At 38.8% G+C, this 65,151-nt stretch overlaps 3 protein-coding genes across 3 annotated transcripts in view; 2 read left to right on the top strand and 1 right to left on the bottom strand.

Moving 5' to 3' along the window:
* Positions 1-6,411, top strand: part of LOC101845604 (calmodulin-A) — a 10,019-nt gene extending 3,608 nt beyond the window's left edge. Inside the window, exons 2-3 of the mRNA XM_005092166.3 lie at positions 3,454-3,548; positions 4,528-6,411. Coding sequence (XP_005092223.1) covers positions 3,454-3,548; positions 4,528-4,729 — 297 coding nt within the window. The 3' untranslated portion in view covers positions 4,730-6,411. The remainder of the gene's footprint in view (positions 1-3,453; positions 3,549-4,527) is intronic.
* Positions 6,412-21,173: 14,762 nt separating this feature from the next.
* On the bottom strand, positions 21,174-36,786 carry LOC101845385 (reticulophagy regulator 3). Its single transcript, XM_005092165.3, has 9 exons — positions 36,352-36,786; positions 30,799-30,905; positions 29,608-29,638; positions 28,827-28,953; positions 27,795-27,879; positions 25,584-25,709; positions 24,902-24,996; positions 23,223-23,346; positions 21,174-22,866 (listed from the first exon to the last, which is right to left on the bottom strand). Exons 1-9 carry the CDS (start codon positions 36,522-36,524, stop codon positions 22,265-22,267), a joined length of 1,470 nt encoding a protein of 489 aa, XP_005092222.1. The 5' UTR covers positions 36,525-36,786; the 3' UTR covers positions 21,174-22,264.
* A 185-nt stretch (positions 36,787-36,971) lies between these two features.
* LOC101845150 (tubulin gamma-1 chain) lies at positions 36,972-54,673 on the top strand. The gene is made up of 13 exons (XM_005092164.3): positions 36,972-37,316; positions 41,989-42,039; positions 43,072-43,133; positions 44,232-44,399; positions 45,045-45,113; positions 45,789-45,868; positions 46,261-46,387; positions 46,721-46,807; positions 47,550-47,699; positions 49,199-49,354; positions 51,761-51,922; positions 52,296-52,487; positions 52,913-54,673. The coding sequence occupies exons 1-13, from the start codon at positions 37,268-37,270 to the stop codon at positions 52,931-52,933; spliced, it is 1,374 nt and encodes a 457-aa protein (XP_005092221.1). The 5' UTR covers positions 36,972-37,267; the 3' UTR covers positions 52,934-54,673.
* The last annotated feature ends 10,478 nt before the right edge of the window (positions 54,674-65,151 follow it).

Raw genomic sequence — 65,151 nt, 5'->3', positions numbered from 1 at the left:
CACACACCCACCTCGCCCCGTGTTGGTGGCGACAGGGGTAGAGTGGTGCTCGTTTGTCAAAACGTGGCAGCCCTTGATGTCACCTTAGGCCTACGCAACTCTAGGTAAGGAGGGCATTACGGTGGATGAGGAAACCTCGGACGTGTTCCGCTTTTTCCGGTTTTCTTGTCATAATAGGTTTTGTTTTTCTCAAAGTATAGTGTCTTTATTTACAAAATAGAGCGATGGACGGGGCTGTTTTTGTTTATTTGTTTTGTTTGTTTGTTTTGTTTTGTTGGGGGGGGGGGGTTAGACTAATGCTTGACTTTGACCTATTTTGCCATTCTCAAAACTTGAGCGTCTTTGCCAAGCGCCAAAGATGTATTGGGCAAACGTTACTGTGATACTAAGGTAAGATGTGAACACGGTATCGTCCGTATGATTAAATAAACAAAATCAGTAGTAAACATTTCTCACTAATGTATGATGTGTCCTGATAGTATAGTGCGGATGGTTGGTGGGTGTTCTCGTATGGTTTGTCCCTTCTGTCCTATCAAACATCTATCGTCTTCAACTCTCCTCCTTTTTTTGTGTGTGTTTGTTACTCTCTTGTAACAGCTCTAATCTTCGGCACTTGTATTACCTTATTGTGTTGCAAATACCGTAAAACTCTTACAAGAACTTTTTTTTAAACTGATAGTATGATTGTCCTGACCTGACCATCAATGATTTATTAATAGAGGCACCAGCCATCCATGTCCAGGTGCTGTTTTAGCCTTTTAGTATGATTGTGTGAACGTAATATTTGCATTGGCAACGCCGTACATCTACACAGCTGCTTCCTTTCCACTATCCATGGTCATGAAAAGAGATTCGAAGCAATCTTACAATGTCGCCAGTTTCGGAACAGGTTCGTCAACTGTCAGCGTTAGCTAATTCTGCGTCTTGAAACAAGTAATAAAGATCTATGAGGACTAACACAGAGCAATGCCCCCTTAAGTGGCCACATCAGACTGTCACTGTCAGGCCAGCCATTTTTACCTCGCAGGATCTGAAATCTGTAAAACTAAAAGAAAGAATCGACAGATTCTGTTGTGGTTTTATCAATTATTGCAATTGTTAATACCCGCAATGCTCGTTGTAAACCAATCATAATTATTCCCCCCCCCCCCCACCAAAAACAAACCCCCACACATTCTTTGTTCTGCGTTTAGTTGGCATTCTTTTGCTTTGTGTTTTGTTTTGTTTTCACTACCCCCTGCCCCTACCTCCATCCCTCCCCTTTTTGTTTCTTCTTTCTTTATGTCACCACTACTGTGTTGAAACAACATGAAGGTTCTACTTCGGCGTGAAGAAATGATTGTTTTCAGGGGGTGCCCTTTACATGGCTCTGATGACAACAGCGCGTCGGTCAGCGTAATATTATTTTAATACATTATTAATAGACAGGCAATGAGAAAGGAGGGGGGGCAGAACGCTTCATAATAATGTACATGTTTTATTGAGCATCCAATCGTCTTTCCGTAAGGTCAAATTCTCGGCTTGTTTTATATAGGTTGAACCCAGAAAAGTTGCATAATCTTGAAACAAGAGCCCAGCAGAGCGGAAAGTTACCCGTCCTACAGGAACCCGTATTCCAAACCTATACCAGCCCCTTGGTTCAGACTGTTGTAACGACTATAGACCACTTTCACCTGAGCCACGACCAATCTTCCTTATACCGACTCGTCCAATGGAGTCCACTGAGGATTGCCGAGCCATTGTCCATTTATCCACATCTGATTTGACTCCTCTGATGTCAAACGTCAAATATCTCCCATTGATTTGTCTTTAAGCACTTGTCATTGATTCGTTGGGAACAAGGAGGGTAGAATTCATATTTCATAAAACTTTATTGTACAGTCCTTGATGGTGCTCACCCTTTAGAAAACCTTACATACACATGCGCAAGCTTCTGGAGTCTACCAATTAATTTGGCACTGCTTGTTTTGGGGGGAGGGGGGGGTTCGCTTTTAAAATCAGAGAACACAAGAAATCTATACCGTTTTGGGGGGGGGGAGCATCAAGATGTAAAATAGTAGATGATGGGATGTATAAATATTTAAATAGATAAATGGGCAGCATTTTTATACGCGAATGTAACAACAAAATTGAAATTAATATACTACGCACCCTATTTTTCAGAACAGAAAATCAATTTTTTCAGAATGTTGCAGGCCACTTATCCACTAAATGACATTTGTCTACGGCAATGCAAACTTTTATTTTTATTATTTTTCCCCCGTGAAAAGTTCACTATCATAATAGTTCTTGCTTGTGCTCTGAGCATGTCTATAAATTATTGATCTTGTAATGTGTGTAGTTAATGAAGGAAGGAGTGAGTTTAATATGGGCTAAAGAGAAAACTGTCGACATTCGATGCTTGGCAAAACAAGTCAAAAAAACGGTGGAGGGAAAGAAAAACTTTAAAGGCTCATTCCTGCAACCCTCACTTTTCCACTGTCACAAACAATCTCTATAAGTACTTTTATTAATGCTACTATCACCTCGGTTGCACCGTTAACGTGATTTGATTGACATAGGATAGTTGAAAAACAATAAAAATAATTTTCGAGCACAGCTGTGACTGCTTGATATTACTAATGTAATTCCATCCAGCTCTGCATCTTTTTGCCGTTTCACCACTGTCTACTAAACTTTATACCTATAGAGTTTTTGCATTACAGGTATCGTTTGAAAATAGTTCATGCATACGCACAATTCACATATGAGATACCGTACATAGTTTTAAGATAGCGCCATCCTTCTCATCATGTGTACCGCCTCGCTGTATCTGTGTCATAAGCATCCGTCTTTTTTAAATAAACGTAAACCGTGTCCGACACGTAGCTCTAAACAAGATAAGCGCTGGTAGGAACAGGGAGTTCTTGAATGCTTGCTTGTGTATGGACAGTTTACCTTAAGGGGTTTCCATAATTAACAGTTCTTAGTGACTGTTTCTCAAGGGGTTTCCATATTAATTATCGGATTTTTTCCAAGCGATCTCATGTGATGTGTTTACATTGAACCAAGATAGAAGTTCATCACTATGAGTCACAATATTAATCATTTTATTTAACTGTCAAAGTCCCGTTGGAATGCAGTTATGGCACCTCTTTATTCATTTTTAAAATTATTTTACAACCTGGACTGTAGAGTTATGTAGGCCACGATATCGAGCTCGACATCAGTAAAAAAAATTATGAGCCTTTTGTGTGTGTGTGTGTATTTTGTTGTTTTTGTTGTTGTTGTTGTTGTTGTTGTTTGGGTTTTTTTTGGGTTTTTTTAGGGGGGGGGGGGTTGTTTTGTGTTTCGTTTGTGAAAGTTAGCGCCTAGTGGAGAGGTGTGGTGACGATAATCTTGATGAAAGATATCTTCTCATGTTCCCTATTATTTTCTTTATCATGGTTGGCCTATACCTTTTTTGTTCTGCAGCAAATGTTTCTGGAAATTGATACTGACCAGGACAAGCTGATCTCATGGGATGAATTTACGGATGCCCTGTTCAAAAGGAACCCAAAGGAAGTAACGTAAGAGAATATTGTCTTTCGATTTTCTACAACTACTCTATTTTTTCGGGGGGGGGGGGTAAAAAAAAGAAGTGAAGAAGCAAGGAAGCTAGGGAAACTCTCTCTCTCTCTCTCTCTCTCTCTCTCTCTCTCTCTCTCTCTCTCACACACACACACACACACACACACACACACACACACACACACACACACACACACACACACACACACACACACACTCACACACACACTCACACGTGCACTCACTCACTCACTCACATTCACAGAGAGGGTTTGTGTGTGCATGCGTGTGTGTGTGTGTGTGTGTGTGTGTGTGTGTGTGTGTGTGTGTGTGTGTGTGTGTGTATGTGTGTGTGTGTGTGTGTGTGTTGGAAAGTAAAAAGTACCTGTGAATGGCAAGAAAACAATGATGTAGGATGACAAAGAAATTTACTTTCCTCTCAATGGTTGATAGTACAACACGATATTTTGCTGTTGCTAATCCCGTGAGAGAGTATCGAGTATAGTAGTCGTTTAGGTAATGGTTTCAGCCACTGTTTTCTGCCATAATGATTTGCCCATGGTGGAGGGGAGGGGTATTTTATCATTTCTCTTTTATGATAATGATGATTCTGATATAATATTCAGTTTTATTTGTAAGGAATCAACCAAGTTTGTTTCCTTTCTATTTTCATTTGCGACATTTGGCAGTGATAATGATCATCATCAATATTGTCGTCATGGTAATGGCCATGATGATCAGTATTAGTGTACTTTATAAAAAAAAATTGAATCTGATACAACACCAGGGTTATTAACCTGTGTCCAAATAAATATTTGTTTAACTGCAGAAGTGTAGCTTATTCCAAAACTATTCTGTAGCCCAGCCACAGTTTCATCTAAATGACATGTAATTATATTTCTTTTTCCACTGTACTGCACAAACTCTTGGTATTGTGCCTTGTGATAACACGTTTTCCCTATTTTTTTTCTTTGTTAGTCGCAGCGAGCTAGAGACAACCTTCAAGGGACTTGACAAAGACGGTAGTGGCAAGCTTGACCGGGGAGAGGTCAGACAGCTGGCACAGAGTGTGGGCATGGACATTTCTGAAGAAGGTCTGGACAAGCTTTTGAGCAAAGCTGACCCTAATGGTGATGGTGTGAGCTATCAAGAGTTCCTTGATGCCTGGGCCAGTAACTAAACAAAGCTCAATTTCAGTTTTATCTTGGAGTAGAAGCATTGTATATGAACACTAAAACGGTTTCATTATTTCTAAGCCTGCATAATGTGAAGACACAGATGTTGACAATTTCAGTATTCTGTACTTGTATTTTGCCGTTTTCCTCTTGAAAAAAGTGCAGAATTATCATACATGTATATATGTATACACTAGATCTACTCAATCTACTTTTATTTTTATTTTTGTATTGTTAATTTTTCTATATATGGTGATTTGTTCAGAACATTTTCTTCTTGGCATCTATAGCTTGTGGAATTTGAAACTTTTCAAAGATGTATTTTACGTGATGTAATCTTTCCTATTCTCAAAAAGAATCTCATAAAAGTTTGAAAGTCTCCCTTAACACTTCCCACTTATTTCATGTATTATGAGGAACCATCTAATTCATTACTATATTTTGCTTTTATAGACAGGTAGATGTCGAAGTTAAACATTTGCAGTTGGAAGGACAACTTTTCCTTCTGTAATCTGAAAAATTAATAATATTAAAACAAAGGATAACCAATAGCTATGTGTTCAACGCATGTTAATTGTGTTGTCCATAGATCTGCTAATGTTGTGGTCTTTGTGCTCCAAATATGTCCTGTAGATTATTAAAGTTTTCTGTGTAACTAAGAACATGAAGAAAAGAGGGGAATTAAACTATAAGGTCTTTCGTTGACATATTTGTTCACAGCACAGGGGCTCCTATCCAAAGACTTTTTCATTTTGAAAATGACCATGTTGGATTTTACTTCATTTCTACAAATTTTCTATTGAGAATTCCTCATACGCTTGTTAAGTAACAAGGCAATGTTTTGTTTACTTTTGGCTTAGCATAATGGCACTTTAGAGCTTTGGTCTGAAAAACAAAAACTGAAAAAGACCAACAGAAGGATTACTCCTCTGGTACACCGAATATGGTTTAACATCTGTATAATCAGAAGAGAAACTTTCCCTCTTTAGTTTACACACATAACCCTGGGTGGCTGTATTAAATTTATTTACTCTTTCTTAGTTTTTCCCACCCAAAAACTTTAATTAGTGGATTAGTTCTTGTTTATCAGTCTGTTTGATTTAACAAATTTATATAAACAAAAGCATCAGTTTATCTACTTGAACATCTAAAAACGCAAGCTGCTTCTAGGAACAGGATCTTTGTACATGTTAAGGTAAAACGTCAGAATTTTCAGCTTCACTGAAAGGTAAATGCATGTCTTGTTGTTTCCTTCCCTTTGAATTTTTCCCCCACAAGCACAAACTGTGCTTTGATATTTTGGTCTCCTAGAGTAAAGTTATGTCTCACGGCAAAAACACAATGCGTATGATTGGTATGGCAGTGGAAAACCTCGAAGAAGCAACAAAATCTTCAATCTGATGCATTTTATAAACTCTGTTTCTTTTCATCACTTAGCACAACAGGGAAAAGGGTTAGTCTTTAAATCAGAGAAAACCACTAAAAAAATATATTATTGTCAACATTTGTTTCTCATACCATTATTACTGAGGTATTTGTTTCACATGTTCCGTGTTGTGAATTCAAATTTTCTGTTTTTCAATTTTTTGTGAAGAGTTACGTTTTGACCTTTGGTGTTGCTTTTTGGGTCTCTTACATCATCTTTACAAAAACTTGTACCAGTATATAATAAAGTATTAGTTTTGAATGATGGGTTTCTTCTTTCTATTCTCCATAATGGGAAGAATGTTTGCAGAGAATCTAAGTATGTCACGGATATACAAATAAACGTCCGACATTAGTATGGCCCACATAACTAGTCTTGACATTGATTGCTCTGGCAATTGGTCTTTTTTCAGTTTCTCTGTCCAATTCTAGTGGAGAAGGAAGTTTGCACCACCACGTGTAGCACAAGTGTCCTTCACCATCCCATAATAGGTGTTAAAGGACAAGGCATTCCCACCAGTACTGCTATATGTCCTTGGCATATTTTGCATTATATAAACCTTCAACAATATTGTTGGGTTGTTGTTTTTTAAATATAGTCCAGCTGTTGACAAGTGTAAAATTCTTATCAGCACGTGTAAACAAGGCCAAGAGCATCAATTTCACAGTGTCACGTATATTGGTATATTATATATGCATAGTATGCTAAGGACATACTGCAGCGCTGATGGGAATGCCTTGTTCTCTAACTCCTTTTATGGGATGGTGAAGGACACTTGTGCTACACGTGGTGGTGCAAACTTCCTTCTCCACTAGAATTGGACAGAGACACTGAAAAAAAAGACCAACTGCCAGAGCAACCAATGTCAAGACTGAGATTTGACTCTGGGCTTGTGTAAAAGAGGTCGAATATCTCATCAAATAAGGTAACAGCAAAGTCTACATTACTTTGTAAAGTTTCAGCAAGGGACATTAATACAGGAATTGTGGGACAACATCCATGATGTGCCTTTCAAATTTCAACTTTTATACTTAAACCTATTAGTATTAATTTGATTCAATAACTGTATGTGTTAAATGATCTTTTATTTAAACACTGTGTAAGATTATGAAGTGGGACCTCCGATTTTAACACCTGTCTCTGATATGATTTGATCGAACAAAAATCTAAGCTTTGAAAGCATCCCCCAATTAACCCGAGTACATGAATGTGTCATTAGGGATTTGAACCAGGGTCATCTTTACCATAAGTCAACATGACACTTGAAATTACTGTCTAAAACTGTCACTGCACCCATATATATTATATATTCCAACCTCTTTCTTCAAAAACTTGTGAGTTTAAAAGAAATTGACACACCTATCAACTTACCTGAACCGGTCGAGAATTATAATGAGATTTTGTCAGCAGATTCTATTCTCTCGGATCAGAGCTGTCGTTGTAATCAAAGAGAGCATGCACAGTGGCCCATTCATCCCATAGCATGTCTCAATCAAAAAGACACAGCACCTCATCTACTAATCATACTGGAACTCTCGTGGTCTAGAAACGCGGTATTCTCCTCTTATTGAATAGGTCTCAGGTTTGAAACATGAGGACAACGAAAAAAAAATTCTACTCTTTACTTCTTTCCTTTCACCTCCTCTTCTGTTCTCTATTCGAGTTCTGTCATCTGCTTTCGTTTCTACTTTCTGCCCCCCCCCCCCCCCCCCCCCCCCCCCCCACTTTCCCTCTGGGCTCCTGTCTCCTTTACTCCTAACTCTTTCTACTTCTATCCTGTCTTTCAGGTACATCCCTGATATTAAGGTAGGTAAGATCGAACACCTAGCCTGCTCGGATAACGGTGAAAAATTTCGGAGGTCCATGAGTTGCACAACTTAAAGATCCCTTGGTGGTCCTAAAAATCGATAGAAAAGAGCATGCAATCCTAAATTTGATTAAAGCAATATATACATGGAAAATACGTAACTTATGAAAGAATCTGATCGAAAGTTTGCACTTTGTCACCTTCTGTTCAAGAAAGTCATGGATTCATATTGAATAATAACAGTGGATAGCATATTGTATTATTTGTAATGCAAATTCCCGCTCAACAGCAAGCTCTCTGCACTTTACAATCTACATTATATGATTACCCCAGAACACCTACCTGATAGCTGTCTGAAACAATCTTAACTAACTGGGAATCAAGTGGGAAGCATACTACCGTGCAAGCTGCCATTTTAGAGGTGCTGAAACACTAATATACTGACAAGATCTTCCGCTGTCTATGGCCGGGTACCCATTCACACCTTGGTGAAGTGAGGAAAATTCGTGTAAAGTGCCTTTCCCCAAGGACACAAAAACGGGTCTGAGGCTGGAACCTCTGAACCCGCAACCTCATGATCACGAGTCCGTTAGCCTAACCACTAGACTACCGAAGCCACATTTCCCCTTTAATAACAAATTATATTCTGATCTCACAGTTCGCCCGTAAAAGCAGCATGTTTTAGGTACACAACCTGTAGGCCTACTGATCTGCCACAACGTGCCACAAAAATTCCACGAGAAACTTTGGGCAAGTCAGCTCAACATCAACCGCACTGTGCACAAAACTGATCTGGGTATTTATGGCCTACTTTATATTTTTCAAAGAAGGAGAAGCAGACTTCACCGTAGTGACCACCATCTCCCTTGAGAGAGAATAGGAGAGAGAGAGGAAAGATATTACGTTTATCTTTTATGTGTGTGTGGGGGGGGGGGGGGGGGAGAAATAAAGTGTTGGCTTAACAAGACACTTGTGTGTGTGGGGGGGGGGGGGAGGAGACTATATGTACAGTCGAAATAGCTCCAACACCTGCATAAGAGCAATGACGAGTATCGGGTAAAAAAACAACAACATAAAACTATGTCTACAGGGTCATTGACACATATAGCTTCTGATCTGGTCTAATTGTTCGATCTGAATTTACGGAAACTTTTGTTGGAGCTGTTTAAGTGTAAGTATGTTAATATGAAACTATTGAAACACTTCTCCAATCCTCTTGACCTAAAAGAGCCAAAAGAGGAACAATCAGCAATTTCAATACAAACCAAGTCAGTACACGCTTCATGTGAGTTTTAACATTTTATTTTAAAAATCACACACACATATTTTTACAGAACTACCTCTTCATCCTGTAAAAAAAAAAAAAGACGGAGAAGAACCTGGCCTAGATCTGGAATGAATGAGGATTTGCTCCCTAATTGCTTACTTGGCTAACATCAATGAGAACGAATCAATAGGAAGATTTATCATACAGTTACCATCATACTCTGGTAAGTCAAAATTGAAACAAAACTTGGTAAACCACAATAATTTTCAAGTCAGTACAAAATTAAGTTTGCAAAAAGAAAACTATTCCTCTAAACAGTGGAGCACAACACTAAATATTTACTCTGTTACGTTACTGTAAAGCAGCTAAAACTTATGTAAGGTGCAAAATCATGGGCAAAACAGACTTGAAACACAATACTGATTGACAAAAGCATAGCTTGGATGGAATAAAGACTTTAACAGTCAATAGCTCCACAAAAATTCACTAAAGACAAATGGTCGTCCCACAGGCATGTAAAATTGTCCATTCCACTTCATTTTCATAAATTCTGTCTACAAATGACAGTGACAGATGCTTAAAAGTTACTATGTGTCTTTTGGAAAAATCAGTAGTCAGAAACATGCTGTGAGGTACTCTCCTACTCCTACTTGAAAAGAAAAGGAAAAAATTTTTAAAGGAACAACCACAAGCCCCATATTTCTCCTGTTCAAAAACATATAAGGACCAATTAACATAGTCATCATATCATATTTGGCTAAAAAATTACCTGCAAAAGCGCCAAAGCTTAATTCCCTGGACCTTCTGGATCCCAGTGAACTAAGTTATCAAAAACACCTTTCAAAACCTAGTTCTAAGGGTCCATTCAGCCAGAAAAACACACAGTGGTCCCTCATGAGTGCACTATCACAGTTATGTAGCATAGTTTTCATAAATTCGGATGAGAAATCCTGAGGAAAAGTACATATGTTACTTAAATAATTAGTACATATTGAAAAAAAAAATCTACTGTCTACATTAAACAATATCTTTTAGCATGCATATACATGTATTTATGAAGCTACCAGCTAGGAAGACTCGACAGTCTGTAAAAGCTCAAAGAAAGTAAGAAAAAAAAAAAAATAACTGAAACCTCCATTGCAAAGAGCAAGCAGTTAGAGAACCTGAGTGAAAAAAAAACGTTCAATGAAGGATTATTTTTCACACAATAATGCTTTAAAAATTACCAGGGCTATGGACACATATCAAAATTCTTGCAGTTGCAGAGGTCACCACTACTTGTACCAGCAGAAGTTTAGGTGAAAAGAAGGACAAAACCACAACGTTGACTCATAATCAAACTTAATTTTCACAAAGAGGCACACAGAAAGACATAAAAATAGAAATTAAAAAGCATTTCAGAATATCACTTCCGTATGTGCTATACTACTTCTGGTACATTTAGATTTTCAAAATCCATGAAAGTTAACATGGTTCTTACTCAATATCTAATTCTCATGACTCATCTCAATACAGTCACAAAAAATAAATCTGGATGATAATTCACAAATATTGATGTACGTTGATGCTACATCATTATCATCAAGTAGTCTTGTGTTTAAGTTTAGTCAACTGCTGAATGTCTTGAAATTTTGTACTTAATAAAAAAAATTACCCCAGATGCATTCACATGCTTTGATTTCATGTAACCTACCACACAAATATGTTCTTTTTTTTCAAAGGCGGTGCAGTAGACCTTAAACGAGGGGAAACTAAGTCTTTTTGTAAAAGATGAAGATTTGTCCTTACACACTTTTGCTGTTCATTTGCATGTACTCATCAAGTAGAAGTTTTGTTTTGGAGTGTAGTAGTAAAAAAATAGAAGTACAACTCATGGTGGGATGTTATGGCAATTTAGTTAATTCAAATACATGATGACACTAGCTGGAGCATCAATAATCATGCCTCTTTGACAAAGAAATGATCATAGCATATAAGCATATATATCTTCTTTATATGGGCACAGCCTTCTAAATGACAGGTACATCACATATGTACAGAAATTAAAACAATATGTACTTATAATATATATAGTAATTACTAAACCTTTTCTTTAAGATAATCCAAGATAAAAGAAATACTAACAAACAAATTATGGAACCATAAAAGCAGAAAAATAAAGAAGCAAAGTTAAAAGCAAAAGATTCTGAAGTACATACGTTTAAATATATGAACACTATCTCACTTTCTCTTTCTGAGGACATATTGTAAGTATGTGTGTGTGTGTGCGCGTGTGTGCGTGTGTGTGTGTGTGCGGGTGTGTGTGTGTGTGCGGGTGTGTGTGTGTGTGTGTGTGTGTGTGTGTGTGTGTGTGTGTGCACATGCATAAATTCATGTCTTCAAGTCACAATATTTCTCCCCAACACCAACCAAACATTAAGCGTCCTGTGCATAGGTCCCCTCTCATCAGTGTATCCTTCAAAAGCATTTTCACTAACTATATCTTACAACAAACACAAAAAATTTACAAAAAATACAGAGCAATCATAACGAGCAAATGTCAAAGCAAAAAAAGAAAACGGAAACAATTTACATACATATATAAAAACACGAAGTTCAACATTGTGAGATGTTTAAAGGCATCAGATCAGTCACCTTCAGCGAAAAGGGGTTTAATCTCAACTAAGCATACAATTCTACTTGAATATCTCTGAATACAAGAACTGACATGTCTCTACACAGAACTTGAATACATGAACTGAGCACAGCGGACAACGCATTCCCTCCATACAACAGTAGCTCTGGCTAAGCTTTCTGCCTCCGAGTATCAAAAACTTACCCAAGGATTAAATCGGTACATAAAATTTATTTACTTATTTATTTTATTAAAACATTAAACATGTTTCGAAAGATAAAAAATAGGAGGCAGACAAAAATAGTATTGTGAGTTTCATATGGTAGTACAAGCAGCACCTGAATATTTCAGAAAGTAGATAAGAAGGAACTGATGCAGTATCACGAGTTAATAGAAAGTACTTCATTTCCTCTGTGGTTTATTCTATGCAAATATGCATGAGAACTTTATGTACAAAATTCCCACAAATCGCAAAAGCAGGCAACTGCAACAGCTTGCCAGAAGTATAAGCCCTGTACCAGCTGACTCATAAAATAAAATGCCCAACCTTTGACACCAACAATGTCAGTCACAGAAGTTGGTGCTTCTGAATAAAACATGAATCTTATCTTCAGCCAGTGAGTCATTACACTCATCACAATGCCGTTTTCTCCATTCCTACAAAGTGAACAGAGGAAAATCATTGATACTCATGCTTCATATCCTAATATTTGTATTACAAATACTTTGAAGCACATATGCATTCTTTGAAGCAATACAGAAAATCTATGAAAAGAACACAAAGTGCACTAGATTCTAAAAACATGGCAAAACAAAATAACCCTCAAACTTTATCCATCACCCAGCAGATTATGGTCTAGAAAATCTCAAAGCACAACACTTATATATATTTAATGAAGAGAACTAGCACTACCATATGCAACATAGGGAGTTGCTTTATTTCCATTTTAAGGCCACACTCTACTTCTTAACACCCAAATCTACAATAAAGTGATTTTTAAATTGTTATTTCTCATTTTCTCAAAGTATTCCTTTCAAGAATTAAAAATAATCAGTTTTGGGATTCATTACCAGTTAGGCCCACATAAACCTGAAAATGGCAAATTAGAGCGAAATCTGGCTCTCTGAGGGACCATTTTCAAAGGCTAAAAACTCAAAAACAATCCTTGCTACAGTTTATCTACGGACTAATTACATATTTGTTATCTGCACCCTAAACCTTACAAAAATGACTCTAGCTTTTCTTGAAATAGTAAATATTAATAATTTTATAACTTTTAGAAGATATGTGCATATTAGCGAATGACAAAAATAGTCAAAATAGAAAAGTAAAAAAATCATTAAAAATACATTTTCAAAAAGCTAGCATCATTTTATTTGAAATTACACGGTGCACTTGCCCTCCAAATTTCATGTCTTTATCTCGAACAGTTTTTGAGTTTTTAGCTTTTTAAGCCAAGAAATTAACATTTTGAGGAAAGGAGCAAAAACACCTCAAAATTGCTTTAAAATTAAAGCATTGTATTGGTTCACAATGTTTCAAACTGTACAGAGCTATCTCTTTGAAACAAAGCTTTGGGAGTACTTCCATCCGATTTAGCACAGAATTTTCAAGGGAAGTTTTTTAAAAGAAAAAAACTGTCTGGACCAAAAAAACACGTGTGTGGCCTTAATAGAAAAACAGTGTTTATCTCTTTCAGTGCACAAAAAGAGTTAGCGATACAAGTATCTAGCTCAAGTGTGTGTGCACATGAGTGTAATAAGCTAAGAGAACTTTTCATTAAATATGATTGAATGATACAGCATTGCAGAGGAAATAAAGAACCGATGCAAGAAGCTTCATCCACTTTCAAACTGAGAGTTGTTGAGTTGGCAGCAGAATACGGATGAGCCAGGCACAAAAGTATATTCATCAAAACAAAGGACATATGCATGGCAACTGGCAAGGCATTAGGGAAAGTAAAAAAAAACCTGTCATGGTTGTGGGCGACTCCAGAGGTTGGTACACACTATTGAATTTCCAACAAAAGTAAAGACAATATTATCAGATGGTCAAAATATAAACTTTCCATGGTAAGAAATTACCATAATTTCTACATGCGACCAAATAAGTGATTTTGTGCAGAAAAAAATTGAGTTTCTTCTGACTTCGACACAGGCAAGGGTAGACCAGGTTGACAACACAATGCTAGCAGACAGGCAGAGACTAATGAACAAAATTTATACAGCACCATCAGCACAGAGTGTTTAAGTTTAGCACAGCATCAACTTTTTTTAGCCAGTCAGTGTACAAATGACACAGTTTTAACCAACAAATTATTACCAATTAAAATGAAAAAAAAAAAAATTCCATTTGTCAGCATCAAACTTGAAGGAAAAAAACAACAACCCACCAAATCTAAATCTACGATAAGAATAATGCATTTCTTAACACATTTCGCGTCATGTACAGGGATTCCTTTCCATGAGTTCGCAATCAGTCCCCGGCTGCCCCCGCATGGGTATTCACTGTTTGAAGTGATACCAACTCTCTGGTCATACCTCTCTAAAACTGTCCCCGTGGTTTTATGCACCCCGCATAATTTAGCAAAATTTGATTATTTTTGCATAATTTCCGATTATTTTCCTTTATCATCCTTTGTTAAAGTTTAACAGAATCGCATAATTTCACATTTTTCGGCTCAGTTTGCATAATTTCAGAATTTTTCTTGCATAAAACGACAGGGGCACTAAAACCAACAGTAAAATTTCAACGCAGTTGCTTCCACTTTCTAAAAAATAACACGGTGTGAGAGAGTATCACTCAGTAAATCCCTTTTAGTGCTCAGTTGAATATAGGTCGGTTGGTTTAAACGACGTAAACGATGGAAAATCAAACCCAAATAGCTGAGAGATGTTGAACAGCTTATTACAGAAAAGGAAAGTGAAGAAGAAGCTATTGAAAGTATTGCCGATGATATTTATGCTAGTGAAATAGAGGGAGATTCTCATTCTGATGATATGGATGGTAGTTAGACTAACTTAGACATTGCTTCTTCAACTAAGTACCTTCACAAAGACACACTGTACAATATGGGAGACCAGTTGAAAGTCTGGGGGTATTCAAAGTAGAGAGCGAGCATAGTCGTGCACATGAGCAATGTAGACAAACAATGAAAATGGTTCAGAGAATAAAAACTTATAAAGGCGGTACACTAAGGCTGAGAGGAATTTCACGGATAATCTTGAAGTGTCACTATTCACTGGTATGCCCTAGTACAAACCTTAGCTTCTAAGTTCCAAAATTTACTTGGGTAGAGGAAAGTACTCCCTATGTACTTGATACGAAATGTGTTCAGTATTTTCTTTCTTTACATAGCGGTATATGAATGATGGTCAATATTGTCCAAAAAAAGACAGACAGTTCGCCAGACAATTTGACTTGAATACACGAATATATGTGTGTTTGTGTGAGTGCATACAGTATTAAAGCTTGAATATGATATCAAAGATGTATGACAAATTGAAGCATTCTAGTTTAGTTTAGTTTTAGTAGAGTTTTTACAGCGCTCGCAACTGCATAAGGTCATATGAGCACCAAGGGGTGGATGTAACAGAGAAGCCCATACAGGGAATCAGGCTTACTTTATTCACCTCTCTAGCTTCAACAGCACAAAATCTGCTTCGACTATCTAGGCACCCCGGAAACAGCGGGTCACAAGAGAGTGACAAACATACAAAAGAAGTAGAGGAAAAATGACGATAGTAAGGATTAGGAAAGAAAAGGCAGCAGTTCCGCGTATGCAGTTCAACAGTTATGAGCATGACATTGATGAATCAGCCCATTTACAATTCTACTGAGCATAAGAACATGTTAATGACCCCCCTTTGGGAATGACCTAAACACACTACAGTTAGTAGCACGGCCCCGGGGGTAGAAGCATTCTAATCTCATAGACTGAACATTGACCACATAAAGAAAACCTTGTTCCCTTGGGAGCTTATTAATCTTTCCATATTTGCTTAAAATATTACACCTTAACCATTCAGTCCGTACAGGGTTAAATCATTCTATACAACAAGAGAAAAACAATTCTGACCACAATCCAGGTCTGTGGAACCCACAAAAACACTACTTCAGGCCAAGTATAAGGCCAGTTTGACTTTTATTCACAACTTTTGCCACCGGAATCATTCTTTTTTTTTATAAACAGTTAAACAAAAAATGGATACATGACTTGAAGTGAGAAAAAGACAAAACATTATTAACAAACTGTACGAGTCGCCCACACCAAAAGTGGCGTTCTTCATTAGACACGTATCATCAAGTAGTGTGTGCATTGAATAGAATGAGATAAAGAGTCACTGCAGATCAAGAGAAATAGAATAAACATGTTTGTACGTTGGGCCTTTAAAGACCATCTTTACAGTGACGAAGTAGTTATCAATGGATCAAGTACACCTTATGACCATCCACATTCTATGTATACAACACAATGTATCACAAACTAAATGTCCTGAAGGGGAATAGGTGGGAGGAGGACATTAAGACCAGGATAAGTGGAGAAGACTAGAACAAGAATAGGTACGCTTACTGCTGCATGAAAAATTGACGAAAGTGATGCAAATAAGAGATCAACATGATTAATCTATCGTCTAACATTCCTGAAACATTCTGGTTTAAAGAAAATTCTACAGCTGATATTTAATTCATTACAGTTACAGCCAACAGTTCTGGAAAAGAGAGGGCTTATCAATCTTTAGATTCAGACCACTTTGTGCAAAATATCAAGAAAATGATTGCAAAGTCACCAGAGATAAACTCACAAACATGGGATCAAAAAGAAAAGATGAGGAGATCAAAGTTGACTATCAATATAATTCACAATGTGGGGAAAAACATGTTCAGTTCAAGCAGTCTTTCAGTTACAAAACAGAAGTAGGCCCCTTACTCAAACACAGGGGACCTCAAATAGTTTTTTTATCACGGTGTATACTGTATATTTTCCACATCTGCTTTCTTTCTGGCCCTCTAAAGCATGCAACTCTATATCTTAGAATTTAAACCTTGGCTGATCCCACATTATTACATTCTCTGACGCACTGATTTTAAAGTCATAGTACTTTCATCATTTCAAAACCTAGGGCATTAAAACTAATTTTTTTTTTAAATTTCATTGGATATTAGATGTTTGACTGTGAAGCTTCTATCAACTATGGATTATCTGATTCACATCTTGGTAGCACTAGGTAGCAAGAGCAAGGAATTTATACATCATAGTCTCATTGAGATAGAAATTATCTTTTCCCCTTTTCAAGCTTTTCAAATCTAAAAACTATATGAACAAAGGAAGTTTTTTAATGGTGTATGCACTGACAATCTGGAAACTTAATAACTTAAATTTTTTTTGTTAAAAATAATAGCAATCCTTTGGAAGAACACTACAGCTACAATGTGAAAGGACCATTTTGTTATTCTTGCATAAGTCATTCAAGTGACAAAGAGGATCTAGAGAAATGCTGCCACGGTTAAACATCAGAAAAACAACACCAGTTTCAATACCAAAATTAAACATTTCCTTTCTGAACAAATAACTACTTATAATGTGAACAGAGTTACGCTTGCTTCTCAGTAACAGATAAAACACTTTTATTTTTCCCCTGAAGTAATGCCAGAATGGTGTTAGGTACATACTAAGCTCTCTGAACAGAATCATTTGCTTTAAATTACTGGATTTCACAAGCAGAACCCAAAGATAAATTTAAGCTTTTCATAACTAATTTTCCTGTAGTTGCAAATATGGGTTCATAACAACGCTCTCATCAAACAAACTTTTGCTTTTCACAAGCAAAGCAATTAAAATACAATACATATATATATATAGCATCAAGAACCTTAATTCAAGAAGACCATGTCCACTTCGACCATGAATAATATTATGTTTGTTGTTCAGAGAGATATATGCCCTTCAGCTTGGGATTCTTTTCAATTAAATTGTTAACATAGATTAGAAAGGCATTTTTTTCCACATGAATGAACAGACTCTGACAGTCAAAAACAAAAATAAAATTTATAACTGGTACTGAAAATTCTAACAAAATATATAAAACATAAATAATTTGGTACTCTCGTATTGCAGAAGAGTGTGGCAATACAAAAGACTGCAATTTAAACTGAATCTGTGAACACATATTAATCTTCCATTTTTCAAGGACCACAAATTTTGATGAACTTGCCTGAAAAAAAAGGTTGGCAGCAGTACATCAAACTTTTATTTTCAGAGATTTACAGAGTGCATTTTTCATCTGCAACAGCGTTAGCAATGATAGTACATAACAAGATGGTTCACTCAGCCAAAAAAGTGTCCGCAGGAAGTATGCTCTTTGCTTCAGATGGCGCTGCAGTCTGTTTTGAAGCTCTCTTTCGTTTTTCCAGAAGAAGAATAGGAATAGCACCTCCTTGCGTGCGCAGATCGACTGCTGTTCATCAGCAGTTCGGGTACGTTCAGTGCGTAGTTTTAGGTTGTTTTTTTATTTTAATGACCTCTCGCCTTTCATTCTAAAGTCAAATTAAACGAAGAAAACCATCACCCTTTCCTCCGGAAAAGGTTTTTTGTCAGCGTAACCATTTTAAAAAAGCGTTCTTCCGAAATTTATCCCAAAACATGCTAGTTTCACTTTGATTTTTAAAAACTCAAGTAGGGTAACTCTGTTCGCAAAGAGTGCGCTTTTGTGAAGAGGGCGCCACCAAATTTTGAGGACACTTTTTTAATTGGCTCAAAGAGCGAAGTGGCCCATCTTGTTATGTACTATCATTGGCGTTAGTCAGTTGATTACAAAGAAATTATGGGTAAATCAGTGTTTGTGTTGTACTTCAGGGAAAAAAAATTAATAAAAAATAAAAATAAGCCACATTTTCTGTGAGAGACTGCATGTGCAATCAAAGCATCAAATTATGCTGACACATTTGCTGTACATTGAAACAGTATCATATACAACATGTACAAAAGTAGTGCCCACAAAGCACCACTGTCAATCCACCCAGAAGGAAGTTTCAGAGAACACAATTTACATTGCATTGAACGTCACATGAACTATACATAAAACTTTCAAGAATTACACACTCAAAATCTTTACACTGTACAAGAGAAAAACCTTTAAAACATTTACATCTTTACATGTTCCAATGGGGGGGGGGGGGGGATTTGCCTTGTATTATTTTTTAGAACCAGTAAGAACATTACCAGACCTAACCTGTAGACCTACATCCCCTTTCTTCATCCTGAGCCAAAGTATACTGACATTTTAACTCCTTGTGGAATGTCTGGTAGTTGAGCTGATAACCTCATCTGTGTTCATACATTTTCTCCACTTCCACTCAGTAACATCCCGGCCAAAAACTACCCTTACTTTTACCCTTTTTTGGTACATCATAGAATGGCAAAATTTTCCACATTTTGATGTACCACTGCTACCTGGAAATGCAAAACCTGTATAGTCGAAAAGGTTAAACATTCAAATTACAGTATTACACTTAACTTATTAACAAAGGCAGAGCAGTTTTTAAGGTTTTTTTGTTTTTTTTTTACACCTAAAAAAAAATTCCTAACATATCTCTGCAGAGGCACTTTCAACACAATTATTGCAATTTATCAAAAAAGCCTACGAGAGATAAGTCTTACAGTTAGAAGACTTGCAAAAATACTCAGCTGCAAGTAATATGCTGACATTGATACGCTGTAAATTACTTCAATAAATGCAAAAGGTACTTGCATCAATTTTCATACACATTAGAACTTATTTCATAGGTCTTACATATCTCTGATCTGTGGGCAGGCTAAACTGAGCATATAGTCTTCTCACAAATTGACGAAAATGTGGAAATCTCTAGAGCAATTGGTGCTTATCAAAGACATTCTTGTATTAACGAGTTGAAGAAGAGCACACCTGCTCAGCCCAACTGTTGAGAAAAGCTCCAAATCAACCACCACCTGAACACAACATGAAACATGAACTTGTACCATTTTTTTAAAAAAAAGCTCAAAAACCATATTTGGCAGCCAGGTAGGCAAAGCATACTATCCTTTTGGAAATATTGTGCGACAGAAGAAGTGCAAATTCTCACACTTGTAATCATCAGGAGTTTTACTGTTCCCATTCCTTCTACCTTAAAAACACTCTGGTGATGCTTGACCACATTTCTTGCCTGTCAATTTGTGGCTTAAAACTTTTTTTGAAGAATATTTTTTTTTAATGAAGGCAAGGACACAAACATGAACACCTCTTATGTGCGAATGGGTGTGCAAACATCTGCACTTACGAAGTCCAGCCTTTGAATGTGTATATTTATACAGCAGGCTCTATCTCAAAACCTGGTTTTCAGGGGGGAAAAAAGCGAATACCTAGGCAAACCGGGTTCTTAGATCTCAAAAGGTACAACTCAGCTTCTGGCTTTTGGCTTTCTTTGTTTAGTCTATAATGAAATATGACCCGTAGGCAATACTGACACCCAAGGGAAGATAGTGTGGTTTGCTTTGAAAAAAAGAAATAAAATAGGTGTTTGAGTCCGCGAGTGGTATGCTTGTTTTCGGTACAAGTGTAAACCTAAGGATTAGGAGTGGATTTTAATGATGCAACAATGTCACTAGGACTTGAAAGAGCATACTGAAACCGCTAAAACAGCACCAGTCATAAATTGCGTAACTGAAGGGAAAGAACGACCTTGAATGTGCAGGACCAGACTTCATAAGACAATAGGACAATCTGACCACGCATCAGAAGCAATCGACTGTACCCATAAAAAAATCATGTTATAGCCTGCCAGCTCAGCATCTAAGAAAGTTTATTGCTCTGAGCTCAAATCCCGTTTTTAGGCTGCAGATTTCTATTTTTCAGACAGTATGAAAATTATAGAGAGGAAATTCTGTTACAGAGTAAAAGAAGGGTCTTAACCCTATCCGTACGCCCTGGCGTCATTTTGTACCCCCGGGGTTGCATTCGTCACATTTTAGAATACTTCTAGTACGAAGATCTCTTTGAAACTTTCAGTACCGGTATTTCTCAAAAAATCATTTTGACAGACAGCTATGCAAAGAGTACGGATCGGATTAATGAGTAAATTTCCTCTTTGGAAAGTGGTGGCACAGAGTTCCCCACCTTGTATGGATACGATAGTAATACACGACGTACGGATAGGGTTAAATGGACCAGGTTCTTATACTGAGTGCCCTGCTGCTGAGACCATAGTATATATGTATTTTTGAATGTGTACTTTCCGCATCCACAAAAAACAGATGCTTGCATGTATACATAAATGAAGTACCTCAGTGTCCTCAGTGACCAAGCAATAACCAGAATGATGTCTTCCAAGAGGTCTTTAATGAGACAGTATATCAACATTACAAGCAGGAGCAGTGCCAAAGACCACCCTGCTAAAATCTATTGTCTTTCTCTCTCACTTTAAAGGAAAGGTTACACACAATTCAAAACTTTGATTTCCTTATATATAGTATTTTAGCTTTTTACCGTAAGATATGATTCACAGGATTGCACTCATTATGTTTGTGAGCTGAGAAATTTTGAGACAGAAGTGACTTGTAAGAAATCAAGTTTCTCACAAACGGTAAAAATACTGTCATATACGTGAAATCACAACCAGCAGTAACAAGAGATTCAAACCAAGCTCTTCCAGTATACATGATGACCATTATATCCTCAAATCAGGTCACAAATGCCTTACTTGCATTTTGATTGTGGAACATTTAAGTACGGCTAACTCCTTGACATTTTGATAAACACACTTAATATGAACTGTTACTGTGTTTATTTTTTATAAATAAAAAGGTAAAAACGTGTTATGGACAGAGGGTGTCAAAATAGCTTCACAACCATTTGCTGTAGAATCGCAAAGGTAACGAAGGATTCATCAAAGCACCATGTCTCAAAAACCTTATCCTTTAAAAGGTGAAGAATATGCTGTTTCAAATTTTCAAGATCTCTGCAGGAACACAATCCACAACTTATATATTTACTAGGCAATGCAGTGTTGTGGTCCTACTCTTCATGTCCCCATTTAACATTCAACAAGGTGTCTGGAAAAGGTAGCCTTCAAAGAATAGAGAGCCAAACACCTTCCTTTTATGTCAAACAGTACACCATCTACAGAATCTGAAAAACCTGAGAGTAAATATAAATCACATACAAAAAAAAAAAAGAAATAAAAATGCAAAAAGAGCAAAGCATGATTTCAAGAAAATTACAGAGTAGTTTCACATATCAAATGCTCTGATTCACAAGTCAAATGTGTGCTCATCCACACTTACACATTACATGAGAGGAAAAGAATAAACTTGAAAAGCCTGGACAACTTTAGATCTTAAATCTTTACACACCAAATATTTGACCACAAGGATCAAAATTGATATGTACAAATGCAATATATACAAATTCAAACACCATGATCTTGTGACTCTGGATCCAACTCATCCAAAAAATCAAAATCTTTCTCAATTTCTGCAATTTGGTCCCTCCGTGAAGCTGCATCAATCTCACTCTCATCATCGTCTTCATCAGATTCAGCAATCGTCGGCTGTGGGTTCTGGAAATCAATACTTTCACCTTCCTCAGAGCAAGTGTATGTGATTTTTGCACCAGTTCTGGGGATCATGCTGGAAGAAGACGCTGTCTGGCCTTGTCCAAGAGTGGCCATACCTTGTAAAGCGGTCTCCATCATGGACGAAATAGTCCGGGCAACAAGAGCCCCTGTTAAGGCCTGAGCAGAGGCTTGAGCAGATGCAGCAGCTGCGATACTTTTGCTTGCATCCATAACGTCTGCTTGAGAGAAATCTGCATCTGGAGAAAGGTTGTGTTCATCCTCTGACTCTGACTCCGCGAAATGCTTGGCAGCAAACTGAAGTGAATTCAGTCTACTACTGTGAGAATTAGGGGTTTCTGGGGTGGCAGGAAGTTCCAACTCATCATCTGTATTGTCAAGGTCATCAAATGACGGCATCTGCGTAAGATCCAGCTCAAAGTCATGGTCATGATGATCTGTGAGAACACACAAAAAAGGAAGTTTATAAAAGAAAAGAAACAAAACCCTGAAAAAGAGGCATTAACACAATGCGGATTAACTTTGCCACTCAAAACAAAAGTCCAAAGTTTCCAGTAATTCTAAGTTTGACATTTTTTGTAAAAACTCAATCAAACTCACTTCAAACAATACACATATTCTTGCTTTAAAGACACTGACAACTTTATTCGATTGACAAACAGGGTATATATGCTTTAAAAACAGCAACTAATTATTTAACTCCTCAATGATGCTCAATAACATGATCAAGATGGAACTAAATCCTATCTAACTACTTTTGTCCTAGCTTCAAGCGAGGTTAAGGATTACATACCATCATCACCATTGCTAAATGAAGGATGTTTTGACATCCTCGGGGTTGGAATAGCTGAGTTAGGTCCTTCTTCCTCACTATCTGTAATGGCCTTCGCGAGAGCTGCAACAATATCTGGATCTCCCTGCACAAACAAAAAGTAAAGAAAAGAATGTTACACTGATCTTTATTTGCTTTCATACTTGCAATCAGCACACAGAAATCTTTTGCCAGATATTCATAAATAAAGCATGTTTTCCTCAATTAAAAAAAACAACATTAAAAAATCGCATGCAATTAGAATTTTTCTAACAAGATGTGTCACAACACAGTAGAATCAGGTGCTCATCAATTTTTGGGCATATGGAGTTACAAGTATTATCTTAAAGTCTGTTCATTTGCCTTGATTTTGACGGAAAAAAATACTCTTTTATCTTAAAAAGAAGTCAAAATATTTGTAATTGCAAGGAAGTCGGGGGTTGCCTGGTGTCAGAGGTAAAATTAGCAACAAAATGGCCGCCAAAGTTTGGTGACTTCCAAAGTTGTGGTGTCCTTCGAAATTGCAAATTTACAGTTATTGTGCCTTTGATCAGCATTTTAAAAAAAAGTAAAATCCATGCAGGAATGTGTTTTTAAATAGACATAAATAGTGTTGAGCCCAAAAAGAAAAATTTGATAAAAATTGCCCAACAGGCAGAAATATGTCAATTTCTTCGATTCATTATTTTGACGAGCGTCTGATTTCACAACGATACCTGACATATACAATTTAACTAAATAAGTATCAATTTTAAATTTCAGGCTCTGCTGATTTTTTCAATGTTATAGCGTTTGTTATTTTGAAAGCGTCTTTTGTCAAATATTCTAGGTGTAAGTTACAGGTTAGTTGACTTTATGTCACTCTCAAAGATTACACAGTGGGATAAGATGGGCTCAATAAGCTGTATTCACAGAAATTGGTGCAGCCGTTAGTGTAGCTTTTTGTTGCTGTGGCAAAAGAAATGAGCAGCCCCAATGTTTTTACCCATTCTGTAAATCAAGGTGAAATAGAGTACTCTACTGTCAGAATCAGAAATGAGTGCTGAATTGCAAATGTATAACACAGTGTAAGAGATTATTCTAACCAGTCTGGTAAAAGCTAGATTGGTACTGTACCAGCAATGATAGTCTAGGCAGCTTGCCTAGTCAGAACGTCGCCTATTTGAAAATCTAGTTTGCTGTAATATTTTTTAAAGGACTTATTAAGACAGCCTCTAATACAAAGTATATATTGAGTGCCATTGTTCCAATCAAAGAAAAGAAAGGACTCTAGCAACTGCCACAATTCTTTAAAAGTCCAAGCTCCTTTAATTTGCAGTTTCCAAACTATGACAAACACGCCAAAGATTAGAGCTATGTGCTAACACATTTAAATTGGTTTCATTCACATACGCATATGAAACAGAATACTGGTACTTCAGGAGTCAAGCACCAAGTTAAAAAAAAGAATTGCACAGTAAGTTTTGCCCCCCTTTTCATAAAATGTTTTTACTTCAATAAAAAAGCACTTAACTTAGTTCATTTTTTTACATAAAATGTTGCCATTCTAGCACTTCATTTTCTTGTGCCTCTGCCACTTCATCAACAATTATGTATCCCACTTGAGTCCAAAAAAGTATGCTTGATAAAAACAGTTTATTCTTTTTTCAGGGAAAACAAACCTTCGGAAGAAAGTCATCCTCATCCACAACTTCTACTCTTGGCCCATCACTGACAGCAGCGCCACCCGATGACAGGTTCAGTCGACCACCCAGTGCTGAGGACGGTCAAATTCTCTTACTCAAAGGTCTGATTTTTAAATTTCACATTAGCTTAATTAGGGACAACACAAAATGGAAAAAAATTGAATTCTTATACCATTATCAATACTCATAACAATATTTACAATTACCTGTCAAAATGATAATAAAAGATAATAGATAGCATTAGTACAGCGCAAATTCCTACTCGATAGCAAGCTCTATGTACTTTACAATCTATATTATTACACGAACAGACCTGATAGCATTTTTTTTAAATCTCAACTTCCTGGGAAGCATACAGTGTAAGCTGACATTTTATAGGTGCTAAAACACTTACAAGATCTTTCACTGTCTACGAACGGGTACTCATTCACATCTGGGTGAAGTGAGGAAAAAATTTGTGTAAAGGACACAAAGAATATTAAAGTCACACCAGCACCCCTGTATCTTCAACTGAACACTTTATCATTGCAAGTCTGCAGTTTTGAAGCATTTCAAAGTTATGCTCATGCCAAACTATCAACACGCCAGACAGAAGAGATTTAACTCCTGGTAACATTCAATGTAGAGACAAACAAAAGCCACTGTTTAGCTCACTTACTTATTACTGTGTGACACTTTGCCTTCAGGTGATAGTCTAACCACATGAAGCCCGGTTCCATTTTCACATAAGCTTTTCTCAGCATCGAATGGTACAAAACAGAAGGCCACAACATGAGGCTTATGACTGAGGAAATTTTTAAAAAACACACAGAATGAAAATATTGCAACATTCTTCATCCACCTACAACCCCCCTCAAAAAAAAAAAAATTATTCATAACATGTCACTGACAATTGATTTTTCAAGGGCCCTTCTACAAAGAGTAACGTCATTAGTATTAGTAGAGGTTTTGCGGCGCTTGCAATGGCATAAGGTCATATGAGCGCCAGAAGATTAGAGGTGTTACAAGAGAGTAACAAACATAAAAAAGAAGAAGGGGAGATAAGGACGATAGATGTTTGATAGGAAAGAAGAAGCAAACCACACCAGAGCACCCGCCAACCACCTACAGAGTAATATCAGGCATAGCAAAAAGAACAATGGGAATAAAATGTGAGGAACACTTTTGTTTCAGGCTAAGACAAAATTTCAAGGCTCTCTTGAACAAAATCAAACTAGGATAAGTAGGCGAACACCATAGGCAGCCTAATCCAGAGGCATTAAGAAGAAAATTATTTTGAAAGTTGTTTTTTAACATTACAGCTTTCATCTACTGTTTCCCATTGCTCAGGTTTTGTGGTTTTTATTCTGGTTTGGGTCTTTTCTGGTTTGGGTTATTCATGAAACATAATCTTATATACATCACAGTATTCCACTAATTTACCAATGTGCGCATAACTTAACATGCTACTCCTGTAGGCCATCGACCTATATCATGGATCTAAACTCAGAATTTTTAAAAAGGAGGAATTTCCCATGTGATCGCTACGGATGCGAGACACTCAATATTATTATACTGTTTAGACCTAAAATGCTGAAATAAAACCCATCAGTTTTTCAAAGTAAGGTTATTTCATACCACTTAGAGGGTTTGGAAGATAATTTAAAGCAAAAGAGTCACTTACCAAATATTTACAATCTTGAATATGTACAGAAAGTGGTGGCGCATTACTGAGTAGCGGAAGTTTAGCAGAGGAAATGGAGGTAGCTGAAATCCGCTAAATAGTGAAACATTAAAACCCATCTATATAGAGTATGTACATTTGGCGCGACCACTTACCCTAAAACACTCTGCAAAGTTGGTAGTATTGACGATACAACGCTCCCAACTGGCCAAGGGGAGACGCATTTAGCTTAAGCGCAGCCTTGCACGAAATAGTGAGGCTTAGGTACATTTGTGCGCCATTATGAGACTTACAGTGCATCACAAAATAGCATGTTAGCTCATCCCCATTTTCTGTCTGCGGCCAGTGTATACACCAACCGCGGCCTGTGCTTTCTGACCGCAGCCGTCTGTGTTTACAGGCACGGCCATCCCTTCTTTTTTCATCGTTATAATGAAATTATTTATTCGTAGACTTAATCATTTGCTTTGGAGTTAAAGAAAGCGCATATGAATCCCAACAGCAGGTGTTTGAGTTTGTGTTTTGTTAAAGCAGTGAAAGGAATGTAGATCTATTGCTGTCCCAGAGAGAGAGAAATAGAGAGAGATAAACAGAGAGAGAGAGAGAGAGAGAGAGGGGGTGGGGGGAGAGATAGACAGACAGAGGCACTCCTGTACAATTGCGGTCCCGTTTGCACTAAAACTAAATCACACTAGATTCTAGGCTTAAGTGCCCCTGTAGTCATTTTTACATGTTTCTTATTTAGATCTAAACTGAATTAAAATTATATCTAATCTAGATCTAGATCTATATATCTAGAGATAGATTATCTTGGCTATCTAGAACCTAGAGATCTCCAGATATCTAGACCTAGATCAAGATTCACTCCCACAATGGCCATCATGTAAACAAACGGGACCGCAATTGTATAGGAGTGCCGAGACAGACAGACAGAGACAGATTGTCACCTCCCTTTAATGGATAATTGCTCTTACACAATAACACAAAACACTATACTACCCCTTTATTGTGATAGCTCATTTAACTACCTTTCCAGAGGTATCAAATATTTATATCTTGGTTGAAAGCCTATGGAAACAGAGTCGATTTGAATAAGATACCCTATTGTAATTGATGTTCCTTAGTAAATTAATTTTTACGTAATGGGCAAGTCAGTGGAAAAAAAAATTCCAGGCGGAGTGAGTTCAGCAACATAGGCCTACTTACTGGTGATGTAAGCCAACATGAAACCTGAGATGTAATAACCAACCATGGCAGTCAGTGTGAAGAAGGCAGTATTTCCAAGGCAAAACTGGGGAGGGGGGGGGAGGGGGGAAGGAGAGAGAGTACAGAACAGTAGATATCATTTGAACTGGAAAATAGACACAACAGAGTGGGCTATAAATGTTACTAACACTTTTAGACATTTATACTATGATACACTGATCTGTCTTTCAAAGTTTAAGCAACATTTAAGAACACAGTAGATCAACAATACTCATAGAGAAAAGACACCCAGCGCTGCAACAAATAAACTCTCTTCACTTGTGAAGCCATGGTTGAATACAAAATATATTCTCATTAGCTAAAAATAACCAGTATGCGGTTGGGTCAAGTCATGCAGCTGTCGCAACAATTTCACTTTATCTTTCATATCAAAACATGCCAATTTTCCATACCAGCTCAGGTACCAGTCTTGTTCCCTGAGGGAAGCTATTGTATTTACCCCCTCATGGCCCCAAGAATTACTCCATTTAAGTTTGATAAACAAATATATTTCAGGCATACATAAAACAGAATATCTCAGATTGTCATTATTGTCTTTTAAGAACTTCACCAAATTAAGAAGGCAACAAAGCTGAAACAAGCCATCTCACAATTTACACAGCCAGGCAGCGACTATTTGTGAAGATTTAAGTTGTCAAAAAATCACAAACAACACACGGTAAAATCAGGCAAGGAAAACTCTGCAGCATGTATGGATCTTGAGGGGAGGGGGGGGGGGGGGGGGGGGGGGGGGAGGGAGGGAAGAGTCCCTCTGAATATGAGGCATAAGCTATTTTAAAAAAACAAAAACATATCCCAATTAAAGGTTATTGCAATTGATCGTGGTTGGGTCCGATACCTCAACATTAGAACCAAAGCTTTACCACCATCCACTCTTTTTTATTTTTATTATCCAAATTTTTAACTCTCTTTCGTTCTGCACATAGGATCAAATCATAATAAACAAGATTCTGTTATTCCTGTCTCGCTTACCACAAGTGGGTGGCTCACTCGGGAGCTTCTAAGCCATCGAAATGTCTTGACAACATTATCCCAGAACTGGCTGATGTGAATACTCAGTTCAGGTACACTGAGCAGACGTAGGTGCACTGGTGTCCACCTGCGAATGAAAGATAGTAAACTTCATGGCATTGGACAATTGATCGAAAGCCTCATAAATCCCTGGACTAACTACCTGATGAACCCAAGCGCACTCCTGAGCAGGACTATTTTCACTCTTCTGCATACTGAACATATGCCTCAGCATACAGCAGTGCATTTTAACACACAAGGACTTGGAGGCGGGGGCGCCACAGGCTCAACAGGTCAACATCAAAATTGGTTTGTTTAAAATTGTGTTAGCCAGATACAGTATCAATGAATGAGACTACCAAACGTAACAAGCGGTACATGGATCATAGAAGGAAGTCAACAGGCTTGAGCCTGAGCTTTACCAAACTGCTCTCTTGCCAATCTATTCACAGTTCACATAATAGTTCAAGCCTAATACTAACAAATAACAAGACATTAGAGGAGAACTCAATGAACTTATAACATTAGCCACACTGTAGCACCAGCCAACCACCAAAAAATTACAAAAATAGCTACACCATTTGAAGAAGGAGATCCAATTAACTGCCACTTTTTCTTAAAACGGAAAGACAACTGCCACACTAAGGACAGAAAAATTTTTAATAACAGACAGAGAACACAAAGGAGAAAACTTGTGTTAATTTTATGAAAAAACTGTACATTTCCTGTTTTGATTACTCACCCATCTTTGTCTTCTGGTTCCTTTGGTGGTACTGAAATGGTGAAAAATACAAAAATCAACATGCAGCATAATATTTTCATTTTCTCTAAAAGTTTTATATTACTGTACATAATGAAATTCGGCATAATCATTACTTTGGACTGAAGATTGACACCATTAAGAAGTAAAGAATGTTGACCAGGAAGATGGAAACCATGATTAAAATTTATCATCAACATGTTCTGACAAAGTAAATCCTTTTTTTCAGCTCATCTTTTTGACTAACAGAAAAATTAAAAAATAAAAGTACAGTCAATGATTAGAAACATGGGTCTTCTAGTCTTTTGCTTTTTGTTTTGTAAAGTGTTTTACGGCGCTCGCAACTGCATTAAGTCATATGAGCGCGCGGGACACACCTAATATTTTCAGTGGGTAGGAAATTTTGAATTTTGCCCGGGTGGCGGCCGAAGCCTCCTCTTATCGATTTTAGACAACCAAGGGATCTTTAACGTGCGCAACTTGCACACGGGCCCTCCGAGATTTTTCGCCCTTGCCCGAGAAGGCTAGGTGTAGATTTTTCCTACCAGAAGATCAGGGGTGTGGCTGAAAGACAGCAGTAAGAAGAAGTGAAGGAGTAGCAGTAGAAAGGCTGCAAAAAGAATCAGGAGCCCAGAGGAAGGGGCAAAGGAGGTGAAGGGGTGGGGGGGGGCAGAAAGAGGAGACGAAAGCAGACGACAGAACATTGCTAGAGAGCAGGAAATGAGGTTAAAGGAGGTAAATTTAGAGAAGAAAATGTTTTGGTCGCTACCCGGATTCGAACCCAGGACATTTGAATGAGAGGCCAACACCTTAACCTCTAGGCCACGAGAGCCCCCTTTTCTAGTCTGACAGCAGAAAAGAAAACAATCATCAAAATTGTCATACAGAGCAAAGATGGAACAGGTAATGCAAAGAAATAAGAGATCACAATATCAAAGAGGTCAACAGAGGCATCTCTTATAGTCTTAACAAATAACAGAATTGTATTATTATGTTTATGTATGCAAGAATGCCATAATGTGTGAGAATGGGAAAGAGAGAGAATAAGGATGAGCATGGTCATAATCCTATAACTTCCCACACACTTGATCATTCACAGCTGCAACTAACAACCCTAAAGAAAACAGGGGGGGGGGGGGGGTTGCACACAATGTTAAAATGAATACCACTTACCTCTGATTTCAGGCCATATTTTATTTTTCCATGTGTCAATGAAAACAGCAGTCATCACACAAACACTCAGGAGGAAGAAAAATCGAGATGATGTTGTGCATATAAACCTGAGGAAAATAGCATGGACAACAACGTGGATACATCTTAAAACAATCTTACTACCGTAAGTGTCAATACCATAGATATACAGATCCATAAACGGCCTAATAAGTTGTTAACCAATTTGCACTTCAATGTGAACACTAAAATTCTTTGTATTTACCAATGTACACTATAGCAAAATAAAGTTGAGACTATTCTTATAATAGCTTTAAGTATAGATGGGAAGGACCTTTGTTAACCATCAGCGACATAGCCATGTCATATAAATTATTGTCAACATAGGATACAACATGCATTGAAGAGGTATAAAAAGTGATTTGAGAACAGTGAGAAAACAAATCAACAGAACAAATGCAATGATCTTGGTTAATGTTGTTTCTACGTTTATCTGACACCTATCATATCATGCACAGCCACACTGCATGCATGAAACCATAGTTTGATTTACAATAATACTGCTTCTGGAGTAAAAATAACTCACCAGTTTCATCCCAGATGCACCATCTTCCTCCTACAATTGAGGGTTTTATATTTACTATTTTGTTATTTGTGGTTTTAAAGGTTTCATCATAATATAATGATGATTTTTATTTGATGCGCCTGACCTGTATTTATTAAAAATAAAAATCTAATACAAACAACATTTTGGGACTGGAACAGCCAATAGAACTGACCAGATCTGGGCATGTGTCAACTTGTCACTCTTATTGACAAGTCGCAAGGTGAATGTAATGTTATTTTCATACTATCCTTCATCACCTTTGAAAGAGCTTAGCAGAAGAAACTGAAGACTGGCGTAAAGCTAAAATGGGCACCTGAATAACCGGGATTTACTAGAAGCAAGACACAATGTTATTTATTATAAATCTTAGGTATCAAGGTTGATTACAATGGTGTATCGGTGCCTGTCTACTGCAATGTGTCTGATCTACTTGATGGTCTATCACCAGATCAGTCTGATAACTATTCCACTTGACAGTTTTCTAATCTACTGCAATCCACATTTCTTAATATTTTCACTTGGAGGTTTGGGACTCATTAGCCATATTTTGTCTAAAGGGGAGTGGGAGTTCCAATTTCTTGAAAGTAGTGCATCAGGGTGCGGGAGTAACAGTACAAAAATGTAATTACCCTGCACAGGCCTTACAGTAGAATGCATTATATTGTGGTGGACTGTGGTCAGTCAGGTGGGACACATAGTAGACCACATTATCGCAGAAGACCAAAAGTGACCAGCACAAAATTGTTACTATCACTACCGTATGCAGTTGCACTGCTGCTAAAGGGCATACCAATGCATTTTTGACAGCCGAACATTATATATATATATATATATATATATATATATATATATATAGCGCTAATGAAACTGTCATAAATTGAAGTTGATGATTTTCAATACATCTCAAAATATCAAAAGGGTGCGGTGGCAGAGCGGTTAGAGTGCTCGTTTCCGAAGCGGAAAGTTCGGGTTTGAGCATCAGTTCGGTCACAGATTTTTTTCGCCTCCTCCTGCCCATTCAGCAGTAATGGGTACCTAACTTCGAGTTGGGGAAATAAAGGCGGCGTGGAAAGAAACTGGCCACCCTACCACAATATGCTGAAGGCCCAGGAAGTTGTCTCACTAACAAGGCAATCCCCAATGTCCGGATCGGATGAGGGAACAACTAAACTTTACTTTACGGCTGGCATTATTCACACCCGTCACCTGGTCTGAGAATACAACAATGGGACTACCGTATCGCACTGTAGTGTTGTTCTTTCATTTTCAACCAAGGCTACCGCACAATGAGCGATTTAGAGGACGATTTTGCTGAAACCAGAGAGGAAAAAATTCCAGAAGAAAAAGTGTATTTATATAGGCCAATGTGATTTCTGTTGAATGTCATTTGAACCCGTGTCAGCTGTGCTTTGAGGCTCAGTAAGGGATTTGTTTGAAAGACAAAGTTTGGGATGCTGCTTGGGGGCGAAAAAACATTTTTTCAAAGACTGTTTTCTTGTGAGTTAGATCTAGATCTAGATCATTAAGGGAAGACCCGGTTAGGCGATCCCAGACAATATGGATAAAATTTTGTTAAACTATCCAACTTTTGTTTTTTGGGGAAAAACATCCTTTGACATCCGTTCTATCGGGTCACAATGAAGAAACTGTTGAAAAAAGACCCTAAATGATCTAAAAGGGCGTTTGAAAAGTGCAAATGGCATTAAAAACCCTTTTTAAAATCCCTGGTTTTTCTGCTTTTCTCAAAATCTACTTTTTGACATATCTGACCTCCTTAGTGCGAGGAGTTTCCAAAAACTACTGAAGCTAGAAGCTTTAAATTTGGCGTACAGGTGCTTCAAGATCTATTCTGGGGATCTGTGCAAGGGAATTGGGAAATATTGGTCACTTGTGGAAATATTCAAATTTTTAAAAATATGTACCCCAAAATTTCGACAACTGGCGTTAAGTTGTCGTACTCTAATTATCAGCTTGTAGGGTAGAGTCGACTTCTAATAAAATAATGCCAAAATGATTTTAATGAAAGGAGTCGACTCTCAACTAATCACTTCGAATAAACAATTCATACCTTCACCTGAGCCTGACACAAGACTGACAGTAAAAATAAAGGCCAGCTCTATTTCTCCGAACGTTGGGGAAAATAAACCTGAACTCTATTTCTCCGAACGGTTTCCGTTCTCGAGATTTTAATAATGGAGTGGCACGCGCTCGCGCGCGTGTGTATGTGTGCGTGAGAGAGAGTGAGTGTGCGTGTGAGAGAGTGTGTGCGCGTGTGTTTTTTGGGGGGGTTTTTGGTCCCACGTGTGTGTTTTAGGTGTGAACGGAAGGCCGGCGTATGCGTAGAGGGATTTTTTGTGATACAGTTTTTGCTTTAGGGGCCACTAAATGCAAAATAGGTACTGCCAAAGTCAAGCAGTCTTGTTTTCTCACAGCACCTTTTGAAGGCATTTTCAAATGAAGTATAGTCCGGGAACTTTGCCCCAACCACAATTGAAGTAGACTCTATCTGAATATTCAGACATTTTTTAAAATCTCCAGCTCTAGAAATTGAATTTATAATGCAAAAAATGTTTCTTCCCAGTCCTCGCAGAATGGCAGAATGAAAGATGACCCCGCACTTTCGCTAATAATAAAAATATCTCGAAAACGGAAACTGTTCGGAGAAATAAGACAAGAGTTCAAGTTTATTTTCGCGAACGTTCGGAGAAATAGTCACTTCGACGAAAAATAAAAGACAAAAAGTACTCTCCCTGTTATCAATTATTTGATAAAAAGTGCTCTTTCTATTTCTAGTCTTTTATTCTCCATTTTCGATTCTACTAAGCTTTAAATTCTGCGGACTCCACCAACTCGAGTCTGAATGTTGTGGTGAATAAAATACACCCCCCCCCCCTTAACCATCATTCTGCGGGGGCCGGGTTTATGTTGCCCGATAACCTATTTCGGCACCTCGCCTTCATTCTAGTCCCGAATCAGTGTAGCCCCTGGCTCAGCGCACGCGCACCGCGCATCATCTTACGTGAAATTCAGACAAGTCCCAAGTCGGATCCCCATTCACGAAGGTCACGTGTGTATCCATCAGTCTGCTTGAGTTTGAGTGCGTTTGTGGCCTTCTTCTAGAAACGCCTGCAGTGGTTCGTAATCGAGGCATACGTCTCGTTCAAAACACGCCAAGTTGGTAGCTCTAGATGTTCGTCCAATGAAATTATAGAAGAAATTGACCCACTTTTAGACATGAGGAGCTCGAAAGGATAGTCAGGAAACAAGACTTCCATTTTTCTATACAAAATCTTTCAAATGAGCTTGATTTCGTATGAAATGATACTAGATTCTACCTGATAAAAAAGAAGCTTGTTTGATAGTTTTGAATACCATTATATGCAGGTACAAAGAACAATTTGAGTGCAAAACATTCGGAAATTGACCTACAGATATATCACCTTCGTATTCGGACTCGAGTCCGAATATGAAAAAATGTTATTCGGACTCTGATTCTTGTCCAGCATGACATCACTTTCGATTTCCTGTGACTCGTGACTCCGGCTTCCTGTCCTGCTTCACTCGTGACTCGCCTCAGGCTGGGTAGAGACCGGGATTACTTCGGGCAAAAAGGCGCTTTGTGCAGGAGCCGAGTTGTTTTATCTTATGATGAATTTGAGGCCGGCCTGAAAAGTTATAGCGCTTCTAATAAATGCTTATTTGTCAACAGGTCATCAGAAGCAATTAAAGATGGCTCGTTAGCGTGTGTCGGGGTCGGATGGGCGGCCTGCACACGTGTGGCTTTTTTTTTTTTGGGGGGGGGGGGGGGGGGGGCACTATCGGTCCGGGCGTTGAACGTCGCATACGCGTCAGTCTTTTTCCCCCTAGCAACTGATCATTATTACTAATATTACAATAATAAGCTAATCTTGACGTAGATCTACGTAATGAATTGTGCGCTGGTCTATGGAATCAAAAGTTGCCGTATGCTCAGCTCTACACAGCAACACAACTTTTTCTTGGTAAACAATCGAGATGACACAGGCTTGTGTATTTGAACGAATCGGTCTTTTTTTTTTAACACAGCTCATAATATGCAGGTGCCAGGTGGTCTGCTAATCTTCAATTTTACCCTTTTCTACAACAAAGAAAGTGGGAAACATGGGGAGGTGGGGTGGGGGGGGGGCGTATCAATGAGGCGGCGGGCATTGGATCGGCAGAAAAGGTGTGGGGGAAATTTTAAAATGGCGGAAAATTGGAAGCACTGAACGTTAGATCTATAGAACGAAGACACTTCCTTTTTTCCGGACCCGAGTCCGAATAACATTTTTTTCATATTCGGACTCGAGTCCGAATAAGAATTTTTTTTATTCGGACTCGAGTCCGAGTATGAAAAAATGTTATTCGGACTCGAGTCCGAATAACGACGGCCTATCACCTTTCGAACCTCAGGTCGTTAACAACAAGAGTGTCTAGAGTCTAGAAAGATTATTCGAATGTGCGTAACCACTCGTAATGTCTTATCAGCTTGTGAGAGGGGGTTATTCATGTGTTTGTAACACTTCATAAATAGAAAGCTATGAAGAAAGAGCGTTATTTTCATAATCGATTAACACACTTCCACTGGCCCACTGTTTTCACGTCGAAAACACACGTTTCCCGGCGCGCGCGCGCTATACACCAACAGTACACACTGAGTGACCCCGGCGGCCTGCCCAGCACGTCCGACGTAATCAATTGCTGATAAGATTCGCATCTCAGCACAGACGCAGGACGAGAGACCCAAGAGTTAATCTGCCCTTATTAAAAACTCCCCTTTTCTCTGGGTTTGCAATGGTACAAAAGCAAGAGTTCAAGAATATGATTTATACAAATTTTTGTGTGGTTTTACGTAGATCTTTGACATGACAACAAACTACTCTGCTGACTGACTCTAGATTTAGTACTCTAGTACAGACTTGTTGACTTACCAAAATAAAATATGCACAAAGGCAAAGAGTACTGCACTTTTCCATGGACATTCCCACACAAGAAGACTCTGCACCGTCATTATGAGGGGTTCATAGGGGCTGAGGAATGAGTTCACTTTTCTTTCCATTGACTTCGTATCCCCTCCCCCGCCACTGTCGTGGACGTTTGACATCTTAAAAATCGGATCAAACCAACGCTTCTGACTAAAGATTGACGAGGAAGTAGAAATAAGTAAACAAAATCAGCTGCGTTTCAGATGTTGTGACATCAAACAAATTCAGGTCATTCATTACATTCTTCAGACACTAGAGTTTATTATTGTTTACATGTGGATACTGCATTGTGGGTGATTAAAATCGTTTTTGAAAATAGATTAAACAGTTAATTCTTGATAAATTTTGTCTTAATAGTCATTAGAAATAAATTTCACAAAAAAATATAATCAAAAGCTTCATTTTTCTCTTAAAAATATCAGAAATTTTCATTTAGACATGCGCACGGAACATTATTACTTCTTGTGCGCATGTGCTACAGGGGGGTTTCCTGATGCATTCATTCTCAATGTTTGGCGCCCTTCTAAAATCAAATGCCATAGCTCGTTGAATTAGCTCATTTGACCTAGCACAATTTTGTTGTTTTGAAATTCAATGCCATATTTTTTGTAGGCTTAGATAGCTAAGATTTTTTTTATAGAATTTATATTTCAGACTATTTAAATGATATAGAAATCACTAGCGCAAATAAATATAGAGTCTATGTCAGTGAATTTCTTGAACTCTTGTTTTATTGCTGCGACAGTTTTGCGACATGCTATTCCCGTCTCATTGATTTTTGACTGAGTGCGGTAGTTTCCAAAGACGCTTTTCTGAAACGAATCCCTTTCTGAAATCCCAAAACTCAGGTTCAAGAATAAAGATGCCTAGGGAAATAATAACGTTGCAGCTAGGACAATGTGGAAATCAGAGTAAGTACTAAGTACTGAATATTTTATCAGTGCAGTTTCATGTGCACAATATTCAAAATCTAGATATATCTAGAATCTAGAATCTAGTCTAGATTCGGCCTCTTTGAACATTTAGCAGAGCACCACAACAATAATCATAATAATGACAAGGCCAGAATAGTGCAGGCGGGTCTTGTGGCTATTCTCACCCGGTGCGCATGTCAACAAATTTTGCGTTCACCCTAAACCACAGAATTCTACACTGTGATAAGAGAAAAATTGTAGAATTCTGTGCTGTGAACAAACGTTCCATTACAACTGTACTTGTAGCCTACTAAAAGCGTACAATTTTGTCTGTGGGCAGGGGAGAGAGAGAGAGTGAGAGAGAGAACAAAACAAAATGGCGACCCGCGTAGTTCGGCTCGATTCGAAAAGTTAAATAGCCGTAGCATCTTTGTAGACAACCAAATTAATTTACTTTTGTGTTTTAACATCATTTTTTAACTTTGTTTTGGTCAATTTGATCGTCCACACCGATAGACAGTATTCAGAAAGAGACAGAGAGAGAGAGAGAGAAGAGGGGAGGAGTAGATCTTGCGAGAACTTCCGGGCAGGTGAGAATAGCCACTTTCTAATGACAATGACAATCTTTATTCATCTCGAAGGGAGAAATTTGTGTTGGTCATTAACAATGGCAGTAGACGTTGCAAAAGTTAGACTTAAAGGTGCACTCACGCAAACGCACAACAAGACAGGACATTAGGCCAAGTAAATACATGTCTCACGGGCTGGGACAACCCGCTCCGTTACAAATAACTCCTCTCTCTCTCTCTCTCTCTCTCTCTCTCTCTCTCTCTCTCTCTCTCTCTCTTTCATTTACAAGCAGAGCCGATGTAAACACGACCTTGTCGCCGCAGGAGCAGCGCCAAAACAAAAACAAAAAAGAATCTAGATCTAGCGATTATAATTAGATAATAATGGCGACGTCTTTCCTTTCTAGATAATCGTTTCTTTCTTCCCTCTCCCCTCTCTAGATCTAGATCTAGATCTAGATCTATCCCCATTTCCCGCATCCTAATAATTGCATGGTGTTCTAGTTCTGCTGTCTCCCTGTCTTCCTCATCCCCCAACGTTTCCTCCAGCCTCCAGGCCCAGGGTCTTCAACTTCAACACTTCTCCTTTGTCAAATTTCACCTCACCATCAACCACAGCGCTGCTTGCCAGCCTATCAGTCTCATTGCCCTTCACTTTCACTCCAGAGTGCTCCAGACAGAATATTGTTGCCTTGGTTCAAGTTCTAAGGGTCTGCTGGGGCAACAATGGTTGTGATTTTTAAGAAAGCGCATAGAAGCAGCTATAGATCCTGTATTGTATAGCAATAGCATGCTTTGGATGGAGTATGAATAGCACTGTCTGTATAAATGCAGTCATTATTAGTAAGTTTGGTAAGATTGAACTTTGGTGGACCCACCATTGAGGGGGGGGCGGAACTACTTTTGGGCGTTGTGTGATGCCATGCGCTGGTCCACTGTTCTTCCTTGGCCGCAGCGCGGCCTTGCGGCCGCCACGGCGCGCTCTCTCTCCTCTCCCTCTCTTGCCTGTATCCTCTCACTTCGGGCTCATTTAGTCAACTGAAAGTTTCTACCGGATTTTTCCACCGCAAAGCCCGTGAGTTGGCGCGAGTGGCTAGACCCAAGCGTTGATTGGTCAATCTAGTCACGGCATGGCACCACCTCCACCATGTCTCCCCCTCTCTTCACTGGTCCGGTAAACTTCACCCGCGCATCTATCATGGTATCTAATGCCTAGCCTTGGCTGGCAATGTGGGTCCACTAAAGTTCTTGGGCAGAACCAACTATTTAAAATGTTCCTGGTCCCCTTTTCTTTTCTCTGTCTATTATTGATTTGCATTATGTGTGTTTTCTCAATTATCATTGTGGCCAGGGGGGCAGGCCCCCCTGAAACCCCCCCACCTCCCATCCACCCTCCGCTGTCGAATACTATAAGTTTTCGTAACCAAAGTGCTGAAGGTGCGGTCCACCAAACGTAAGCCATCCTCCAAGTGTTTTCTTAATTAACATTGAGACCAGGGGGGCTGGCCCCCCTGAACCCCCCCGCTGTCGACGTAATCAAAGCGTAGCGGTCGATTAGGACCCATGACTGTACAGTCCGTTGTTTGCCTAGTGCGTATTAATAATATAAACACGGTGGGTCCACCAAAGTTCAATCCAGCCGTAAGTTTTTTTAAGTACGTATGTGATAATGTGGCAGGGACGGCTCGTCTGTCTAAAAAGTGGGCGTGCACAATTCAGCAATATTAGATTGAAGATAGTTAAGGGCATAGTAAATGAGATGGTGTATAATTTTAGGAACTTTGGGTTGGTGAGGGAGAATGGTGTGATTCTATTTTCATTCTTTTTACTTGTGACTTTGACTTCTAGAACTAAATCTGTTTGTTAGCTAAACGTCAATTTCATTCATCCTGCATTAGAACTGAACACTTGGGTAATACCTTTCACCACGCCACTACAAAACCGTTCAAAAGCACAACTCATAGGACGATGACTTAAGTATGTCACATTCACCTCCCTCAGGTTCACGGTCACAGAGTCACTTAAAATAGCGGCAAGATAATGAACCAATCACAATTCACTTGAGCACTCCGCTGGATTGCTCCGGGGCTTCAATAATTTTGGCATAGAATAGTACACAGTCTAGCGCGTTTATTTTTAGATTTCCTACTGTGGGCTATGTTTCGGCACTATTCGGCAGGAGCACATTTCAGATGTGCCGTCTTATTAATATTAATGTACCGCCAAACTCTCTACGAGTGTCGTCATCGATTTGGTTATCCAAAGAGCGATTTATAGGTCAGGTTTCCACTGTTGAATATCCTGCTATATTTTGATACTGCGCATGAACTTTGGCATGGCATAGTAGATGTTTTACGGCGCTATAGACACAGAAATGACAGTTACGGCGCCAGTGAGAAAAACGTCTTTTGATATAATGTTTGGGTAGTGTTTGTTTCTGGCTTCTTTTATTTATATTTATATATTGTAGGTGTTTTACGTAATAGAACATTAAAACATTTTTGAGCAACACTGCACGACCGTGCTCTATGGACGAACCTCGCCTGATATGTGGACATGTTCTTATTAATACATCACAACATGTATTTTTTACAGATATCAGTGAAGTCATCACATACCTCCAGTGATCTTGTCACATAGGTTGGGGCAAATCGGCCCCGGGGCAACTTCAACGCCACCTCAACGTAGACTTGGCTTTTGCGTATCATTTGGCCCATGTGTCGTTGCACATTTGATATCTTTCTAGAAATAAAATCTGTGCTTCCTGGGATTCCACTTGTTTCTACTATTTTTAGTCAAAAAGCTCCAGAAAACTCCATCTCCGCGTACTTTTCACTCTTAAAGCTGGTGCGAATTCGACAGGGTGAAAAGGGCTAACTTCGACAGGGGGTGAAGCAAAAGTTAGGCCTTCTATCAGGTTAAATGATTGGAAGGGAAAAAAAGCTCAGAAAAGGAGGAAGACAGACACACAATGGTAAATTGATAGAAAAGTGCCGTCCACTGTTATTTGGATACTTTTTTTCCGGTAAACTTGCCACACGTTTTTCAGCTGTGACGACTTCACCGTGTGACAAGTTCACTGACCTTCCCGTATTTTACACACCACAACATTTTGCAAATTCTTGACTCCGACTTTTATGTTTGTATAATTATGATTATAAAATTCAAGTTCTAATAGCACCATTTATAATTTTGTCTCTAACTCTAAGGTATCTAATAAAAGGGAGGGTGGACAAGTGGTTAAAAATTAATAAACGGGGGTTTGGAAAAAAGGTGGAGGGGGTGGTGGCACTTCCAACCTTATAACCCTGTACTAGTAGGAACAAATCTGTTTTATTTCTCATTCAGTGAATAAAAGAACAAGAGATTGTGAAATTTTAATGATTTTAGAAAGTTACTGTGACTACTTTTCCCATTTAGGAACCGTTTCATTAAAAAAATATAAACCAATGTTGGGAAGTTTTAAAAATGCCTTGAAAATTGAGGTGCCCATCCTGATACTGGTACTAATACTGAGGGTAATTTGCCATTTACCAAAAAAATAAGAAGTTTCATTCAGTTATCTAGATTCTAGATATAATGTTTCACATGATCGTCAGTCGTGGCAAGCTGGAAAATAATAAGGAGCAGGGGTAGGGGTGCACAAAAAAACTGAAAATCGATAAGCAGGGGGTGGGGGGCTTATTCGATACATTTTAGAGTAACGAAGGTTTAGGTATGCTACTGTTTCGGAGTAAAAGAACCTAATTTTGAGATACTATTCTTGGGAAGAGGTCTGCACACTGTCATTATAACATTTACTGGATCACTGTTTAAACTACAAGGATACATTATATTGAAGTTGAAGAAAACAAATATATATGTATAGTTGAACCTGTCCAAGGCAGCCACCAATTGCTGAGGAAAAAAGTTGATCTCTTGACAGTGTCATTTTATGCAAAAAAAACACAAGGGTGGATGTTGTCGTTTGTACAGACGATTGTCTTGGACTGGTGTTCATCTTAAACAGGTTTGACTGTACAAGAGGTAATACTATATTTTAAGATCTTGCTTCATTTATGTAATCGTTTTGATTTGAAGTAAAACTTGTTTCATTTCAGTTGGCATGGAATTTTGGAAGCAGCTCTGTTTAGAGCATGGAATAAGTCCAGGTGAGCTGCACTTGACTTACTTTGGGGGCGTTTTTGTTGATTTAGAAGACAGAATTTTTATGAGTGAATGTGAATGTTGTGTATGAGCCTGAGGAGATGGGCCCAGTGCTAAATTCAGGGCTAAAGAATGCAGAACATGGAGCAACAAATGAGGTGTAAGAAAGAAAAATGCTGGTTTTTACTTTAACAAAGCTATATATGCTTGCATGTCTTAAATAGAGAAAAAAAAAAGAAAGAAGAATGAGATGATGATATTACAAAAAAGCTTTGGGCTGAAAAATATTGTCAATGAGACCTGCACTTGCATAAAATGTCGGTGCACCGTTAGACATTATCTAAGTTTTATGTCCTTGCTTTGAAATTTAACAGAGAACATGCTGGGCAAACTTTAAAAATGTCCCATTGTTTCCTCTTTTTCATCAAGTAGGCTTACTACACACAGAGTAGAAAACACTCTTACTTTTAAGGAGTGTGTTAGTCGCTGTCTGGTAGATTTTGTGAAAATCTCAAAATTTTTCATATGGCAAGTTAAGGGCCAATGACAATTTCAAAAATATTTCAGGCACTTGGCTTTAAACCTGAATCAAGAGTCAAATTTGATTTGCCACAACATGCTGATCAGGAAAATTGTCTTCATGAAATGAAAGTCTTTTGCCTTCTCTAGTTTTCCAGTGGGAGCTAGAATGTCTGAGAAACTGCATTTGTGATTTTGTCTCTTCCTAATTGTTTTTAATTAAGTGTGTAGACCACTCTGGCTTCTAAGATTTGAAACTCATATTTTGGTTGTCTTTGAGACTTTTCTGTTTTTCAGAATGTTTACCTTGCATTTTGTTTTCTTTATTTCTAAGACCCCATACGATATGGCTACTGCAAAGAAATATTTGTATAGAGTTTTATCTGGTGTTGACTTTGTGGTTGTTTTATCTTGTGTTGACTTTGTGGTTTTATTACTTTAAGATGTTTGTGTGTTATTTGATGTTGACTTTGTGGTTTTATTACTTCAGGATGTTTTTTGTGTCTTTTCTTTTTCAGATGGCATCTTAGAAGACTATGCCACTGAGGGCACTGATCGGAAAGATGTATTCTTCTATCAGGTATTGAAGTTGACAAAAGTATTTTTAAAAATCATGGGAAATTTGGTTTAAAAATTACTTTTGAAAATCAAACTTTGATGTTTGTCAGTGTCTTAATGTTGTAACTAAAACTTTGACTATATTAATGCTTCTCCATATTAGACTTTTATGTCTGAATTATATTGATGTATTTTAATATCACTCTCATGTGATCAAGTCCCTTTTAATTACTCTTGTCTCGCTTTTTAAGGACTGGTGCTGGTATTTTTTAAATATATTTTTCACATAAATCTGGCCTCAGGTACACCTCAGAAAGATGAGGAAATAACTTTTCAAATAAAAATTTGAAACGTTACTTCTATTCATCTCTTTTGAGGGTGAGATTTATATGGTGATAACAATGAAGAAGTATCCAGCCTGAGTGCAATTCTAGGGCAGCTACAACTAGTCTACAGTGTAAACATTAGTCCCATGAACAGTTATGACAATCAGCTCTAAACCAGTCTTGACTTACCAAAATAAGTATTTCACGATGCAACTTTGACTAAACAGGATTGTGTCTGGAGTTGAACTTTAATCTAGGCATAGAGACAAGACATGTTTTAAATAATTGAATCACTTCAAAATGCAAAATTTAGTACCTTTCACATTGCTTTGTTTTGCCCTCCGATATTCCTGTCAGCTTTGCTCTGATTTGAAGTCTTGTCTTATTACAGAAGCAGTAGACACTCCAGTGGTGCTGGTAGGCAAACAAGCCAGCCTTTGGGAACCCTAGCATTGCTCGAAATACTTTGTGTTATCTTATCTGCCTACTCGTGTAATAGTGTGCACAACCGATTGATAAACGCCTCAGGACTATAAAATTGACATCAATTTGCAAACCTCTCTACTCCTTACTGTGGGCCCTACACATGTGCACACACACACACACACCCAACAACAACAACAACAACAACAAATCCCACACATTCATGCTTGAACCAAATTACTTTGTCACCTCTGCCTGTCTCAAAACCTCCCGGGTATAGATGCACATTGCTTCCATTGTAAAGTGTACTCTTGCCGTATATAAATTGGGCCTCAGAACATTAAAACATAAGTTGTGGATATTTTTCATAGGCTGATGATGAGCATTACATCCCTCGATCTGTGTTGCTTGATTTGGAGCCGAGGGTGATCAATGCAATAATGAACTCTCCATATGCAAACTTGTACAACCCAGAGAATGTATACCTGTCAAAGCACGGAGGTGGTGCTGGAAACAACTGGGCCAGTGGCTATTCCCAGGTGATCACGTTTAATGTTTGGGGTTTTTTTATTGTTGTTTTTTTCCTAGTACTTTTGTTTGTTAACTTATGCTTTGTAGATGACTAAAGCTGCACATCTGTGTACGTCAGTGGATATTATACTTGCAATGGCAATCTATGTTAAGGTCTGATACTGAATGTTAAATTTGAATTGAAAACATTGTAAATAAATTTGAATGTTTAATGCCCCCATCATCGCAGTTTAGAACTTCAGATAGTGGGCTATACTTCAACCATTCCTGTCAGGGACAACCTTGGCTGAAAGGTATACAACATACCTCTAGACAGAAATACTTGATTTATTTTAAAACCTTGCCACTCAGAAATCAAATTCATGTTTTCCACATGCAATGACAAAGAACCTCACTTTTGCATCACAATGGCTAGTGGAAAGTTTCAGGTGATGGGTAAGCAACATTTAAGTAAGTTTACAATTTGCCACATTATGTACACATATTTCTCTTTCAGTTGTACCTTCTTTTTTGTTCTTCATAGCTTTCAGTGTTTACCTTTTTAATATCATGAAGTACCCCTTGCTGTTTACTATATACTTCATTTTTGTAGTAATTGTGTGTGCTGTGCAAAGAGTGAAAATAATATTTTTATACATGATTGTCTTTCACAGGCGGAACGGCTGTATGATGAAATATTTGACATCATAGATAGAGAAGCTGATGGCAGCGATAGCTTGGAGGTTGGCCTTCTTGATTTTTTTTTTTTTTAATTTTTGTGTGTGTGTGGCAATGTTTATCAAGAGTGAACGGCAAATCAACACTGCTATACTATGAATACATTTCAGCTTGCTTTTACCTTTTTACAGTGTTGTCATCCAGGAGTCATTAAGATAAGAAGATATTACTTTATTATCCCAGAGGGAAATTTTTCTTGGATGTACAGGACCATAAAAACACGTACATGTATACATAAAAAAATTAAATGATATATTGCTCTCATTAACCCCTTCAATGTCGCAGGTAAATAGGCTCCTGTGCAGGGGGAAATCCCAAGAACTAATGCTGCTCAGGGGTGACCCCACTCTACCTCCCATAACTTTTTTTTTTAATGAATATTTTCTCATAAATTTCTGCTTATACATTCTACATTGAACCATGTTTTTATTGATATAATTTTAGGGTGATTTCATTCCCAGGTGTAAAAGGTACAATAATAAAGAGGGAGGGAGGAGAATAGGTTTTAATGAAATTCAGATAGTATTTACAGTATTAAATTTTTCGCAACGCTGTGCTTGGAAAAGGCAACTGAACCTGACTTCCATTAGTGTATTGATGGTATGCTTTTAGGTAAAATATTTTTTTGTTTTGCTTGTCGAGTTATAAATGATAATTGTCTTTTTTAACTATTTTTGCAGGGTTTTGTTGTCTGCCATTCTATCGCAGGTGGAACTGGATCTGGCATGGGTTCTTACATTTTAGAAAGATTGAATGACAGGTTAGTACCTGGGAATTTGTGAAAGACATTCTAAACATGATGTCGTCATTTGTTCAATGTTTTGGGAGCTTTTCAGTTATTTCTTTATTTTATACAGGTTTGGGGGGGGGGGGTCCAGAAGGCGGGGACTTCTACTATTGAATTTGCTTTCGTTTGCATAATGATGTAACTGATGATATTTGTGTGACAAGTCAATTTCTATACTTGAATCATCATGTGATTGAGATTCTCATGTCTTTGATTTTTCTAGATTGTGTGTGTTACCATTTTTTGGAACATTTCTTTTGAATCAGTCAAGAAACAATTGTAAGATACTGATCCTCTTTCTCTACTTTGACCTGTGGCTGTAAATAAGAATATTCTTACCCTGTATTTTGGTATCTCTGTCTCAGGTTTCCAAAGAAGTTGACACAGACATACTCTGTATTTCCGAATGTGGATGAAATCTCTGATGTTGTTGTGCAGCCATACAATTCGTTGCTCACTTTAAAACGGCTCACACAGAATGCAGATTGCGTAGTAAGTATCGCTAACATTGTTTTGACTGTTTGGCGCTAGATCTAAAGTTTCCTACTTCATTTTGTGTATTCTAATTTTGTTGCTATGTTTCTTCCTTGCTGCAGGCATATTATTCATTATTTATATATTTATTGTAGTGGAGGCTCAGGGTTTTAATTCAGTGAACTTTCATTGACATCCATGGTACAGTATTATGTTGCCATGTTTGCTAGCTTGTCTGGTTTACGTGGGTGATTTTTGTAAAGGATGTCTCTACCACATTTTCTTTGACATGATTTTCTACTCATATCTTTAGCATCAAAGAGTAATCCAATGCAATGGAATTTCTTTCAGGTTGTGTTGGATAATACAGCTCTAAACAGAATAGCAGCTGACAGACTTCACATTGACACTCCAACATTTACACAAGTGAACCAGCTGGTGAGGACTAGTTATATAGACATAGAAATCAGAGACTGGTCGCCTGCTATGGACTTATCTCACTTATCAGCCCCCTGTCCTGAGATCCGAAAGTAAAGTCTCAAGTTTGTCAAAACTGAAGGTTTTTTTCATCTGATGTCTACCGTCTTTAAATGTAGTTGGTATATCTTTGTGTTAGTGGACAAGATATATTTCAGAGTCACAATACAATATGAGGGGGGAAGGGAGGGTTGTGTGCTCTGCTCTTCTTAACATAATTCTAAGTGCCTTCAAGATGGTGTTGTACTTTTTTTTATTGATTACACTGATTGAATTTATTATGAGAGGGACACTTGAACATGCAAAATGTTATAGCTGTGAAAGCCATAAAGGGTGGAATAAAAGTTTTTGTGGTTGGTGAAAATGTAGAGACAGGTCATGTCATTCGTTTTACAAATTATGGTGTCCATAATTTGTGTAACTCATTATATGACGTAATATATTTTAAGCCAACAGCAATGGGTTCCGAAGCATACACCATATGCAATTGTGAGCACTCATTTTATGAAGCGCTGTATATTTGTATTTCATGTTTGTTTTTGTTTGTTTGTTTTTTCATTTTGTCCTCAGGGTGATAAATGATTGTATAATTAAAACGTCAAAGTTACATTGTTCTTTTTTTTTTTTTCCGTAAAACCTCTACTAAAAAGAACAATGTAACTTTGATGTTTTAATTATACAAAGTAACCTTCCTTTCTTTCAGGTGTCAACTGTGATGGCTACTTCTACTACCACTCTCCGCTACCCTGGATATATGAACAATGATCTTATTGGTTTAATTGCCTCTTTAATTCCAACTCCTCGTCTTCACTTCCTGATGACTGGCTACACACCCCTCACAACAGATTACAAGGTGGGTTTGCCGAGAGAAATGAGTCAAGAATAATGTTAGGATAAGAGGCAGTACCTGATTTTTCCCAAGCCTTTCCTGTACACCTTGTAGCTTTTCTGTTTTGCTTCTTTTTTTTATTCTGGTGGGGTGAGGGAAACAATGTAGCATAGGGTTAACGTATAGAACCTCTTCCCTTCCACTGCCCCTTTCCTGTCATAACATGCTGAGTTCACTCTCCTTCCTCCACTGTCAGATACTGGTGAACATTTTGAAAATCAAAAGCATAACATGGTCCAACATGTCTAGCTGAACCTAACCTGTTGACCTTCATTGGTGTGAATGGTTTGTTGTTGTTGGTTGTTTTTTTTCCAAGGTCTCTTGTCTCAACTGCTTGGAAGAACAAGTTTTATAGTAGCATACACATTCTATTCCCACCCATATCAAATGAAAGCATACTCTTTCAGCATATCGCGACCTCGGTGCTTTCTTGTCCTATCTCCATTTTTAATAACAGTGAAAACAGTTCTGAGTTCATATCAAAGAGTGAGCTTAAGAAGTCACATTTTCAATGTTTAAAAAGATAGAGATAAAACAAGAAAGCACTGAGGTCGGGATATGTTCAATACTGAATTTTTCAATCTCATGGTCTGTTGCTGCTGTGCATTGGCCTTTGAACTTGAGTTCATGTATTGAGCTCATATTCATCCATATCTTGTCATTGTTCTGCTTTTAATTACTTTTTCTGTGACTGACATTCAGACCCTCTGGTTGTTAGGCTCCTACCAGATATTTTTAACACTCTGGGTTTGCAGAACCTGGGCTTCTGTTGGGAGGGGAAAACTCCAAATAGTCATTCAATCTTTGAGATGGTAAAGGTGACTCTAAGAGTTTAAAAAGATTGCTCATTGAAATTCATAATGATGTCAACAATATCCACACGTTTAACTGAACGGAAAAAAATGCATTATACTTTTTCAATGAAAAAAAGACATCAGAAGATATTTACCTTCTTCATTTTGATCAGTCCTGCCTAAGACGGCCACCTGTGCTATTCAGCCACTTTTTTTCATGACAATGGGTGGCCGTTTTACACAGGTTCGACTGTATATAGTGAATGTAGCATAGGACCAGGTGTAGATCTTGGAGTTGACGAAATCGGTACCCCCTAAATGCCACTGAAGTGGCAATCCATTGCAACGCAGAATCAAAAAGGCCACTTAAGTGAGGATCTGGATTTAAAGGGTCAATTCCCACACAGAAAGTTCTCCTTGATCTGCAAGTCTGTCAGTCCCAACAATTATCCTGCCCCCTTTCTGCCAGGCCCTTTTCCCTGTTGTCCGTTATTACTTTTGCATTACACTCCATAACAGAACCTTCTCTACTGTTTAAGACAACCACTTGTACGAACAGCCACGCACACACACACACTCGTGAACTGTTCAAGACGATCACCTTCCCGAGACAATTGCTGTTCTCCTTGACAGTGGACAGTTTGACTGTATATTTTCTTCGTGTTCCAGGTCGCAAACGTTCGAAAAACAACTGTGCTGGATGTGATGAGGAGATTGTTGCAACCCAAAAACATGATGGTGTCAACCCCTGTTCAGCGACAGAACAACAATCATTGCTACATCTCCATTTTGAACATCATTCAAGGGGAAGTGGATCCTACACAGGTAGCCCACATGCATACTTTTACCTTTTCATTATTCACATTCATTTGGGATATTTTTAATAAGATGTACGGGCACATTGCTACAATGTAATATAACAATTGGTCGCTTTTAAGCACAAGGGGGCTGTCCCGAAAAATGCTGTTTTGAAAAAATCGAAGGTAAAGTTTTTCCCCTTGTTCAGTTTCTTTAAAAAACAAAATTGTTCTCTTTAACCAAACAGATATACACACAAGTGAAACCAAATTTCTCCTATAGGTAGGGCAGTGCCCACTTTTGGTGAAGATCAAGATTTTTGGAAACCCTGAAATCTGGGTTAGCCCGCTTGTCCTTAAAAGTGACCAATTGTGAAAATTTATGAATTTTTTAAAAATTTATGGAGGTGCTCCGGTCATAAAGTAGTCTCACTGTTTTTAAAAATGCAATTCTCTTATGCTGTTCATGAAGACTATCACAGCTAGCTCACTCAATCGCTGACTCACTGTATCTCCTGTCTGAATACAGTGTGATTACTAGGAAGTTTAATAAAGTTTGTCTACTTTCTCAGGTACATAACTGGCCATTTAATCAGGTGCTAAGTGTCTATCTGCATGGTGACTTGCCATATTTTATCAAATAAATTTGTAGAAGATTTGTTTTGTCAATTAAGGCAGCATAAGGAAATACAGTCGAACCTGTGTAAGACGGAATCGCAAGGGAGCCAGAAAAAATTCCGTCTTAGACAGGGGGGAATTTAGAGGGAGAATGGTTCAAAGGCCCAGCTGGTGAGATCAAGGATCGCTTGTCCGATCGGTAAGCAATGGTCTAAACTTCACACCTCTCAACTGCTATCCTGTCAGATAATGACATGCTTCAGTCTTACAACCACTGCTTGCCTTTCATAGGACCACTGTTTGACCTATTAAAAACAGAAACGTTTGAATTTCTTCTTTGCTTCCACCCTTAGCCCCACCCACCGGTGTAACAAGCACAGTCAACCAATGCCACCCCTCACTGCCATCATGGTACCAATGATTCGAGGAGCTATTTTCTCAGCTGGCCATACGATCAGGGCGGCAGGCATTTGTCAATCTAATTTCACACCTCTGGCTTCTGGCTACCAAGGAAAGTTTCCGTACTGGTTCGCTTCTCAAGCACTCTCACGGACAGTCGTGAGATTTCACACCCACACTACCCTGACCATCAGCATTGCTCAGGGCTCACATGTTGGGGTAACATCTACCCCCAAATTGCACCCCTACTCCCCTTCCTTGCCCAGCGACATGGCCATGGTGATAAGTTTAGAGCCGGCGGAACCAAACTTGCGAGTTTTGTTTCAAATCAGGGCTGAGCGGGCAAAACATTTTCCGTTTTAGACAGGTAAAACCATCGGAAGGGAGCGGATTTTTCTTTCCGTTTCCGCGTTGGACAGGTTTCCGTTTTATGCAGGTAATTAAAGAGGAATATATCAAGGGGGGAGCGGGGAGATTCCGTTAAGACAGGTTTCCATTTTATACAGGTTTCCATTAAGGCAGGTTCGACTGTAATTGATATCTCTTCTCGACACAGTAACTGTACTTGTTCATTGCAGCTGAGCTGTCATGCTTACATGGTGGTCCTTACTCAAACTGCTCTAATGGTCACCTGTACAAACAATCTCTTCCCATTTCCTCTCTTGGATAGTTTTAGCATTATAATGACTGTGTATAAAGTTCACCTGTCTTAAACAACCACTTTTCCCCTCGACTATGGTGACCATCTTTGACAATTCCGACTGTATGTGAACTTCCTTCCTGTATATGAGACCATGAGCCCTGACTTTTACTCTTGAGCATCGCTTGACGGTAGAGCTGGAGTTTCCTGCATGGGCTTATTATGAAGCAATAAAAGACTCTAGCTCTCCTCATATGAGAGGCGTTGGCAGTTGAAGTTTTGTCTTTGTTGTTTAACATCCTGTCATCTCGTCCTCTTCCCTGTTAATAATAATAGATAGCATTTGTATATCGCAAATCCCCGCTCAACAGCAAGCTCTATGCGCTTCACAATCTATGCTATTACCCCAGCAGACCTGAGAGCATTCTGAAACAACCTCAACTTCCTTCGAAGAATACAGTGCAAGCAGCCATTTATAGGCGCTAAACACTAACCTACTGACAAGATCTTTCACTTTCTATGGCCGGGTACCCATTCCCACCTGGGTGAAGTGATTATATTTCGTGTTAAGTGTCTTTCCCAAGGACACAACGTCGGACCCGCGGCTCGAACCCCCGAACCTGCAACCTCACTATTACGAGTCCGGTAGCCTCATCACTAGGCCACCGACGCCACAAAACAGAAAGTAATAAAATTTATGCCCAACTAAAAAATGGCTTTTTTTTTCTATTTTGTCTTTGCAAAAAAAATTACTTGTTCATATGTGATGTATTTTAGGTCCACAAAAGTTTACAAAGAATCAGAGAGCGGAAATTGGCCCAGTTCATTCCGTGGGGTCCTGCCAGTATCCAAGTGGCATTGTCCCGCAAGTCTCCCTACGTACAGACAGCGCACAGAGTGAGCGGGCTCATGCTGGCTAATCACACAAATATTTCCCATGTAAGTTTCTCCCAATTTTCTGTGAAGTTTTTGTGTGCTGGAAAATGCAATTCTGTTCTTGTGGAACAAGTCACAGTAAGCTTATTCTTGTTTATAATAAAGTGGCCAATAGATGGTAACAGCAGTTATTGCTTGAAGATTACTTTATTTGATAATATTATAAGATACATTTTTGACTCACCTCAGTTTGGTCTAGGTAGGTGGATTAAAGTATGTAATGTATGGAAAGTGGAAGCTGAACAGTGTTGCTTCAAAGACAAAGACAATAAAAATTGATTGTTAACATGAACTCTAGATTTTGTCTTTTTTTGTGCTTTTGATTAACCTTGGACACGAGAATTATAATTCCTCTTTCATCCTACTTTATCATCAGCTATTTGAAAGAATACTGACGCAGTATGACAAACTGCGGAAAAGAGAGGCTTTCATGGACCAGTTCAAGAAGGAAGCCATGTTCAAAGATAATCTGGATGAATTTGATGCCTCTCGGGAATCTCTTCAACAACTGGTGGATGAGTACAACGCTGCCACTCGGCCAGATTATCTCACTTGGGGTACACAACAGGTCGGTAAACATTCATGACTCTGTTTTGCTTATATCATAAATTTATGTTTTGTTTGCCGGGGGGAGGGGGGGGGGGATGTCTCTAAGTCTCTGCAGAGGTATGAGGGCTGAAAGTCAACGGCTATATAAATGATGTATTACATGTCCCCTCTTTTTTTTTATCTTCTTTGTTTCTTAAAGCTACCCCCTTTTTTTTCTCTGTATCTCTCTAACTTAGATGTACCATGTAATATCTTACTTCCATGCACAAGCATCCAGCACCCTTGAAACGAACCTGTCTTTAACTGAACAATGATTTTGATAGTAATTTTACTTTTCAACAATTTCATAGACTTTGTTCTTGGTAAGGTAAATGTATCACCTGTTTGTAATATGATAGGAACTTTGCTACAAACAAGTTGGACTTAATTATGTCTTGTCTGCAGGCTGGAACTGAAAGAAGCTGAAGAAATATTCTGTTGATTTACACAACACGCAAGCTATGCATACTCCTGCCACCTGACTTGACAGCGCCTTGATGTGTATCTTTGTCTGGGAGCAACTACAAAAGGAGAGCTGTGGATACTCAGCCATATGGCTGATAGATTAGATGTCGCCAGCCCCTGGATAGATGTTAATATTAAAAGTTTAAATGATGGTTTTTTAAATTGCGTTATGGCAATAGAAATCATACATGCTCGAGTTTCACTGTTAAGAATAAGTTGTTCAAAATATTTCGCAAAAAATCCTTTCAATAAAAAGAATTCATAGTCAAATAAACTTGCCTTTCAGGTTGTGGGGTTTATAGCTTTTTGCTTACTACAAGTAAATAAATAGCTCTACTTGTAAATATTTATTCAACTCAAAATAGTTATATGTGATAATTTTTTTTTCCTGTTAAGGTAACTAGCAGTTTTTTGTTTGAAGTCAAATCATCTGAGATCAGAAGATCGGTTCTTGAGACTTTGTATTCGCCACTGCACAAGAATCTCACACGATATGATCTGCTTGATTTGTTTATTTTGTTTTGTTGGGTTTTTTTCATTTTCAAATGATGGGAAAGAAAGATATATAGGTAGACCAGTTATTGTCCAAAATGGTCACCCAATGTCAGGGAGAAAGTGTTTGTTGTCTTAGACAGGTGAATGCCTTTGACAGTATCACTATAATGTAGAAAAAACTCAAGAGGGGTAGTTGCAGTTTGTACAGATGATTGTCTTCTTAAGACAAGTGGCCGTTACATTAGATTCGACAGTACTTTATTTGTAACTCTCTATCTTTTTGGGGTTTCAAAATGAAGGGTCTGTATTTCTCATTTTGAGAGGTGCAGCAAAGAACTTTGTGAGTTAGTTGTCAGTTTTACCCACCGCCAGATGAGAGCTTGTAGTCAAAATCTATTTATTGAATTTCTGGTCAGCGTTGACCCTTTGCACCACCCCTTTCTGTACTGATAAAGAAGATAAAAATATATAGGACCCAAGTCTCTAGATCCTGAAGCTTTCACACAGCACTAGTACACTGGTTAAGAGGGTGCACTATGGGTTCACAGAACTTTGTTATACTGAAGTAATTGTGGAATTAATTATAAAGAGTGTCGTTTATATAAAGATCTCCCACCTTAAGCCTGTCTGGTATTGAAAATGAGTGTCTGTGATATCAGTGTATGGAGTTTTGAGTTCAACAGGTAATAGAGGATCAGGTGCCTTGCCTGTACTTGAGTCTCTTGTTCATGTTCAACATTTTTTGCTTTTCTGTATTTTCTTGGCCCATATATGTCAAAGAGCCCCTGGAAAAGGCAAAATAAAGGTGTGGCCATAATATTGAAATACAGCCTAACCATAATATGTAAACTTTTTTCATATATACTATATCATGTTGAATGCTTTTTTTTCTTTTTAAATCATAAAGTTTCAAACATGAGGTTGATCTATTTATTGCTGTAAAAAGTGCAGCAATTTTTTTCTGTAAAAGCATCTTTGTTTCCATAAATAATTATGTGTACATTACTATTACGTTTAATTGACAAGGGATTGTCAAATGTTGTGACTGTGTTGGACACGTGTTGCAAGTATTTGAAATGACAATTGATGTCCTTTCTTGCTTAGTCACGACTCTGGTTTGATGTCATCATCATCAATGCCTTTCACCCCTGGCAGGGTATAGGCCACATACAGGCTTCTTCCATTTATCTCTGTCCTGAGCCATCCTTCCAAGCTCGTTCCAAGTGAGCTTCATTTCTCTCATGTCCCTTTCCACGCATCTCCTCCATGTTTCCCGTGGCCTACCCCTGCCTGGTGCTCCCTGGGGGTTCCACTGCAGTGACTGTCTTGTGATGTTTCCGCTGGGCTTTCTTAAGGTGTGCCCCATCCATCGCCACTTTCTTAGTCCTATTTCTACTTCTATATCCTTTTGTCCTGTCATTTCCCACAGCTCTTCATTTCTTATTCTATCCTGCCACTTAATTCTTAAAATACTCCTCATACATCTGTTGATGAAAGTCTGGACCTTATTCAGTACTGTCTTCGTTGTCTTCCAAGTTTCGCAGCCGTAGAGGAGCACAGACTTGACGTTGGAGTTAAAAAGTCGAATCTTGGTGCACAGTGAGATGTTGCTTGCTTTCCAGACTTTTGATAATTGCTTGAAGGCTGACCTTGCCTTGGCGGTTCTTGCTTTAACATCTGCCTCGGTTCCACCTTTACCATTGATGACACTTCCAAGGTAGGTAAAGGAGTCCACTTCTTCAAGGGGAGTGTCTTCCACTGTCACAGCAAGGTTTGAAACTTTTCCTAGCTTCACTACTTTTGACTTGCCTGGATGTATACGTAGGCCAACACTCCTTGATAGGCTGTTGAGTTCCTTGGTCTTTTCTTGCATCTGAGCATGTGTGTGAGAGAGCAGTGCAAGGTCATCGGCGAAGTCCAAGTCGTCCAGCTGCTGCCAAGGGATCCATTGTATTCCATTACGTTTGCCTCTGGTGGCTTCTTTCATGATCCAGTCAATTGCCAGTATGAAGAGAAAAGGTGAGAGCAAGCATCCTTGTCGCACTCCTGTCTGTACCCGGAATGGTTCTGAGAGTTGTCCTTCGTGGAAGACTTGGCAGCTTATTCCATCATAGGTGGCCTTCACAAGCTTGACGATTTTCTCAGGTATTCCAAAATGCCGCATGAGTTTCCACAGAGTTTCCCTGTCCACGCTGTCAAACGCCTTTTCATAGTCAATGAAGTTGACCACGAGTGGTGAATTCCATTCAAGCGATTGCTCAACAATGATACATAGAGTAGCGATCTGGTCCACACATGATCGGTTTTTGCGGAATCCTGCCTGGTTTCCTCGAAGCTTCTCATCCGTTGCCAGCTTGATTCTGTTGAAGACTTTCCCAGGTATGGAAAGGAGTGTAATGCCTCTGTAGTTGTTACAGTTGCTGAGGTCTCCTTTCTTTAGCAGCTTGATTAGGTGGCCTTCCTTCCAGTCTGATGGTATTTCCTCCTTTTGCCAAACTTTTTCAAATAGAGCATATAGAAATTCCACAAACGTATCTTTCTCTGCTTTAAGGGCTTCCGGTGGTATATGGTCGGGACCAGCTGCCTTGTGGGACTTCAGTGTTTTTATAGCGGCTGCAATTTCCTCTCTTGAAGGTGGTTCCGTGTCTATTGGGAGGTCATTTCTGGCTGGAAGAATTTCTGGTTGGTTTTCTGGAGGTGGTCTGTTCAGTAGTTGATCAAAGTGTTCTCTCCATCGGTTAAGTTGCCCCTCTGGGTTGAAGATAGTCTTTCCTTCTTTGTCTTTCACTGGTAGAGTGGGCTTGCTGAACCTACCTGAAAGAGTTCTTGTAGTCTGGTGTACAATCCTGAAGTGCCCGTCTGTTGCTGCTTTCTCTGCCTTTTCAGCCAAGCCATTCAGGTAGGTATTCTTGTCCTTCTTGATGGAATTCTTTACCTCCCGGTTTACTTCGGTGTACTCTTGTTGTGCAGCGAGTTTCTCAGTTCGGGTGCGGTTGTTGTTGACTTGGGCCTTCAGCTCTCTTCTTCTTTTGACTTTGTCTAGAGAATCCTGTGAAATCCATTCGTTCCTGGTGTTGTCTTTGGGTCCTAGGGTGCTCTGGCAAGTTGCATTTACTGCCTCTCTTAACTTATCCCAGTGTTCGTTGACTTCACATTCTTCCAGATCTTGAAGGGCTTGAAATCTGTTCTTCAGTTCCAACTTGAACTCATTCTTCTTTACTGGGTCTTTCAGAAGGCTAACTTCATACTTTAGACGATTTCCAGCGGCGACTTGTGGTTTGATGTACGTATAGCTATTTGTGCTAAATGGCTGATGCTCATAGAATGAATAGTTACGAACACATTCATTTAATAGCAAACTGTTTAGGTGAAGCATTGTTGTTAAAGACATAGTATTTTAAGTATGTGCCTTTTGACTGGGGACATCAATTGGGGGGAGTTAGGAAAATTGAGAAGACTTATAAGATTATTTTATGTTTCACTCTTATTCAACTTGTAATGAGAAAACCACTATGTCCTAAAAAGTTTCAAATGTTACATCAACGGTTTCCCCCCCAAAAAAATAATTGGTTTGTTTTGAATCACAAACAATTATTGTCAAAATTAAAAATATTTTTCACAAATTTATGAAATCAATTGCCACTTTGACATTGTACATCTTGTGTGTGGAGACCTTTTTTTTGTAAATGTAAAGGATGAAAGAGTGTTTGGGTTGGGTTTTTTTACTGCCAGTGCAAGATATTGACAAGACATTGTGTTTTATTTCACATATATTATTTTGTAAGAATGTCCTAACAAGTGGACAATCCACTGGCAGGTCATACATATATGTTAATTCTTCTTGATTTCTCTGTCACTGTCATTATGTCTCCTTTTAAAATTCTTCCTTGCATTACATTATATCATAGCGTCTGTGTAATTTTGTTGGGGGTAACATAAATGAAAGGAATGTGTCATGGATGTGTGGAGTGAAATAATCTTGATTATCAGCTTGTTCTGTGCCAAAGTCTGTATGGTTTAACTCGTTGTCTCCGATGGAGGTAAACCCACAATACCAGGACCCTCTTTTATTTGATAGTTAAACCGGCAAAAAAGACCTGTTTTCTGCAAAAGAGACCTGTTTTCGGCAATTGCCAATTTAAGAGCGGCTTGCCAGAGATCAAGGAGTTAAGACAGGCAAAGTAATGTGCATGGTGAAAACATCAATTATTAAAGGTTTTGGGGAGCTTGTCACAGTGGGTCCTGCCTCTTTACTTTGTCATCATTTTTTTGCTAGTTCAAAGAAAATATCTTTTGTCATATGTGCTTTGTGAAAACTACGTTACAAAAGCATGTATCAATTCTACCACCGGTTTGATTTGTCAGTCCTTGGGGTTGGTTGGAGAGCGCCACTGGTAAGTCAGACTTCTTAACTTCCCCTATGTTGTTTCTGTCTGTCTGTCTTACTTTTTCCCTGCTCTAAATGACTATTTTTGTGTCGATGTTCTTCTCTTTATTCAAATACAAAACAAAGCTGGGGATGCAAGAAAATACCTGCTGATTTGAGCGACAGTGCTCACTATGTGCCTTGATGATCAAAAACTTGAGTCATTAAACTGTTCTTGTATATACGCTCGACCATTGCATGTTACTTACTTGAATCTAATAGATGATGTTTGCAATTGCCATATTTTCCTCGTGTGTGATTCATTTGTATTTAGTTAAGGCTTGTTCGTCCTGACATACAGTGGTAATATGTGTATCGTGGCTCTTTTCATATGAAAAGGTTGGGGGGGTAAGCCCCCGTAAGCTTATCGCACTGGTTTAGAAAAAGTGCTTTTGTGGAAAATTTGAAGATGAACATACTTGCCCACACCTCTTAGTTTTAGTAATGTAATCAGGCCAGTCGTGCTACGTTTGTTTCTACAACTGAGTCACGCTGGTCTGAATAAATAATTGAGAGTGAGAGGACTTTCTAAATCGCAGGTGGCTGGCCGCTGGTACATTATGTATGACAATAGTCTATACGCTCTTAAAGCAAAACTGTCTCTTACCTGACATCAGTTGTGGGTGGTTGACAGGTGCTCTGGTGTGATTTACTCCTTATCATTGCATCCTTATCAATCATCTCTTCTTTCTCTTTGTATGTTACTCTCTAGCAACACCTCTAATCTTCAGCATTTGTATGATCTATATGTGTTGCAAGTGCTGTAAAACTTAATAAACTAAACTAGCTTTAATTGCACTTTTTCTAATTCCACTTTAAGCTTGCCTAGTTATGTACTTGTAGAATATTTGGATAGATGGTCGGACCAGTAGAAAGATGTGAAGCAGCATGACTCGCCCAATATTGCGATTAGTAACCACTGGTCTGGCAACCGCATTAATCATGTGTGTAAGGTCACAACCTTGAGCTAAATCTCTGCCAGCTGGAAAGGCTTGGTAAATAATAACTGCTTATATTGTCCTTATTATTACTCTCCTTATGCCTTCATTAGCATACACATGACATGTTTTCCAGAGCATTTCATATTAGGGATACACATGTTGAACATTAGTGACCTATATTTAGAGGTCTAGAAAGATCAAACGGTCACCGTTTTATTCTGTGACCTACATCTGTTGTCTTCCTGCCCTCTATAACCTTTTGTTTTTGACGTGAGGGTCTCCCCTGAGTATGTGGCACTGAAATGGGTACAACATAAGGCCTACATGATGCATTTTATTTCTTCGTAAGGAACAATCTATTGTTTTATGGAAGGACCACCTATGGACTGGTGTAAAATTTTGATTTGTTAAAAACAAGATTGTTGTTGTTTACACAGTGTGGGCCTATAGAGACGGCAACTGGAACTTAACATACACAATTCACTTGTTGTATGCAACAGTCAATGCTGGTGGGTGGTTGGCGGGTGCTCTGGTGTGATTTGATTTTTCTTATCTTCTCGTTTTGTGTGTTTATGAGTCTCTTGTAACAAACACCTCTAATCTTCGGTACTTATGTGACCTAATTGTGTCTCAAGTGCCGTAAAATACTTTCTATAAAATTCTATGCTTTGAAGTGTCCCATGTGCGCTCTCTCTCTCTCTCTCTCTCTCTCTCTCTCTCTCTCTCTCTCTCTCTCTCTTTTCACCTGTCTGTTTCTTCTGCTCTCCATTTCACAACTCCTTTAAAGAATTTTTTTTTTAATTACATGCACAGCCATTAGCAACCTGCAATCATTGTAACCGCGAGGCCGACTCTTTCTCTCAGAGCACAAGTGCCTGCATGAGTGTACAGGTTACACGTTGTTTGTGTTTTACCCGGTATTCACAACAAAGTTCACAGTGCATTCAGTCATGCCATGCAGACACTTGTGCGCCCATACAACAAGACAACCTCCCCCGCTGCTTTGAACGGATCATTCCATTACTGTATGTTTTAATTCTTCTCGTTTATGAAATAATTTGCTATTATTATTATTATTATTACCATTATTTCATAGTCCTTGTTTCAGTTATAACGACACCGTCTGTTTGCGTTGCCGCATTCCTCTTCCACTGTAGAAAACCTATTTTTGGTCTGTCGTTGGCGTAAGCTGTCGACTGTTCTGCTTTTAAGGTCAGAGGTCGGCTTCTCACATTTCATCCAACGCCAAACACTCGGACACTCATGATATGATCTAGCTGCATACAAAATACATGTACATGCTTGTACGAATTGTTTACTCTCCCAACAGATCAATCCGTACGAATAAAATTCTATTGTCTCAGTGAGCACTCTCATACGTCGTATGTATATATATAGATCGTCTTTTACTTTTTTTCCTCCGAGATTATTAATATAATATACATTGTACCCGTATTATTATTTTTTATTTGGGGGGGGGGGTATCTCTTATTTGCGAAGTTTGACCGTTATCGTGTGTACTGTGACATTACGCATTCATGGTGGTGTGACTAGAGGAGAGCTGTAGGTCCACAGTGTGGGAATCGCTTCTTCGTGTTGCCAATCTTCCCTCCGCTGTCTGTCATTTGTCGGGGGTTGTGGCAATGAGTGAAGTTTACGGCCGTCACCGCTATGCTAATTAGGTGAATGGCATTTAAATCTCTCTCTCTTCTCTCTCTCTCTCTCTCTCTCTCTCTCTCTCTCTCTCTCTCTCTCTCTCTCTCTCTCTCTCTCTCTCTCTCTCTCTCGTTCAGCCATTATTTAACATAGTGATTCACTGTCTACCTTCTCCCCCCCCCGTCTCTCATTTTCTCCCCCCCCCCTCTCTCTCTCTCTCTCTCTCTCTCTATATATATATATATATATATATAGAGAGAGAGAGAGAGAGAGAGAGAGAGAGATATATATATCTTTCTGTCTTCTCTCTCCAGGTGCCTCTCTCTCTCTCTCTCTCTCTCTCTCTCTCTCTCTCTCTCTCTCTCTCTCTCTCCCACTTCCCCTTATTCCCCTTATCGCCCCCCACCCTCTCTCTCTTTCTCGTTGGGTCACAACGTTTACAAAGGAATTACTGTAAAGTGTTTTCGACTCGACCCACGATTTGCCCTCGCTTTTCTGGCAGGTTGTATTATAAGTCCGTCCTTCCTTTTCGCGATGTACATTTTCGATTTTCCTTGTTTTGTTTGCTTGTTCTTGTTCTGTTGTATTTGGGGATTTTGTCTTTTTATATTACGTTTGTTGTGGGGTTTTTTGTTTTTGTTTTTTAAAGTTTTGGCTGTTTTTGCTGCAACGATTCCTTTAACTATAGGTTATTATTTTGGAATTTGGTGACGTTTCGCACAACAGGAAGAACAGAGAAGAGGGGTGGGGGAGGGTGGCGAGATTGACACACTGACAAACTGAAATACCTGCCCATACTTGACTTGCGTAATTGGAACTGTGGAGGTCATATTCATATTATTCGCTCTATTCTTCAGACAGCGTGTTGTCACGACCGTATTAAATGGATCTCATTTTTCACACAGGGAACACACCTCAGCTGTTTTCTTGAGACAGGCGTCAGAGAATTGCCGCACTCTAGCTACCCAGATTTACTCCCGGTTTGTTTCCGCGTGTTTCGTAACGTTTAAGAAAGGAGTCGACGACAAGACTAATTGTGATGGCGTCTTTCACGACATACAATGTACATGTAATATGTCAGAACTGACCCAGTATAGCGCAATGAATTATAACTGTAGGCTATGTACTGTTTCAAACAAAAAATAGATCAGTTTATAAGTGCTCTCTGCTGAAGATACGTTAGTTCGTTTGGTTTGGCTGGTATAGATCTAGTCTATGATGGCTATGAACATCTTGCTCTCATTGAAAAAATAAAAGCAAACGAGGCCGGGGTGGGGGGTTAGACTCATAGAAGTTTGTTTGGGAAACCTGAATAGAAATAGGTGGTTGACGGGGAAACACCAGCAGATTCTTACAGGATAGGGCATTAGACAGGAAATGAAAGGAGATCCATTATCTTTGTGTCAGATCTGGTAGTAAGTAGTAAGAATATAAAGAGTAAATAGTATGATAGCCAATGGTGCGATTCATCTGTTGAGATGGTATCCTGGAACGTCGTTTCATTGCCTTTTCTTAACTTTATAAGAACAGGCTTGATTTTACTTTCATCTCTGTCATAGTCAATGCCTCGCTCTTTGTACTTCATTAAATAGTACGAGAATCTGTCCCTCTCTGTAATTCGACCCATTGTTCCACTTTTTGTTGTCAGTTCTACATGATCCATGTATTACTGTATACATCCAACTCTTGCTGCAATTTGAACCCGTCACCGAGATGCAGTTAGTTAGGATCATAGCGAACTCACTCATGAGTAAAAAAAAAAATTTTCAATCTACTTTTTGTTGTTGTTGTTTGTTTGTTTGTTGTTTTTGTTGGGGGTATGTTATTTTTTTTGTTTTTGCTTTGATCACCCTTGCACGTTTTCTTTCCCGGTCTCTCATCTCGGTACAGTGACTTGGACCTACACCAAGTACCAAGTACCCTATGTTCATATAACCAGCATTGTGTAATACATTGTACATGTACTAATAAGGTGTCGAACTGTAATGGTCCCCACTACCACCGCCCCAAAAAGATACTATATATGCCTTTTTTTAACCAAGCTGTTGAGCATCTTGAATCTTCACCATTGTCTCCGTCTGGATGGATTTTTGAGTTGTCAGTACTTGCACATATATACGTAAGATGATTTTTGCCTGGTGGTACACTCCGTAAGTAATCAATTCGGCTGTTTTTCGCCAAACTAGTGACTTCTCACATTACTCCTTTAGCGACTGTCAAATCCCAAGAGCAAAATAGGCCAGCCAATACATACTACAAAGCTGCTTCTTCAACTGAGGGCTTCCCGATTTCCTACGTGGGTGGTTGGCGGGTGCTCTGGTGTGGTTTGCTTCTTCTTTCCTATCAAACATATATCGTCCTTATCTCCCCTTCTTCTTTTTTATGTTTGTTACGCTCTTGTAACACCACTAATCTTCTGGTGCTCATATGACCTTATGCAGTTGCGAGCGCGTAAAACCTCTACTAAAACTAAACTAAAAAACAGATTTCCTACGTTTATTTCACTTGTGTTTACTTAAACGGGTGTTGAAATTTAGGCATTTTTCCGTCGCCCGCAGAAAACGTGAGTTCGATTCTCGTACGAAGAGGGTTTCTTTATCGAGTATTTCTTCCGTCTGTAGGCTGGGGCTGGGGCGTTGTAAACCCCTCTCTCATCCCGGGTTTAGATTGGCGCCCGCCTCCTAAATGGTCTAATTCTGTGTCAATGGGGGCGTAAAACATCTATAACTACAAATAATTTAGCTAGGTCTTTCGTCGGTTTTATTTCTAAACATAAACGGATCGTGTGCTATCAAACGACCTCAACATATCGAAGCTCATTTTGGACAAACAATCCATCAGTCACTTGTGATAAGTTCACGATTGGTGCCAAGAATTCTGTTATTTGACCCTGGTCACTTACTCGATGAGACGAGAAGTGCTCATCCAGCTGGCCATTGCAATGTAAAGCTATAATAATAGTAAAGTATATCCATAAAGATCTAGATAGGGTTGATGGCGCTTAAAACTTCTACTGTTACCCGGTACACGTACAAGAACATTTCGGACCTGAAACTTGGTAGTTCCTGCATGAACCGAAACCGGTGGAAATGCAAGCTGATTACGACATTTAAAGCGCCCAAAAACAAAACCGGGACAGAATACAATGTATTGAAAACCATATTTTTCTTTAGAAGACCGTTTTTTATTCACTGTGTCTTTTACGTGTAACACTAATACTGATATACCGGACTTGCAATTGTCCGTCAAGTTCGAGAAGACCTTTTACATGTATTAGTGGGTGGTTTTGCGGGTGCTCTGGTGCGGTTTGCTCTTTCTTTCCTATCAAACATCTCTCGTCCTTATCTCTCCTTTTTCATGTTTGTTTCTCTCTTGTAACACCTCTAATCTTCAGCATTTATGCGAGCTATTTGTGTTGCAAATGCCGTAAAACTAACTAAAATGCCGACTAGAACGAACTACATGTACATGTATTAAATTAGGGCTCGATCTCTTTCAGACTGTGAAGTGGGAAACAGACTTCATGTGTGAAAAAGACAAAAAGAACAATCCCAGTGATTAGCTCACCATGCATGTCTGGACCAAACATCTTACACGTTGGCCATCTTGGGGTAAGCAAAAGAGACGAGCGGCGTATCAGTTTCTGCCTTATGTGAACGCTACATCTGTGCGACGAAGTATTGATTGAGGGCAGCAATTCTAAGGGCGATATAATAATACTTCTGGTTTTTAAAAAATATGTTTGGTATGTACGTAGGTGGAGATGTTTTACATGATGAGTTCATCGGAAAAAGGCTCCTGTATTAAATCTGCGCTTGGTGAGTTGTCTGACCAGCTCAGAGCTGAGCAGATCTCCGTGTCCGACTCTTTCAGAAACCTTAAGCCTAATGTAATCCGTGTGTGTTGTGTAACGGCTCAGCTCTTAGCTTCTTAACCGTTGCGGGCGGCAGAAGACGCGAGTTAATTCCCTCGTGTGGACGTTTTGTTTATAATTTAACCAAATACATGTACCTCCTTCTTTGTGCGGGGATTCTGTACCTCACTCAGCTCAGTTTGACCCGCGGGGTCGACGACAGTTCGCCTCCCAACTAAATGATCTACTAAATTGTATCGATGGGGCGTAAAAACGTTTACGACGAGCCTAGTGTAAGAAAAGTACCCCCACAACGGCAGCACAATGGTGAACTACGTGGTATTGTTTGGCATGGTATCGTTTTGAGGGGTCGATCGAGTCGTGAAATGTCCGAAGAAACAATCAGGCTTTGGGACAAAAGAGGACCGATCACTTCACAAGACACTGGGCCGGACAGACAGTCCACGTCACTGCGGGGGTCCGGACGACAATGTGTGGTGGATGCACGTAGCCGGTTGTCCTCACTCGGTGGTGACCAAGCCGTGGTGGTGACCCATTACTTCACCGTTCCTCCCCTCCCTCTCTCCCTCCCCTGCTGAAGTCGCCCCTCCCCCTCCTTCTTTTACGACCCCTCACCCCCTCTTTTAATTCCACGCAACTTCCATAATTTACCTTCTCTAATATCCAGTTTTCGCAGTACCTTGCCTCCCCCCACTCCCTCACTGTGTTCCTTTTCAAATGTAGCCTACTGCGTTTTTGTCATATTTTCACCTCCCACCAACTCCTCCTGACCCTTTCCATCCCCCCC

This window comes from Aplysia californica, unplaced genomic scaffold (genome assembly GCF_000002075.1).
Source record: "Aplysia californica isolate F4 #8 unplaced genomic scaffold, AplCal3.0 scaffold00041, whole genome shotgun sequence".
NCBI lineage: Eukaryota > Metazoa > Mollusca > Gastropoda > Aplysiida > Aplysiidae > Aplysia > Aplysia californica.
The sequence above is the reverse complement of the archived record's forward strand: the minus strand, read 5'-3'. Positions and strand labels throughout refer to the sequence as shown.

Coding starts and splice junctions, on each gene's coding strand:
- LOC101845385 (XM_005092165.3), bottom strand. CDS start 36,524: ATGTCAAACGTCCACGACAGTGGCGGGGGAGGGGATACGAAGTCAATG. Junction 29,639..30,798: donor AATATGGCCTGAAATCAGAG/GTAAGTGGTATT, acceptor TCACCATTTCAG/TACCACCAAAGGAACCAGAA. Junction 23,347..24,901: donor AGGATGACTTTCTTCCGAAG/GTTTGTTTTCCC, acceptor TTGTTTGTGCAG/GGAGATCCAGATATTGTTGC.
- LOC101845150 (XM_005092164.3), top strand. CDS start 37,268: ATGCCTAGGGAAATAATAACGTTGCAGCTAGGACAATGTGGAAATCAG. Junction 42,040..43,071: donor AGAGCATGGAATAAGTCCAG/GTGAGCTGCACT, acceptor TTTCTTTTTCAG/ATGGCATCTTAGAAGACTAT. Junction 45,869..46,260: donor TTAGAAAGATTGAATGACAG/GTTAGTACCTGG, acceptor TCTCTGTCTCAG/GTTTCCAAAGAAGTTGACAC.